Source organism: Dendropsophus ebraccatus, chromosome 15 (assembly GCF_027789765.1).
Source record: "Dendropsophus ebraccatus isolate aDenEbr1 chromosome 15, aDenEbr1.pat, whole genome shotgun sequence".
NCBI classification, from domain to species: Eukaryota; Metazoa; Chordata; class Amphibia; order Anura; family Hylidae; genus Dendropsophus; species Dendropsophus ebraccatus.
The window spans coordinates 57,242,136-57,305,211 of record NC_091468.1 but is presented as its reverse complement, the minus strand read 5'-3'; the positions used below and the strand labels follow the sequence as shown (position 1 = coordinate 57,305,211).

Sequence of the window (63,076 nt, the reverse complement as noted above, 5' to 3'; positions counted from 1 at the left end):
CTGGGGTTGAGGGAAAAGAATCTCTCCACTCTCCTGTTGTCCCTGGTAGCAAAAAGATCTATTAGAGGGACCCCCCACATGGTCGTGATCTGCTGAAATACTGCTGGACTGAGAACCCACTCCCCCTGGTTGAGTGATACTCTGCTCAGGAAGTCGGCCGTGATGTTGTCCGTCCCTTTGAGATGGAGGGCTGAGATGGAGGCTACGTGATTCTCTATCAACCGGAAGATGAAATGGGATACTCTCATTAACTGAGCTGACCTGGTTCCCCCCTGATGGTTCAGGTATGCCACTACTGTAGAATTGTCTGTTAGAATCCGGACATGTCTGTTCGTGATAGTGTGTAGGCAACGAGATAGGGTGTAAAGGACTGCCCTTAATTCCCTGAGATTCTGAGGGTTCTGACACTCTGAGCTCAAAAAGGCAAAGCCCCCTGATTTCTTGTTATCTTGGATACTGGAGGATCAATCATAGGGGCTCTATCCCATCTTTCAGTCTCTGTTTCGTCAAAGGGATATTTGCGTTTCATAGCCCTAGGTACAAAAAACTTTTTATCCGTTTTTTTCCACTCCCTATCTATTAGATCCTTCATAGTATGATGGATTGGAAAAACTTTCTTCTTCCTAGGGGCCAGACTTTCAAACATTTTGTCTTGAATAGTTAAAGTCTCTTTAGATTCCTCCATATTCATTGTGGCTCTAACCGCCTTAACTAGGGACTCTACTTTGTCCACCGGAAATAATGGCCTGCCTGATAACTCATCTGATGAATTGTCAGAAGATGCTTGACATTCCCCCTCTTCCTCTGGATCAGACTCCAGCGTAATAACAGGTCTGGAAGAGTGGGATATAGCCACCTCGGGTCTAGATGTAGAGGCTGAAGAAGCTGAGGTAGAGGCTAAAGTAGAAGCAGCTGAACCAGACCTCTCCTTAGGTATAGCCTTCGTAACTTCATCTCTAATTAAACCCCTGTAAGTACAAGTAAGATAACTTTTTAGGGAACCGTTGGACCAGCATTAAATACATAATTTACATAACAGATAAATCTCACTTAATGCTCTTCATAAAGGAAGGAGATTCTTCTTCCATAACCTTACTAAGGCATAAATTGCACAGGGATTTAGAATAGGAGGAATGCAGTTTCTTATGACACATCAAGCACTCCTTTCTACTCTTTCCTTTTTTTGAAGAATCCTATAATAGAAAGAAAATATAATATAATAGAATATAATAGTAGAAAAAAAGTAATCAGGAAAGGAAACACAGGAAATTTATTTGGAGTACAACCCCTCTCACCACCATGCGAACCTCTGCCTGGGATTCCTGTGTCTCAGTGTGTTCAGCTTCCTCCTCCATGATTGAAGTTGAAGAAGCTGTAGTAGTAGTAGTGGGAAGCCCCTCCACCTGCTGCAGTATGCTGGTCCAGAAGCTGGCTGGGTTCCAGTTCCGTTGGCACACACTTCAAAAACCACCACCTACCGCTTAAATTCATAGAGAGGGACTGCCCCCCTCTCCCTCTCACCAATAGGTGGCGAGCTGCCGGACACCGCCGCGACCGCCCCTCCCCCCCCCCCGCAGACGCGGAACCCAGCGGAGCACCCACCCCGGCCCAGAGGGAGAGGGGAATTCAGCAAGGAAGGGGAACCAGGAAAACCTCAGACTTCCAAGGCGGCTCTTCTCTGGTAAGAGACTTACGCCGGCTGGGTGACCGGGTTAGCAACCATATAGGTACCGGGCGCCCACAGCTCCGATCGATCCTGGCGACTTCTGGGAAGGTGCAGAGGAGCTGCACCCTCCCTCCATCCTTCTTCTCAGAAGACAGGAAACAGAACTGGTGTAAGGGCTTGATGCGGCTCCTTTTAAAGCTTGATTGATTGATTGATTGCCTGCAGCTGAGATGTGATCTGACTGGAGACGCTTCCATCTGCAGCTATATGACAGGGTGATCCCCGGGTAATCCCACATCCTGCTGGTATCTCACTTTCCACAACAGGCAATGGACAAAGACGGGTCTGACAGGTGGGGCTGCTGGCACCCAACACTTGGCTATAAAGTACAGTGTATGACATTGGACACGTCCTGCACAAGGGACAATAGCGAGGGGGCCACAGGGACATTATATAGATATCACAGCACATCCTCCACACTCACTGTCTGAAATCAATGACCCTATTGTGGTCCTACACTCACAGCTGAGGTTTGTTACAATGCAAGGGTGGGTTCACAGTATGGAATTCTCGCGGATAAACTCCGCAGAATTCCGTCGGCTGTCCGCGCGCCTTTCCGCTGGCTCCATAGACACCATTCTATGGGCCGGCATGTCACTTCTTTCGGCGGATAGCGGAATACGCCAGCCCATAGAATGGTGTCTATGGAGCCGGCGGAAAGGCGCGCGGCCGTGCGCGTGAACAAACTGAGGAATTCCGCAGAGTTTATCCGCAAGAATTCCTCAGTATGAACCCACCCTAACAGTGTAGACAATTCTCTGTAAGCTAAACACAGCAACACAACCTTTCTATAGGATGACAGCTCTTACCTACACTAAGATATAATAAAAACCCTCAACTGAATGAGGGGGAACAGCTTAAGGGAGCCTTCACCCGTAACATATCGCAGACAATTTCATGCTGTAGGTTGTGCAGTGAAATCCACTACAATACTGTGACCTGTCATTTTCTATGGTTTTACAAAAAACAGATGAAAAAAACGGATGCATTTGTGTGCCTCCGTTTTGATCCGTTTTTCCATTGTAAAAAAAACTGATCCGTTTTTTTACGGACACAAAAACGTAGCTGACACTACTTTTGTGTCGGTTAAAAAAAAACGGATCCATTTTGATGATTTTTTTTTACAATGGAAATCAATGGAAAATTGGATCAAAATGGATGCACACAAATGCATCTGTTTTTTTCATCCGTTGTTCGCAAAAAACTGATGAATAAAAAGGATTGCAAAAACGCAGTGTGAACCTAGCCTTATATGTTACCTGCTCGGACTCCTGCTTGTTTCCAAGGTTCCTAGCTCCCTGGCATCCCACTCAATCAGTGGCTGTGGCAAAACAGCAAACTCATTGGCTGAGCGGGATGCCAGGGGTCCGACCTCCGTATCCCCCCTGCCGATCTCTCTATCGGGCCCCGGCTTCTGTATTTTGAATAGAGCCGTGTAAGAGCTGTACTCAGCTCCTTCCATTGGCTCCATAGGAATATGGAATAATACGGAGACGGCCAGGGGGTACGGAGGTCAGACCCCCGGCTATTTCTTACTTTTCTCCTATCCTATGGGATAGGGGAAAAGTTTTTTTTCCTGGAATATCCCTTTAATTCATTGACATCAAGCATATTGCTTTCCGGTAGTTCTTGTTTGCAATAATTGTTAAAAATCGCTAATCGTTAAAATAGGACCCTAACTCAGGATCAGTACAGGATAATAATGTAATGTATGTACATCCAGCAGAATAGTGAGCGCAGCTCTGGAGCATTATACAGGAGGTAACTCAGGATCAGTAGAGGGTCAGTAATGTAATATAATTTTATAGTGTGACCACTGTTACAGTAGACTTCACAGGGTTACTGCTCTTACCGTATAGGCTCTCTATGTGACTACTCTTACAGTAGAGACTTTATAGTGTGACTGCTTTTACAATAGAGATCTCCGCTGTATGCCTCCTGTAGACCTATCTTTAGTCTCTGGGGATGCTTTCATTGTGAGTTCTCCTGGAGTCTACAAGTAATGTATAGTATAACTATTTAGTCCATAGAGGGTTTCATGTTGTTTCTCTCTTCACCACCAGAGGGCGCTCTTTACATGTTTGGGGTTTTTTTTCTATTACTTTCAGGGGCAGAACTTTGTCAGGTAAACCTGGACCCCAATATCAAAATAGGAAAGGAACATGATAAATAAATAAATCCACAGAAACTCGAAGGCAAGTAGAGAAGTTGTGGTGATAATGATTGGGATAAGGAAGGTGTAGCTGATGTTGTGACGTCCACCCATAAATCTTCATCGGTTTCCACCCCATTGTTGGATGAAGATGTGACGCCCCCAAAAGCAGTCAGCAGTGATGATGAGGACATCATGTGGTAGCTGTAATTGTGCCCATATTATCATGCAGATTTCTCAGTTTACATTACTGAATGTTGCGTTTACGAGTCGAGCAACATAGGCGCCATAAGACGTGATTAATATAGCAGCATCCTGGTACATTGGGTCCATGCTCTAACTGCAGCTGTCACTCATGCCCTCCATCCATAACATGTATAAAGTTTTGGGCCCCCTATTAGGCAATTGCATTGACATTCTTAGCTATATGACCTATGCCCCCACTATAGTGACCTAAGTTTAAAGGGGTCACGTTCACTGCCAATGTTGGTTAGGATCAGTGGTAGGGTGGGTAAGATTTAGTGTAATGATCTGTTTTAGTGTCAGGGCAGGGCCAGGGGGTATGCTGTTAGGGTCCATGGTGGGGCTGGGTTGGGCTATGTTCAGAGGTGGGCCTTGTCCAGGTTTAGGGATACTGCTGGGTCAGGTTAAGTAGTACAGCTGGGTCAGCTTTTGCACAAAAGCTAAGGGAATATGGTACAGATGACAAAGTTCTGATGTCTGTCCTACAAGGCAGCAGAAAGTTTTAAATTGTATTCAAATTTACTAAATCACGTGGACCAAATTGTAATTTTAGTACTATTTTTTCTTCTTTTTTTTTAAACTGCCAAAATATTACATTTTATACAATTAAAAAATTGCAAAACTATTTAGTTAAATTATATTTTAAAACTTCTGTAAAATAAAGATGAGCAGGACTCAAGCATGCTAGAGTCGGATGGCTCAGCATTTGAATACCAGAGGCTGATGAACTTGGATGCAGTCCTAGAGAGTCTGGGAAACATGGATACAGCCTATGGCTCATATCTAATAATAATTATTATTATTTTATTTTTTTTACACAGACACAGACAAGTATATTTTTTCACTGCCCCTTGTTGCGTTAAGTGGTTGTCTGGAAAAAATAAAATTTTCCTCAATCCACAGGGAAAAGTAAGAGATCGTGGGGTATCTGACCTTCGTACCCCCCGTCACAGTATTGGGCCCTCGGCTTCTTTGTTATGAATGGAGCCCCGGGTACAGCACGTGACCCACCGCTCTATTCATTCCTATGGAATGAGTAAGCACTCTTCCGGCAGCTCTATTCATGCCTAAGGAACCGCCAGAAAGAGCTGAGTAAGCACTCTTCTGGCTTACTCTGCTCCCCAGTGGCTGTATAGGAATGAACAGAGTCGTGAGTCATGTGCTGTACCCACGGCTGTAGAAGCCGGGGCAGATATAGAGATTGGCGGGGGGTATGAAGGTCACACCCCTTTGATCTCTTACTTTTCCCCTATCCACAGGAAAGTTAATTTTTCCCGGACAACCAATTTAATATAATCATTTAGTTCAAAGTATTGGAGAAAGGTGGCATTCCAGCTGGATTAAACATCACAGACCAAGAAGGAAAAGGGCAGAATATTCTGTCACTGCAAATCCAAGAGGGCACCTGTCGGTGCTCAGCACGTTCTGCCAATAATGAGACTTTTTGCACCACATTTATGATATGCACAATGCAGGGAGGTCATATTGCCCAAATGCTGAGCAGTCACAATATGCTTGCAACTGTCACTGTAGTTGATGGGGAGACATCAATTGGGAATTTTTTACTTGATGCAGAACAGTAACTAATCCACTGTATGGCTTCTGTCGTCCAGTCTTATCATATGAAAGGCAGCATAAACATATCGGAGGAGGAAGGGTAGGTGTTCATGGAAGAGAACATAGAAGTGGCAGGCAAGTCCTTGTTGTTGGAACCAGACATAACCTACTGTGGCGGTGTCACTGCTCTTGGCTATCTTGTTGTGGTAGTTTCCTGATGAGCCACTGGTGGCGTACTGCAATGTCACTGTATAAATGCTTGACACAACACTGACTGCATAGACCTTTCACTTGGACACACGCTGATGTTAAACAGTATACAGGTTTGCTTGACACAGCTATTATTGTAAAATACTGTTTGCTGCAGTCACGGCAAGAGAATACCTCCCTGTGCCGTCAACTTTCTGAACAAACACTAATTTACACTACTCCCCCCCCCCCCTCTCTCTGTATTTCTATCTGCTCTCTCTCTCTCACTAGTGTTGTCTGTGATCTCCTCTACATGCAGTCCCAATGGTTGACATTTTTCATGGCTTCTGCATCCATTTTTCAGACGCAGTGGCATTTAACAATGAGTATTCACCAGTCAAATATTCACTGTGATTATTTTAGCATTAGTCTTTTTATAGAATTGGCCAAAATATTCACTCTAATCGGGCCAGTGCACCTTATTTATCATCTGCACAAAAATGAAAAAATTTGCATCTGCTGGAACAAGGCTACATTTCCTCCGGACCAGGTCAATACATTTTATTTATTCAATAATTCAATTATTCAATATTTGAAAAATTTACCAAAGCACAAAAAGGGAAATGCAAATAGCTAAAACTAGTTAGAAAAATTTCCTCCAAAAAGTTCAGATTTTACAAAATTTGAATACTTTGTAAAATTCAAGATGAAGTCCAAATTCATCTCTCTTTAGGACTATGGGTTAGAATATGGTCTAGGAGTAAGTCCACGATTCTGGTTAGAGTTTAGGGCTGTGACATAGGGAAAGGTTGATGCTTGGACAAGGTCAGTGTTACAATTAAATTTGGAGTTTGGAATAAAGTTAGTATTAGGATTACAAGTAGCGTTAGGGCTAATGTTATGATGAAAGATTAGGATTAAGGTGTCACTGTCATTTCACAAAACTTTTGACATGTCATAGAGACTGCGGTCTGGGATTTTAACAGTAATATATCTTACCAGAGAAAGTACCTCTTTTTCCACTTGTACTCCTCTTCTCCTAAACTTCCCATTCATGCTAAAAAAAATGTTTAATTCTGTCTCAGGAAAGATCAGCCCACAAAGAGATCAGTTACAGCTGTGCACAGAAGTCTATGGGGAAGGTAGGGGGAGGGATCTGCATGGTGAGAAAAAGAGTCCCGAAATCTAAATGTCTGTATTGGGATTAAGTCATTCCCTCAGATCAGTCCTGGACTCTGATCGTCTGATCGTCATCATGTATCCCAGCTCTTATATACCCACTGTTTGCCCGTGAATACTACTAAAAACAGTAATAAAAGCATAAAGTATACATAACATATTTTCCTGCATATAAGATAACCCCCAGCTTTTCCAGTTAAAATATAGAGTTTGGTATATACTCTCCATATAAGACTACCCCTCTTCCAACACAAAAATTAACAAAAAACATCAGACAGCAGCGAGACCTGAGAGGCAAAGAAGGAGGTACAGTAATACTGGTAGGATACAAGGGCGGGCCAGATGGGTGAAAGGGGTGTTTTTCGGGGCACAGCGCTACTCTACCGTGTCTCTTTTTTCCATACCCTAGACCAGCGGTTCCCAACCGGGGTGCCGCCACACCCTGGGGTGTCGGGAGAACCCGCCAGGGGTGCCGCGGGATCCCGGTGGGAAATGCAACACTGTCCCTTTAATAATATACCGATATACCGATCGGTTTGATGTTCCGCCCGCTCACACAGTGAGCAGGCGGAACATTCAACTGAGCAGAATGTAGGAGCAGGACATGTCAATTCACTCCCATAGGTCGCTGGCACTTCATGCCAGCAGCCTATGGGACTCCGGGACGTGACCTCTGCGGCAGGCGTGCTGATGTGACGTCACCACGCCTGCCAGAGGTCCCGTCCCCGCGGCTCACAAGATGGAGCCCGAAGAGAAGAAGAGCAGCCACACAGCCCGGATTAGGTGAGTAGGACGTTTGTTTTTTTATGTATAGGTGGGGGCACAGCATGCACGGGCCATTTATACAGAGGGGGCAGCATGGGGGAGAGGCAGAGCAGGGAGAGGGCACAGCATGGGCATTATTATTATGGGGGGGTACAGCATGGGCATTATTACTATATGGGGGTGCACAGCATGGGCATTATTACTATATGGGGGTGCACAGAATGGGCATTATTACTATATTGTGGCACAGCATGGGCATTATTACTATATGGGGAATACAGCAGGAGGCATTATTACTATACTGAGGGGCACAGCATGGACATTATTACTATATGGAGGGCAAAGCATGGGCATTATTACTATATGGGGAATACAGCAGGAGGCATTACTATACTGAGGGACACAGCATGGGCATTATTACTATATTGAGGGCAAAGCATGGGCATTATTACTATATGGGGGGTACAGCAGGAGGTATGATCACTATATTGAGGGCACAGCATGGATAATTTGGGAGCCTATAGGAGGGAGAAAGGGAAGCAAGTTACTAGAAATGTGCAGAACCTAATATGTTTGTCTGACAGGTTCTGAAGAGATGAAACGTAGCTGCAAGAAGTCGTCACGGAGGTCTGGACCAGATGGAGAGGAAACGGAAAGTAACATCTCGGATCAAAGAAGACGTCACCTGTGAATCCCTGAATGGCGGTTTTTATATTGTGAAGAACATTATTTGGTAGGGGTGCCCCGAACTAAATTTTTTTTCTAAGGGGTGCCCCGAGGTGGAAAAGGTTGGGAAGCACTGCCCTAGACACCTGCAGCTTGCTCTGCCCCTCATGCGGTGAGGATGCGGACGTTTTTTTTTAGCTTCCCCCACCTATGCGGCGGCTGCAGATTCTCCAGTTCAGTTCCGTTCCGAAGTTTTTCAGCACCCACCCTATAAGACGACCCATGATTTCCGAGATGATTTTTAGTCTTTTACACAGAAAAAAATACTGTAATTCTCTTTCCTGCACAATATAACAATAGATTCACATCTGAACTATTTATTATTCTTACCAACTGGTATCATGTATCGATGACCGGTCAATGACCTGTTTACTATTTGAATAAACTCCACTATTGCTACATTCGGTGAGTGCCTCAGCAACTTTAAGTCATTGTGAAATGTATTAGCGGAGTCCCCTTGATATCACCTGCAGCACAGATGATCTCAAGCTCATCCTCACATCCTTGGATCATTAATGTCAATGAAAGCTGTGCATAGAACTTTCTACTGAAAGGAGATGATTGTGATGGTGGGGAGTCGTCCTTAGCAAAGGGGGGGGGGCGCTCAGAAGAGAAGGATGGGGCAGGTGACTTAGATTATATAAATTCTGACAGATCTATAGATTGTAAGCTGTGTGCCCCAGGAGAGTTAAGGATGTGAGTCACTAGGAAGATGCTGCTGATGATAGGACTGTTGCAGCAGGTGAGGGGGAGGGGCCAGGTGCTCACCTGTGTTCAGGGATCACGTAGCTCATGAAGCGCACATACAGCTCCTGGTTTTCCTCCCATATAATCATAGGATACGACCTGCCGAGCCTGGCACCACAACCACAGGGCCCAGCCCCAACACTGCCATGAGCCAGCACCAACCATGACCTCTAACCTATATGGTTACACGCGGATAAGCTCAGATTTATGGGGGCGCTCTGTAGTTTGTGACCTGAGACACTGTTCTAGCATTACCCATGGGGGATTTTCTGGCAATAATTATGGGGTACTTGTTGTTACTATGATAGTAGCACTATAGCACTTATTCATGTGGCTCCAGTTTGCAGTTGTTTGCACTATGGGCTACTGGTTGGCACTCGCTGGCATTGCTACTGAGGACACTGTTCTGTCACTATTCATGGAGCACGAGTTAGTAGTAATGTAGAGAAACAGATCGCTGATCTCAGGGAGACCAGCAAAACGATAACACTGCGGTCTGCTAGTGAAAGCGCTCAATGCAGTGAAATCCTAGGTGCATTGCCCCCTGGGAAACATAATTATGCAAAAGAAGAGCATGTGGAGCCTCACTAAAAAATCTGGAAACACAGGACTAGCCAGATATCCCTCCAGGAAGGACCCAGCCAAGGGGCAACCCCTGTAGGGAAACCACCAAAACCACCATATTAAGTGGCCCTATAAGTCAATGTAATGACAAGGGAAAAACCAAGGTCAGGTATCCATCCACAGACAGCTGTTTCGGGGTGTTGCCCCTCATCAGTGTGGAGCAGGATTCTGGCTAGGTGGGAGCAATGCCTAGTAGAGCCATAAAATAAACAGATCGCTGATCTCAGGGAGACCAGCAAAACGATAACATTGCCGGCTGCAAGTGAAAGTGCTCAATGCAGTGAAATCCTAGGTGCATTGCCCCCTGGGAAACATGTATATGCAAAAGAGCCCGTGGAGCTTCATTGAAGAGTCTCGAAACACAGGACTAGCCAGATATCAATATAGAAGTAGTAATATAGAAGCATTCTAGCAATGTGCATGGGGCTCTGGTTGGCAATCTTTAGGGGGCCCTCTCTGGCATTATTCATGGGGTACTAGTTGGTACTATTATAGGAGCACTTTAGCAATATCATGGGGCTTATAACAGAGTAATAGATTGCAGTCACCTGTCCTACAGTCCCCTCTCCCCAGCGTAACTTGGCTGATAACAGAGTAATAGATTGTATATACCTGTTCCACAGTCCCTTCTACCCAGCCTGACGTCAGACGAGAGAGGAAAAGTTTGTATATACCTGTCCTAGTGTCACTTCTCCCCAGTCAGACATGGCTGATACCAGAGAGCAATAGATTGTAGTAACCTGTCCTACATTTACCTTTCCCCAGCCTGACATGGCTGATAACAGGGTAATAGATTGTAGTCCCCTCTTGCTGGCAGCAAGGCTTACACTCATCTCTATAGTGTGCAGCCCTGGAGACATGTGCTGGTCTCACAAGATCACATGGCGAGGAGGTTATTGATTAATCGGGTCTTATTCTTCTTCTTGTCATCAATCATTAATCTGTTACAAATCCAGAGCAGACTAGTCCTGGACCAGGAACATGGAAGATGGTGTTGGCCAAGGGGAAGTGAAATGTGCTGTAAGGACGGTTAAAGTGTTACTGCGCCCAGAGTCACATTCCAAGGAATATTTAGGAGGTCATTGACTTCATATCACACAGGGGCGCTGTCCCTTTAAATGTCACCAAACATCAGGTGACTTTGAGTAGAAAAGTTGCATCTACAAAACGTGCATCGGCCAAAAATATTCACTTAAAAGGGAACTCAGGCACACAGCTCATCCTCCACTCAGTATAAAGTCTGGGCGCCCCTTGTAGTCACTCCATATTGTAGCAACTAAATTTCTATGACAACTGTTTCCCACGCCAGACAGGCTGCCCCCATATCTCGTTAATACAGTCAAATGATGACTAAAGCTCCATCCATTATGGAGGAAATTTGTAAAATTGCAGCCTGGTGGTCCAGGACTTGTATCCAGGATGTATCTCAAAAAAAAAAAAAAAAAAAAAAAAAGGCCCATAGATCTCCGCCACCATGTGACCAATAGTGGAGAGGATAACGGCTGGGTCCATAGGAAAAGGAAGTCGGGCTCTAAACTCACCGAGTGGGGCCCCTCTGCCGTTTCCATGGTAACAGGTGGCACAAGGAGGATTACAACAAGACAAGAAAAGAGAAAGGAGTTAAAGGGATTCTTCCCCTTAGCAGTAGAACAAGATGCAGCCATGAAGTCCTGCTGCCTCCTCTCTCAGCTGTTTAACGAAATAGACTGGTTGCTAGGACTGGGCTCCTAAGTGACTGCAGGGGGCGGAGTAGTCACCATAGTTTTTGGTGGTGGTGGTGGGGGGGGGGCTTCAGGTGAGGGGGGACAAACTTGTGAAATGGCGAAAGAACTATACCCCGATTCCAACACCCATCATCCGCAGAAAATATCCCGAAAACTAATCTCCCAGGCATTGACAACCTGACAAGCAACAAGTAACGAGCCATTCGTGTCACGATACGCGTTACAATTACGGATGGGGCGAGGACCTCTGATCGACCAGTGATTCCTTAATATCTGCGCCTAGTCCTCTCTTAGGGCCCCATTACAAGCAAAGATTATTGTGCTAAAAAATTGTTATATTGTGCGAATTTAAGAGATAATCTTTCTGTGTGTATACAGGCAACGCTCAATTGTTTGGGTGTCGTTGATCACATCTTTCGCGCTGACCATCGTTGTTAATCATTTGCAAATCTTTTGGTATATGTACATAGTCTGTTCATTTGCTGGGATCAGAAGGAGTATAGAGTATATACCATATATATAGTATATATGACAATCATAACTAACAACTATCGTTCCGTTTATTATGGTGAAAGATGATTTATCAATAATCGAAGAAAACAAAAAATCGTTTAGTCCCCACACACCTTAGACTTTGATTAGCTGAACAGGTTGGTTGCAGCGAAATTGCCCGTCAATCTAAGGTGTATGGGCCCATCCTAAATAACCATCGATAGATGACTTGTCTTTGTTCAGACTGACACCCCCCACCCCACAGACAACACAGGAACATTTGGCAGCGCTAAACGTTCCTCAGTATGGGAAAGACAGGCGGTAGGTGGGACATATAACTGAAGTTCAGTCGTCATATAATGATCATTCAGCCATCAGTTATTAAAGGTTGTCACCTTAAAAATATGGCCGCCGTAAGAATGTAGGTAAAAGGTGATAGCAGCTGGTGGCCTCCAGCGACAATGACCTTTAACCCTTTACGGCATCACTTAACATCACACAGTGTTGAAGTCAATGTATATATAGTCAGAGTTTATGCACAAAGCCAACCACGTGGTGATCAAATTATACTGTGTGGAAAATTTTCAGAGCAACTAAAGCCGGCAACCAGCTGCAGGAGCTCGGGGGCAGCAAAGGGTTAACAGAGACGTAATGATGATATCTAATCGTCCCTTTCAAGCGTTCTCTTTCATTTAGCGCAGCAGCAGCTGAACCCCCCGCCCCCCTCGCAGCCTGTGAGTCATCGAAAACGTGCAGACAGACATGTAGCCTCTCAGTGATGGGGAAACGGGGAGGGCCGCCCTGCTGACACGCTCCATTCATAAATAGCTGCCGTCCCTGAGTCTCTGCTGCCTCCTACAGGACAACTCGCTCACTGCACCTGACACATCTAACCTTCATCATCATCTACAGGGGTCCCAATATGCATACCCCAGGGCCCCGACAGTCTACTCAAACACATCACCTGAAAATACTCAACCCCCATTACTGAACAGTAATCTGATGATGTAAGACAACAGAGGTGGAAATCAGACCCTTATGTGAGGTGTGCACGCGATTTCATTCATCAACTCGCAGATATATTCTATTCAACGTGACCACAACCCTCATTTGTACATAGATCTGTCCACATATAGGACCAGAGCCTTGGGAATCCTACACTACGGTGCATTCAAGCTGCAGAAATCGCAACCGCTGCATGACCGAGACTGCGCTCACAATGTAACATCTGTCCCATAAAGAAGAGACAACTAAGCAGAATCAGAAAAATCCCCAAGACTACAGAGGGAAACATCCCAGTAATATTCTTATAACTCCCAACCCTGCATGCAGCAGAGACCAAAGACACAGCAGGTTGTGATAAGGGGAACAAGTCTGCCATCTAGTGTCAAGATGAGAAAACGACAAGATGGCTGGAACAAAGACGACAAAGGAAGCAGCAGAAATATTTAATAAAAAATTTAAATTAAACTAAACTGGGTGAGTCTCTACTACTCTAATCATCCATAAGCCATAGAACTCACAATGTATCCTCCCTTTTTCACACAATGTATTACTCTTATCATCCTTGACCTCAGGAACTCACAATATAGTCGCAATATATACACAATGTATCAAATCAATGTAACCTCCCTAGGTCACACAAATACAAAGGGTAAAGCATTTCCTCCATATATCAGTAATAAAGCACTGGCCCTATTAGATAAGAGGGGTTGGGGAAAATTTGGCAGTTTGTTTCTGAATTGGAAGGATCCATTATGTGTGGGGGAAATCTGTGGTGTTTTGTTCCTGGATGACTGTATAAGACCAGTAGTGTAATATAAAGATATCCTTTGTAATATAGAGGAGGAGAAGAAGAAGCCATAAGTAGTGTAGCAGTAACCTCTGTCCTCAATGCTGTTTTTTCTCACTGGGAGAAGATGGTGTTTTTCTCTTCAGTGTGCTATGGCTGCCAAAGTCTGTGTGTATGTGTGTGTGTGTGTGTGTATGTGTACGCATGATATGCCTGCAGCAGACTGCTAAATGTTAGAGACAGAAATTCAAGGGGTTACCCAGCGCTATAAAAACATGGCCACTTTCCCCCTACTGTTGTCTCCAGTTTGGGTGGGGTTTTGAAACTCAGTTCCATTGAAGTAAATGGAGCTTAGTTGCAAACCCCCACTTGAACTGGAGACAACAGTAGGGGGAAAAGTGGTCATGTTTTTGTAGCGCTGGATAACCCCTTTAAAGAGGTCTGGGCAACAGTGAAAAATCCAGGGAGGGGTTGGTGGGATCATAATAAAGAAGTGCTATTTACCTATCCCCATGCCCCGGCAGTGCAGTGTCACTGTTTATGGTCTTCCACTGGGCTCCTAATCCTGTAATGTTACGATGTGTAAGGCAGGACACTGCTGCAGTCACTGACTGGCTGAGCAAGTAGTTCCTGTGGGGCCTCAATGATTCACGAGCGCGAATGCTAACAGAGAGCTGATAAATCTGGACCTATGTCTGACCCCTATATATCACTATGGCAGCTGACCACAATATCCCAGGTATCTGGTATCGTTAGTTTTTCTTTGAGTATGGTGAATATTTAGTTATGTATCACTGACAGCCAAAACAACACCCTAGGGTGTTTTGGCCATCAGGAATGCATTTGATTTCCTTGTACACCATCGGGTAGTTACCATTTTAGAGACTTGCAGATGCCTGTGTATTTTTGGTCCGTAGTGGCTTTTTGTGAATATTTAGTTAGAAACATAGAAGATTGTCAGCAGAAAAAGACCACCTGCTCCATCTAGTCGTTTTGAGTTTTTCAGGACATGGAGACTGGCTGCACCCACAGGACAATCTACTTTATATCTTTGCCTTATTCACTTAGAAGTCACCCAAGGATCATGTAGGACATTGGGAAGAAGCTGCTGAGCCACATAAATAACTCCCCTGGCGTTTGACTGGCCATTTATGAAGAAGCTGGAGTTGGTCCCTGATAAAATTCAGGAGTTGGAGTCGGAGCTGCAGCTTACCGACTCCTCAGCCCTGCTGATCAAGCCAAGGAGCTCACAATCTAATCTACCTATTAATAATTTTTTATTTCAGAGCACAGAACATTTGATAAGGGGGGTTAAAGGAGAAGTCCAGGGAAAATGTTTATTAAAGTATTTTAATAAAAGGGACACAGGGCACTGGAGGGACACAGCATCCTTTCCAGCAGCCACAGCCCGCACAGCTCTAGGAGTCGGGTCGTGACATAACTATTTTATCCAGGAAGTGAAGCCATGATGCAGTAGTAAGTGCAGGGAAAAAAGCACTTTATAAGCATTTCCCATAAGAAGTGTATATTGGTGATTTGTATAACTTTTAAGGGACAATACAATACTTTAATAAATAATTTTACCATACTTGTCCTTTAACATACACATTTATTACTCTCATCTAATCACAGCATCAGCTCTGTACATGTCTCCCCATTCTCTTGTGCAGAACTCTTCACACCAGGTGGCCTAGGGAATAACCACAGTTGGGTTGGGGTCAGGTTGCTGTACAGTTTAGGACTCTGCTGATTGAGACCTCCAAGTCACACTTCTCTTGAGGGCTGCAGCAAGTTTACCCCAGTATTCCCTATTCCTCTTTCAGTGCTGAGACTTTGCATGAGGTTCTTGCAGAGTGGCCCATCTCATTCTATCGGAATTTTCATAGATCTCTTATTCTCCACCTGTTTTTGCTCAGTTAGGCTGGGTTCACACTATGTTTTCTTCATGTTTTGCCAAAAACAGATAAAAAAAAACTGATGCATTTGGGTGCAGCTTTCATTATAAAAAAAAAAAAAAAAATCTCGTTTTTTTAAACTTGCACAAAAATGTTTTTGTGTATGTGAAAAAAAATGAATGCGTTTTGATCAGTTTTTATTATATTGGAAGTCAATGGGAAAACGGATCAAAACAGATGCATACAAATGCATGTTTTTTGCAAAAATGGATGGAAGAAAAAAAAAGTAATGTGAACCCAGCAAGTACCACGTTCTTTCCTTACTCTGAGGGACGTTCAGAGTCATTACACTGCATTTATCCTGACTTGGACCTGGCAACCAGCTGCATGACTCCCTTATGGTGTATCCAGGATCCCAAAGGTTACCACTATATTACGGATCATGTCATTATGGACCTTTCAGCAGTAGGAGACTGTGATATCCAACATGGCTGATCTAAATCAGAACCATATGAGACCCCAAAGACAAGACCCTGAGCGTGTGATCCAGAATCTGATAATTTGGAAAATCTGATGATCCAGCAGAGAATCGGTACAATACACAATCTCATAGTGCAGGAGGGAGGATGATGATGAAAAACCCACCATCAGGACTAATTTGACAGGCGATGTAGATTAGGATGAGGATTTGCTGCCCCTACATTGGGTCCATAGAAAAAGGTGCTTCACACATGGCATATGAGAAATATGGATAATCTGAAACACCTAATAAATGTGCAATAAGAAATAATCCCTAAGCCTCCTCAATGATGTGTAAGTTATATCTAGAGCTACACTAGACTTTTGGTGGCGTTCACTGCTACTAAAACGGGATCTAAAGGTTACTATATATTATAATGTTCACTTTTGTGGATGTTTACCCAATAAAATGTACAACTCCCTGGTGTTTTTAGTTTAGTTACATTGTTTTACAAGTCACAATGATCGACAAACACAACCTACATTATATTACTCATCAAATCAGAAGTCTCTGTAATGTCATGAATTTCAAATCCCAGACACTTCTCTTCAAAGTTTTGCCCGTTACTCTCCTACAATCCTTGTTGTATCCGGGACTACAGAAATTTTTAAATCCCGAGGTCTGGTCTGCATGCTAGAGTCGATCCGAACCCGAACTTTCGGCATTTGATTAGCGGGGGCTGCTGAAGTTGGATAAAGCCCTAAGGCTATGTGGAAATCATGGATATAGTCATTGGCTTTATCCATTTTTTCCAGAGAACCTTAGAGCTTTATCAAAGTTCAGCAGCCACCACTAATCAAATGCCGAACGTTCGGGTTCGGATCGTCTCGAACCCGAACCCGGTTCGCTCATTACTAGTCCTTATCCTCACTTTTGGTTTCTCTCCTGTTCCATCACTATGGAAATCCCCTAATAGGATCTCTAGTGCATAGAATCAGATTTACAGATTTTGTGGTCTGCTAACCCTCCTGCCTGCTCTGCTTCCCCCATGCTTGGACCGAATATTTACAATAGACATATATGGTCCATGTGGGCGTCTAGGTTTGGCTTCTATTCTAAGGATTCTCCCCTTATCTGATTTCTACTCTCACCCTCCCTTTCAGTAGGCATGTCCCCTCTGACGGTGCAGCATTGACTAAGTCAGAAATTTTTCCAGTTTGCCGACATAGTTGATCTGCTTACGCAGACTCTTGTGCCCTTTGATAAACCCCGAGAAAAACATTCTACCTGGGTCGGCGTACCATTCTACCTCAGTATTAGGCACTTCATGCAGATGATCTTTGGCTCCCTCACGCTCTTGAAACTAACGACTTTTAAGCAGTTGATTAGGGCGGGTGGGTCTACTAAAGGTGTTAATTTCTGCCATTTACCAAATTCTGAACTTGTCTGTGGTAGAGTCACCGGTACGGCACAAATATATAGATAGGTCGGGAGGAGTCTTTGGCTAAGACTATTACACCTGAGCTGTGGCAGGGCAGCATCCTCTTCAATTCGCACAAACTACAAGGAGACCCACTACAAATTCTTGTGTTTTCCTATATCTGAACAGTACTGAAGTTACATGGCAAGTTCTGCTCGTCTTTATGCAATGCCATTTTTTTTTTTTTTTTGTACAGTGTGCAAAGAAAATGTTAATAAAAATTACAGTTAAAAAAAAGTCAGGATCAGAACATTGGATGTAGAGCATGGGAATCTCCAAGGAAGCTTAGGCTGGCCATATGCATTACAAATGCTCATCCTCGTGCAGAATATGATGTTATTTTCCCCAGTTTTCTCCCTCCATTCTTCAGAATCATTCTTATCCCACAAGGCGAGATCTTGCACGGAACCCCAGACTGAGGAAGATCTTGTGTTTCTTCCATTTTCTAATTGCGCCAACAGTTATCTTCTCACCAAGCTGCTTACCTATTTTCCTGTAGCCTCAGTCTTGTGCTGATCTGCAATTTTATCCCTGGTATCCTTAGACAGATCTTTGGCCTTGACTAGGGATCAGCGAACTGTACTAGCAAAACACTTAGCTAGGTTTGGTGGTCAGCTTTTTAGCAGTCTGCCTTTGAACTCTCTGCCGTGCCTCTCCAGGTGCCTGGACAAAATGAACCCAGCCCTGGGAAACTGAAAGTACTGTAAGTTCACTCATCCTTTGTCTTGACCATTGTGGAGAGGTTGGAGTGTGAATGAGTATGTGGACAGGTGCTTTTCATACAGGTAACAGGTTCACAGGTGCAATTAATACAGGTAATAAGTGCAGAGTAGGAGGAGCTTCTTAAAGAAAAACTAACAGGTCTGTAAGAACCAAATTCTTGCTGGTTGGTTGATAAAATACTTAATTCATGCAATAAAAAGGTAAGATCATTATTTAAAAATCAAACTTTGATTTTCTGGAATTTTCTTTATAGATTGTGTCTCTCACAGGTGAAGTGTACCTATGCTCAAAATTACAGACCTCTCCATTCTTTGTAGGTGTTAAAACTTGCAAAATTGGCAGTATCAAATTAATGGAACAGGTAAAAGACAGATTATAGCTAAAAAAAAAAAAAAAAAAAAAAAGAAATCTTTACCATATATAAACTGTGTAATATGTTGAGAAAAAAAATTATGTATGAATTAAACCCACCAACCCTCTGACTGCTTCATTGTAAAACAGAAACCCAAAGTGGATCCAATTTACATAGGGTTGAATTTCTTCTACAGGGTAGATTCCATTACCTCTCTTTTTTTTTCATCCATCTCAGTTACTGGCCCAGAGATCGAGGAAGAGGTCTCCAGGCTCCTCTCACCCCACCACCTGCTCTAGTGACCCTATTCCTTTACACCTCTTCCAGGCTCCCCTCCTGTGGTAGTGACAGTATTCCCTCAAACCTGCTCCAGACTCCTCTCTTTTTACCCCCAACACCTCCAGCTATATACCTCCTCCTGTGACATCTCACCTACATGCTACTCTCTCTACTATTTATAACATTATGTTCTATTTGAATCTAAAAATAAATCTTACTAAAATTGAACATCTTTTTAAGTCAAAGCCAGGAATGGATTAGGGAAGAGGAGAAATCTCAGTCTTTCCTTTATGACCTGTTCTCTGCTTATAGTCTATTCCTGGCTTTGGCTTTAAAGGGGTACTCCGACAGGGGGAGACAACATTTTTTTCCCTGACACCGGGGAGTAGAAGGCTGAGGGAAACTACGTCCACTCACCTCCCCGGCTCCAGCAGCGGGTCCCGCATTGCGGCGCTTCGGTCCCCGGCTGCTGCCTGGTGGGGACCGGAGCGCCGCGATGCGTGATCCGCCGCTGGAACCGGGGAGGTGAGTAGACGTCGTTTCCCTCAGCCACCTACCCCCCAGTGTCAGGAAAAAAAAATGCCCCCCCGTCGGAGTACCCCTTCAATAATCTGTCAGATAAATCTCTGAGTAAACGCACCCTTATACAGCATGTCCGGTGTCCTCAGATTACCTCCACGTAACCTGCATCTTAAAGACATCACTAGAATTAATCTCTTCACAGCTAAAACTACCATTGTCATTTTGATTCATTTCCATCTTGACTATTGCAATTCCTTACAGGTCAGCCTTCTCTGCTCTAGAATATCTCCTCTCCCCAATTTATCCAAAATGCAGTGGCCAGAAATATCTCCTTGTGCGAGTCACTGAACTAATGCCTTTCCCCCTATGCTGTCCTGTTCACACAAAGATGTGCTGTTGATAACAGATTTTACTGATGGTTAAAAGATCCAAACAGCTGCCGAGCAAATGTTTTCCCGGTAATCAGACAATTGCTTTCCCTTTAATGCTGAGTTTACACGAAACGATTATCGTGCGAATTTGCACGATAATGATCGAATTCGAACGATAATCGTACATGTAAACGCAGCGAACAATCAAGCGACGAGTGAGAAATCGTTCATTTTGATCTTTGAACATGTTCTCAAATAGTCGTTGGTCGTTCGCAAAAAATTCGCAGATCGTTCCATGTAAACAGTCGTTCACCGATTTTACCTATGTGCGAGATAGGCAAAACAATTTTTCCGTACGATATATCGTTCTGTCTAAACGCTGATAGTTATTAAAAAAAACCTTAACTTCGAAATCGTTAATTGTACAATCAGGCGAATTATCGCTCAGTGTAATCGCAGCATTACTCAGGACGATTAGTGTTTCTAGGAACCCTTGTTGCCAATATAATCAGCCCATGTAAAAGATCCTTCAGACTCCCTCTTAATACACAAAGCATTACACCTGCTTAGAAAACACATCTTAGGCAGCTTATCAGGTTTAGTTTCCCCAAGGATGCCAGCTTCCTACACTCCAAGCACTTACACTTGTGCATACAGACATTGGTCAGTGATTGATCCACCCACCTTCACTTTTATTTAACAAAATATCAAAATTCCCAGTGATCAGAGAGAGTCCGTAGGATACAGAGTCATTCACCAGAATGGAATTGATCCTATTATTGTAGTATCTTTTTAGAGCCAGAAGTGGGAAGCTAACACCATCTGAGGCCAAGCACCTCTCATTACATCAAGAGATGTGCGGCTGGTGGCAGATTATCTTTCGACTTCAGCAATTAGCTGATCAGGAAAATTTGTTCATGCCTCTGCTGTTCACTGGTTCTATTACACTGAGATATCTGCCTGATTTGATAGATAATCTCTCCATATAATAGGACCCTAAATGGACTGTACCACCAGGTCCAGGCTGAAGCACTGGTGGCGGGGCGACCCACCCCTAGTGGGAAGAAACCCCAGCCCCTCCATGACGTGACTCCATTAGAATCAATGGAACCCTATCATAGAGGGGCTAGGGTTTCCTTCCACTAAGGGAGAGTCTTCCCTGAGACATTTTCCTGTTGAGATCTGCATTTACCATTATAGATCTTGACAACGGAGGATCCATCGTAAAGACGTCCTAGTAAAGAAAGTAAACCAGACATTTGGCTGTCTATGCATGATGAGAATAGTAGTTTTACAATAGTTGGAGGGCAGCAGGTTTGACATCTGTGATTTAAGCTGAAAGATGCTCCTATTAGAAGGCAATGCCTCCACCCTGCCTGTCTTCCATGCTGTACATTGCAGCCAATCTTCTTCACTGTGCAATCACAATTCTACCTGAGGTCTCCAGTATTTTATCAATATTTATTTAGTCCTGAATTCACAGGCAAGAAAAAAAAAAATAAATAAAGTTCTCCATCTGGAGTTTCTGATCCTGGATCCAATGTGGACGAGCTTCTCACAATAGGGTCTGAGCTATGGCCAACACTTTGGAATACTTGCCCTCCTCTCGCCTCAGCATGGCCGGTATAGGGGTCTTTATTCGGGTCCCCACAGGGTTCCCATTGTCCTCTATTAGAACCACATTGTTGGAGTCAAAGCGCGGGGTCATACAGGAACCGGGCATCTTCTGGCCCACGATGAGGGCTTTCTTCTTCTGACCCTTAATGGCCAACAGGATGGTGTCCCCGACCTTTCCCACCCCAGACTTGTTATACACATGAATGCAGCGTGGTGGCTTGTGGTACGGGGTGTTCCCCAGGGTGCTGTTATCCACCACCCGCACCCGGGTCAACTTCTGGATGGCAGCGCAGGATGCAGAGAGGCTGAAAACAGAACAGGAGGTAGTCACTGACCGACGGGAGGCCAGGAAGAGGAGACGATCGAGGCTGATGTCTATGTATTAGGTGGAGGAGACGATCGAGGCTGATGTCTATGTATTAGGTGGAGGAGACGATCGAGGCTGATGTCTATGTATTAGGTGGAGGAGACGATCGAGGCTGATGTCTATGTATTAGGTGGAGGAGACGATCGAGGCTGATGTCTATGTATTAGGTGGAGGAGACGATCGAGGCTGATGTCTATGTATTAGGTGGAGGAGACGATCGAGGCTGATGTCTATGTATTAGGTGGAGGAGACGATCGAGGCTGATGTCTATGTATTAGGTGGAGGAGACGATCGAGGCTGATGTCTATGTATTAGGTGGAGGAGACGATCGAGGCTGATGTCTATGTATTAGGTGGAGGAGACGATCGAGGCTGATGTCTATGTATTAGGTGGAGGAGACGATCGAGGCTGATGTCTATGTATTAGGAGGAGGAGACGATCGAGGCTGATGTCTATGTATTAGGTGGAGGAGACGATCGAGGCTGATGTCTATGTATTAGGAAGAGGAGACGATCGAGGCTGATGTCTATGTATTAGGAGAGGTCTGAGGGCTCGTCTCCATGTATTAGGGGTCTGGTGGACTATTGTCTATCAGGGGCACAAGGGCTATGTATTGGGGAGTGTGTGTCAGCCTGGGAACTGTTGTATGCTAATTAGGGGTGATGATGGGAGGGCCTATGGAGGACTGGTGTCTGTGTATTAGGAGTGAAGACAGGAGCTGCTGTGTATTGGGGAGGTCTGGGGGCTAATGTCTGTGTATTAGGAGAAGAGTTACAGGTGGACGGTCCGTATCTGCTCAGGAGCTGTTGTGCTTATTAGGGGGAGGGGGGGGGTGTAAGCTCTGGAAGACTGGTGTTGGTGTATTGGAGGTGATGACTGTGTATTGGGGAGGTCTGGGGGCTAATGCTGGTGTCTCGGCAAGACAACTGTATTTAGGGGCGCTAGTATCAGTGTATAAGGGGTGGCAGAGGCCAATGCCTGGGGTGGGGGGTATATATTGGAGGGGCCCAGGAGCTGGTGTCCCATTCCTGTATCGGGGAACGCACACTCACCTGAGGTGTTGTCGGGCAGCTGTCCCCCAGCTCTGGATCAGCACTCGCTGTAGTAACGCCATACTGCAACCTGCACAAGAAGACAAGACATGAAGGGATGATATACGGAGCTGTGTGGTCCGGGCATCGCTGGGGGTAGTAGTACATCCCCACTGCTGTATATAAGGGGCAGCCACTCTCACTACACTGCGGTTTCTATGACAACGCGGCCAGACAAGCTGACACAGTTATTGTGAGGAAACCAAGACCCTGAGCGGACAAGCAATGAATATACCAGAGAAACCCGACACACGGGGGGGCCCTCACAGCACCGAGCTGCGCACTAACCTGCACCGGACACCGGGAGATGACAGAACACCGTGCGCCCTCAGAGGGAACTGCTAGAAACCCGTCCCGTGAATTATACGTCACTGCGTGCCCCACCCCCTTAATGTGATACGTCCTCCTGCGTGTCCTCGTGACCTCTGATTAGACTGGGACTGTGAGGACGTCTGCGCCCCCTGCAGGCGCCTAATGGTGATGCGGCACACGGTGACTGTGGTGCAGTAATGTGCGGGACCCCCCTATACAGTGCCTGCCATAAAGGGAACCCCCTCGTCATATACACTGCCTGCAACAGAGAGACCCCCCTTATATACACTGCCTGCCACAGAGAGACCCCCCCTTATATACACTGCCTGCCACAGAGAGACCCCCATATACACTGCCTGCCACAGAGAGACCCCCCCTTATATACACTGCCTGCCACAGAGGGACCCCACTTATATACACTGCCTGCCACAGAGGGACCCCCATATACACTGCCTGCCACAGAGAGACCCCCATATACACTGCCTGCTATAGAGGGACCCCCATATACACTGCCTGCCACAGAGGACCCCCATATACACTGCCTGCCACAGAGAGACCCCACTTATATACACTGCCTGCCACAGAGAGACCCCCATATACACTGCCTGCCACAGAGGACCCCCATATACACTGCCTGCCACAGAGGACCCCCATATACACTGCCTGCCACAGAGAGACCCCACTTATATACACTGCCTGCCACAGAGAGACCCCCCCCCTTATATACACTGCCTGCAACAGAGAGACCCCCTTATATATACTGCCTGCAACAGAGAGACCCCCCCTTATATACACTGCCTGCCACAGAGAGACCCCCATATACACTGCCTGCCACAGAGACCCCCCTTATATACACTGCCTGCCACAGAGGGACCCCCATATACACTGCCTGCTATAGAGGGACCCCCATATACACTGCCTGCCACAGAGGACCCCCATATACACTGCCTGCCACAGAGGGACCCCCATATACACTGCCTGCCACAGAGAGACCCCACTTATATACACTGCCTGCCACAGAGGGACCCCCATATACACTGCCTGCCACAGAGAGACTCCCCATATACACTGCCTGCCACAGAGAGACCCCCCCATATACACTGCCTGCTACAGAGGGACCCCCATATACACTGCCTGCCACAGAGAGACCCCCCATATACACTGCCTGCCACAGAGGGACCCCCATATACACTGCCTGCTACAGAGAGACCCCCCCCATATACACTGCCTGCTACAGAGAGACTCCCCATATACACTGCCTGCTACAGAGAGACCCCCCCATATACACTGCCTGCTACAGAGAGACTCTCCATATACACTGCCTGCTACAGAGAGACCCCCCCATATACACTGCCTGCTACAGAGGACCCCCATATACACTGCCTGCCTGCCACAGAGGGACGCCCATATACACTGCCTGCCACAGAGAGACCCCCCATATACACTGCCTGCCACAGAGGGACCCCCATATACACTGCCTGCCACAGAGAGACCCCCCATATACACTGCCTGCTACAGAGGGACCCCCATATACACTGCCTGCCACAGAGGGACCCCCATATACACTGCCTGCTACAGAGAGACCCCCCCATATACACTGCCTGCTACAGAGGACCCCCATATACACTGCCTGCCTGCCACAGAGGGACCCCCCATATACACTGCCTGCTACAGAGGGACCCCCATATACACTGCCTGCCACAGAGGGACCCCCATATACACTGCCTGCCACAGAGAGACCCCCCATATACACTGCCTGCCACAGAGGGACCCCCATATACACTGCCTGCCACAGAGGGACCCCCATATACACTGCCTGCCACAGAGGGACCCCCATATACACTGGCTGCCACAGAGGGACCCCCATATACACTGGCTGCCACAGAGAGATACCCCCATATACACTGCCTGCTACAAGAGGACCCCCATATACACTGGCTGCCAGAGAGATACCCCCATATACACTGCCTGCTACAAGAGGACCCCCATATACACTGCCTGCCACAGAGGGACCCCCATATACACTGCCTGCTACAAGGGGACCCCCATATACACTGCCTGCTACAAGGGGACCCCCATATACACTGCCTGCCACAGAGGGACCCCCATATACACTGCCTGCCACAGAGAGACCCCAATATACACTGCCTGCCACAGAGGGACCCCCATATACACTGCCTGCTACAAGGGGACCCCCATATACACTGCCTGCCACAGAGAGACCCCAATATACACTGCCTGCTACAAGGGGACCCCCATATACACTGCCTGCCACAGAGGGACCCCCATATACACTGCTTGCCACAGAGGGACCCCCATATACACTGCCTGCTACAGAGAGACCCCCCCATATACACTGCCTGCTACAAGAGGACCCCCATATACACTGGCTGCCAGAGAGATACCCCCATATACACTGCCTGCTACAAGAGGACCCCCATATACACTGCCTGCCACAGAGGGACCCCCATATACACTGCCTGCTACAAGGGGACCCCCATATACACTGCCTGCCACAGAGGGACCCCCATATACACTGCCTGCCACAGAGAGACCCCAATATACACTGCCTGCCACAGAGGGACCCCCATATACACAGCCTGCTACAAGGGGACCCCCATATACACTGCCTGCTACATAGAGGACCCCCATATACACTGCCTGCTACATAGAGGACCCCCATATACACTGCCTGCTACATAGAGGACCCCCATATACACTGCCTGCTACATAGAGGACCCCCATATACACTGCCTGCCTTTCACCCCAATAATAACAGGATTTTCTTTCCGTTTTCTCTAAAAACAAAAATGTTTTCTTGTCCATATAATTGTAGGGTGAAACGAAGGGCACCATTACACAACTATAAAGGAGGTGGAAAAGAATAGTAAGGGGTGAAAGTGAGGTGTACAGCAAGCTCTCAGGTCACATGATGTTTACAGCCTGTTCACACCGGGCGGTTCAGCGCAGGACGCTGCTGTTGCTAGGTTACTAGTCACCTTCCATGGAGTGACACACTGTATCTCAGGGAGGAGGCGGGACATGGAATCGGGAGAGCCGTACCTGAACGACTACAATTCCCAGCATCCCCCTCTAGTAGTCAGCTAAACTACACTGTAATCATAGACAGACAAGTAAAGTTATTCGTTGTTGAAAGGGAAAAATAAACACAAGACGCAAGCGCGCACACAGCTACGTCATGACGCAGGATGCTCCGCCCTGCGTGCCAGGCCGCAGTGTAGAGGTGGTGGGAGGGATCTGCCAGTGACGTCACGGACTCTGCCTCCCACCTGCATTGTGTTCATCCCCGGGCAGGGGAGCTGCGGAACCGGGAGTCCGGGGGCTGCGAGCCGGCAAGCGAGGCCCAGAGCGGCAGGTGAGTGCGGAGGCCCCGGAGGAGCAGCCCCGTACAGCCCTCCCTTGTTCTAGAGGTCTGTGTGTCCTACTGCAGGGTGGGGTGACAAGAGTGTCAGCTCTAGAGCCTAGAGAGAGTGAGGGGCAACATAGTGTGTGCCGGGGGGTGGGGGAATACAGCTGTATAGTGTCAGCTCGTGGGACCAGACTGCGGGGTGTATAGTGTCAGCTCCTGGGACCAGACTGCGGGGTGTAGAGTGTCAGCTCCTGGGACCAGACTGCGGGGTGTATAGTGTCAGCTCGTGGGACCAGACTGCGGGGTGTATAGTGTCAGCTCCTGGGACCAGACTGCGGGGTGTAGAGTGTCAGCTCATGGGACCAGACTGCGGGGTGTAGAGTGTCAGCTCCTGGGACCAGACTGCGGGGTGTAGACTGTCAGCTCCTGGGACCAGACTGCGGGGTGTAGACTGTCAGCTCCTGGGACCAGACTGCGGGGTGTAGACTGTCAGCTCCTGGGACCAGACTGCGGGGTGTAGACTGTCAGCTCGTGGGACCAGACTGCGGGGTGTAGACTGTCAGCTCGTGGGACCAGACTGCGGGGTGTAGACTGTCAGCTCGTGGGACCAGACTGCGGGGTGTAGACTGTCAGCTCCTGGGACCAGACTGCGGGGTGTAGACTGTCAGCTCCTGGGACCAGACTGCGGGGTGTAGACTGTCAGCTCATGGGACCAGACTGCGGGGTGTAGACTGTCAGCTCCTGGGACCAGACTGCGGGGTGTATAGTGTCAGCTCGTGGGACCAGACTGCGGGGTGTAGAGTGTCAGCTCGTGGGACCAGACTGCGGGGTGTAGAGTGTCAGCTCGTGGGACCAGACTGCGGGGTGTAGAGTGTCAGCTCGTGGGACCAGACTGCGGGGTGTAGAGTGTCAGCTCGTGTGACCAGACTGCGGGGTGTAGAGTGTCAGCTCGTGGGACCAGACTGCGGGGTGTAGAGTGTCAGCTCGTGGGACCAGACTGCGGGGTGTAGACTGTCAGCTCGTGGGACCAGACTGCGGGGTGTAGAGTGTCAGCTCGTGGGACCAGACTGCGGGGTGTAGAGTGTCAGCTCGTGGGACCAGACTGCGGGGTGTAGAGTGTCAGCTCGTGGGACCAGACTGCGGGGTGTAGAGTGTCAGCTCGTGGGACCAGACTGCGGGGTGTAGAGTGTCAGCTCGTGGGACCAGACTGCGGGGTGTAGAGTGTCAGCTCGTGGGACCAGACTGCGGGGTGTAGAGTGTCAGCTCGTGGGACCAGACTGCGGGGTGTAGAGTGTCAGCTCGTGGGACCAGACTGCGGGGTGTAGAGTGTCAGCTCGTGGGACCAGACTGCGGGGTGTAGAGTGTCAGCTCGTGGGACCAGACTGCGGGGTGTAGAGTGTCAGCTCGTGGGACCAGACTGCGGGGTGTAGAGTGTCAGCTCGTGGGACCAGACTGCGGGGTGTAGAGTGTCAGCTCGTGGGACCAGACTGCGGGGTGTAGAGTGTCAGCTCGTGGGACCAGACTGCGGGGTGTAGAGTGTCAGCTCGTGGGACCAGACTGCGGGTTGTAGAGTGTCAGCTCGTGGGACCAGACTGCGGGTTGTAGAGTGTCAGCTCGTGGGACCAGACTGCGGGGTGTAGACTGTCAGCTCGTGGGACCAGACTGCGGGGTGTAGACTGTCAGCTCGTGGGACCAGACTGCGGGGTGTAGACTGTCAGCTCGTGGGACCAGACTGCGGGGTGTAGACTGTCAGCTCGTGGGACCAGACTGCGGGGTGTAGACTGTCAGCTCATGGGACCAGACTGCGGGGTGTAGACTGTCAGCTCCTGGGACCAGACTGCGGGGTGTATAGTGTCAGCTCGTGGGACCAGACTGCGGGGTGTAGAGTGTCAGCTCGTGGGACCAGACTGCGGGGTGTAGACTGTCAGCTCGTGGGACCAGACTGCGGGGTGTAGACTGTCAGCTCCTGGGACCAGACTGCGGGGTGTATAGTGTCAGCTCGTGGGACCAGACTGCGGGGTGTATAGTGTCAGCTCGTGGGACCAGACTGCGGGGTGTAGAGTGTCAGCTCGTGGGACCAGACTGCGGGGTGTAGACTGTCAGCTCGTGGGACCAGACTGCGGGGTGTAGACTGTCAGCTCATGGGACCAGACTGCGGGGTGTAGACTGTCAGCGGTGGGGTTCAGGTGTAGAGGGTCAGCAGTGGGGTCCCGGTGGAGGGTGTAGGGGGTCAGCTCGTGGGATCCAGATGCAGGGTGTAGGGGGTAAGCTGTGGGATCCAGATGCAGGGTGTAGGGGTTCAGCTGTGGGGTCCAGATGCAGGGTGTAGGGGTTCAGCTGTGGGATCCAGATGCAGGGTGAAGGGGGTAAGCTGTGGGATCCAGATGCAGGGTGTAGGGGGTAAGCTGTGGGATCCAGATGCAGGGTGTAGGGGGTAAGCTGTGGGATCCAGATGCAGGGTGTAGGGGGTCAGCTGTGGGATCCAGATGCAGGGTGTAGGGGGTCAGCTGTGGGATCCAGATGCAGGGTGTAGGGGGTCAGCTGTGGGATCCAGATGCAGGGTGTAGGGGGTCAGCTGTGGGATCCAGATGCAGGGTGTAGGGGGTCAGCTGTGGGATCCAGATGCAGGGTGTAGGGGGTCAGCTGTGGGGTCCAGATGCTGGGTGTAGGGGGTAAGCTGTGGGGTCCAGATGCTGGGTGTAGGGGGTAAGCTGTGGGATACAGATGCTGGGTGTAGAGGGTAACCTGTGGGGTCCCGGTGGAGGGTGTAGAGGGTCACCTGTGGGCTCCAGATGCAGGGTGTAGGGGGTCACCTCGTGGCAGCGGACCATGGCGGGGTGTACAGTTCCAGCTCTCTGGGGCTGCAGCTGATTGGTCAGGGCTCTGACATGTTTTCCTCTCTACAAATAGCCGTGTATAAATAATATAAGAGCTGCCGCAGGTCCTGTGGGGGAGCGAATCTTTGCTGACTGATCTCTGTGGCCCTGGGGGTCCTGGTAGTGGCCGCTCTTCTTATTGGTTCATGAGGCACAGTCTGTTGACCCTAGCAACCAGTCACACTGATTGGTTGCTAGGGGAAACAGACAGTTCTTCCATTAGACGGTTTTGAGAACTGAGGCTGGATGTGTCATGTGACCGCGCTGATTCCGTACACCACCGCCCACTACGTGACTCCTGAGAGCTCGGAGGAGGAAGTGGCTGGAGCTCCCAGGATTTCTCCCTGTGGGGTCAGGTGGGTGGTCGGGCTCATTCTGTGGGGTCCCACAATCCCTCTGCAGTCATCCTGAGCTTCCTGGTTAATGAATGTAATTCCAGAAGAGCAGTGTATAGTGACACCAGGCACAGATGCAGGGGGTCTAAGTACATGACAGTATACAGGGCCGAGCTAGGTGAAGCCCACCCCAATGTACACACTACTGACACCCTCCCACCCTGTTATAGCTGTTAACCCCTTATGTTCCTGTGGTGAGTTGCTGGTGTGGACCCTGCTGGGTTTGCCTGGAGGTTACACTGAGTCATGATGCTGAAATGAGCAAAAATGTGGTAGATCCAGCTTTGAGCGTGGCTCCTGACGACTACCGGAGCACCATGCAGAGTGCCGCCCCATTCTGGGCACTATGGTGTCTGTCCGGGCCTGTAGACACTGTATGTTCCCTACTTCATCACCGGGAGGCTGCCAGGTGCCATAAGCATTAATGTTCCAGGCTTGTGCCGCTGCCAGGGGCTCTCAGAAAATACACTTGACCCTCCACTAAGTGGCACTTAGATGTTCCCGGAATGCAGGAAGAGAACAGCCATGACGAGGGTGGACCCGGGGCCCCGGCAGGCCGGCCGCATTACTGAGCACTATACACAAGGGGCAGGAGCCCAACCATGGGCAGTGAGCTTGTCCTGTGTATAGAGGATATTAGTGAGCGGTGAGCTTGCATCCTGTATATAGAGGGTATCAACGAGCAGTGAGCTTGTCCTGTGTATAGAGGATTTTCTGCAAGCTTGTGTCCTGTATAAGGAGCATACTGGTGAGCTTGTGTCCTGTATATAGAGGATATCGGTGAGCAGTACACTTTTTTTTGTCCTGTGTATAGAGGATATCAGCGAGCGGTGGTCTTGCATCCTGTATATAGAGGGTATTAGCGAGCAGTGAGCTTGTCCTGTGTATAGAGGATTTTCTGCAAGCTTGTGTCCTGTATATGGAGGATATCGGTGAGCAGTACACTTGTGTCCTGTATATAATAGCTTTGTATCTAGAGAATATGTGTGAGCAATGAGCTTGTGTCCCGTTTATAAAGCGGTGAGCTTCTGTCCCGTATATAGAGGTTATCAGTGAGTGGTGAGCTTGTGTCCTGTGTAGAAGATATTAGTGAGCGCTTGTCCTGTATATAGAGGATATCAGTGAGCAGTTAGCTTGTGTCCTGTATAGAGGATATCGGTGAGTGGTGAGCGTTTGTCCTGTATATAGCGGATATCAGTGAGCACATGTCCTTTATATAGGGGATATTAGTGAGTGGTGAGCTTGTGTCCTGTGTATAAAGGATATCACTGAGCGGTGAGCTTGTGTCCTGTATATAGAAGATATTAGTGAGCGCTTGCCCTGTGTATAGAGGATATCACTGAGCGGTAAGCTTGTGTCCTGTATATAGAGGATATTAGTGAGTGCTTGCCCTGTGTATAGAGGATATCACTGAGCGATGAGCTTGTGTCCTGTATATAGAGGATATTAGTGAGCGCTTGCCCTGTGTATAGAGGATATCTGTAAGCGTTGATCTTGTGTCCTGTATATAGAGGATATTAGTGAGTGCTTGCCCTGTGTATAGAGGATATCACTGAGCGGTAAGCTTGTGTCCTGTATATAGAGCAGTGCTTCTCTATTCCAGTCCTCAGGACTCACCAACAGGTCATGTTTTGAAGATATCCCATACAAAGAAAACCTGTGATACTATCTGAGTATGATTATATCACCTGTGAAATACTAAGGAAATCCTCAAAACATGACCTGTGAGGCCTGAGGACTGGAACTGAGAAGCACCGATATATAGCATATTAGTGAGCTTGTGTCCTGTATATAGAGGATATTAGTGAGCTTGTGTCCTGTATATAGAGGATATTAGTGAGCTTGTGTCCTGTATATAGAGGATATTAGTGAGCTTGTGTCCTGTATATAGAGGATATTAGTGAGCTTGTGTCCTGTATATAGAGGATATTAGTGAGCTTGTGTCCTGTATATAGAGGATATTAGTGAGTGCCTGCCCTGTATATAGAGGATATCAGTGAGCGGAGATTGTGTCCTGTGTGTAATAGCTCTGTATATAGAGGATATTAGTGAGCGGTGAGCTTGTGTCCTGTCTGTAGAGGATATTAGTGAGTGGTGAGCTTGTGTCCTGTATATAGAGGACATCAGTGAGCGGCGAGCTTGTGTCCTGTGTGTAATAGCTCTGTATATAGAGAATATTAGTGAGTGGTGAGCTTGTGTATACAGAGGATTATCAGTGTGCGGTTATCTCAGGGCAGGCGCGTTCTCCTGTAGATTTGCTGAGTCAGGGTTTTAGTCGCTCTCTCACCCAGTGTCTTTTGCTGATCTTCCTCTGTTGACCACAGCGTCCTCCTCAGTCAGCAGACGACAATGTTATACTGTCCTGGGGTGACTGAGCAGTGGTGAGAGGATGTGTACAGGTCCCCCTGCTCCTCACCCTCTCACTGCTGAGGCTTTGTTACAGTGTTACCATTTCAGACCTATCAGCCCTCAGCAGTGTTCATTTACACTGATACAGTGTTACAACAGCATGATCCCCTCCCGTGTCAGCTCGAGAGACTCTTATGAACGGAGTGATTTTTAGTGACTAACGATAAACGATCGCAAACGAGATTGTTTATTGTTAACCTGAAATCGTTCACCATATTACACAGAGCGATGGTTGGTAGATACAATCGTTACTACAATCGTTATTGCGATCGTTACTATGATCGTTTATTCCTTCTGATCCCAGCAAAACAATGAACAATGTGCAATTACACTGAACAATTAGTGAACAAATGTGGAATTACAGCGAACGATTAAGGATAATTTTAGGTTCAGATCTAAGGGTGACATTAGACGGGCTGATGGGGCCCGATAATACCTGTAAACGAGCGCCAATCTGCTAGATCGGCGCTCGTTTACTGGGGCTATTACACGTTACCGATGTTCTTGCAGCCCTTGTATAAACTGTATACACCTGTCCAGGTGGCAGGGCTCCTCTTCCTCTGTGCTTCTCCCCAGGTCCGCACGCTCCAGCTTCAGAGCGGCCTGTCTCAGCTGAGGCCGCTCAGCCAATCACTGGCCGTGGTGGTCCCGGCCTGTGATTGGCTGAGCGGCCTGCCAGCTGAGACGGGCTGCTCTGAAGCTGCAGCGCGCGGGACCCGGGGAGAAGCACAGAGGAAGAGGAGCCCTGCCACCTGGATAGGTATGTATTCCTAATTGCATATCGTCCGCCGCGCAGCGGTGCACGGTTGGCGCCCGACGATTATAGGTCAGAACCTATATCAAGGATCAGCTGATGACAACAACGATCATCGGCTGATCGTTGGTTGTCCTTATTACACGGAACGATAATCTGCTGGATAGGGCCGATTCGGCCGATTATCGCTCCGTGTGATTGTCTGCAATTACACAGAATGATTATTGTTTAAATTTGAACGATATAACGATTTTTCACACGATAATCATCCCGTGTAATAGGGCCCTTAGACTGGTGAGAATGAGTCTTTGGGGAAGAGGCAGCACGTTTCCCTGTATACTAATGGCGCTGTGTGATTGGATGCTGCCTGGGATGTCACATTATTAGGTTCAGCACCTTTTCCTATTAAAAACAATGTGATGCAACAATGTATAATCTGTGTGACCCCGAGTAACAAAACCTTCCAAAGATGCTGCAGCTGCACGCTTCCTGTGCTGAGTCAGGGCTGTCTGCATCTGTATATGGGTCACCCCCCTATGTGTGTATACTGTGTACATGGGGTCACCCCCCTATGTGTGTATACTGTGTACATTGGGTCACCCCCCTATGTGTGTATACGGGGTCACTCTGTGTGTATACTGTGTACATGGGGTCACTCCGCTATGTGTGTATACTGTATACATTGGGTCACCCCGCTGTGTGTGTGTACTGTATACATGGGGTCACCCTGCTGTGTGTGTATACTGTATACATGGGGTCACCCCGCTATGTGTGTATACTGTATACATGGGGTCACCCCGCTATGTGTGTATACTGTATACATGGGGTCACCCCGCTGTGTGTACTGTATACATGGGGTCACCCCGCTATGTGTGTATACTGTATACATGGGGTCACCCCGCTGTGTGTGTATACTGTATACATGGGGTCACCCGGCTGTGTGTGTATACTGTATACATGGGGTCACTCCGCTATGTGTGTATACTGTATACATGGGGTCACCGCGCTGTGTGTATACTGTATACATGGGGTCACTCCGCTATGTGTGTATACTGTATACATGGGGTCACCCGGCTGTGTGTGTATACTGTATACATGGGGTCACTCCGCTATGTGTGTATACTGTATACATGGGGTCACCCGGCTGTGTGTGTATACTGTATACATGGGGTCACCCCGCTATGTGTGTGTACTGTATACATGGGGTCACCCCGCTATGTGTGTGTACTGTATACATGGGGTCACCCAGCTGTGTGTACTGTATACATGGGGGTCACCCCGCTATGTGTGTATACTGTATACATGGGGGTCACCCCGCTATGTGTGTATACTGTATACATGGGGTCACCCCGTTATGTGTGTATACTGTATACATGGGGTCACCCTGCTATGTGTGTATACTGTATACATGGGGTCACCCCGCTATGTGTGTACTGTATACATTGGGTTACCACGCTATGTGTGTATACTGTATACATGGGGTCACCACGCTATGTGTGTATACTGTATACATGGGGTCACCACGCTATGTGTGTATACTGTATACATGGGGTCACCACGCTATGTGTGTATACTGTATACATGGGGTCACCCCGCTGTGTGTGTATACTGTATACATGGGGTCACCCCGCTATGTGTGTGTACTGTATACATGGGGTCACCCCGCTGTGTGTGTATACTGTGTACATGGGGTCACTCCGCTGTGTGTGTATACTGTATACATTGGGTTACCACGCTGTGTGTGTATACTGTATACATTGGGTTACCACGCTGTGTGTGTATACTGTCTACATGGGGTCACCCCGATATGTGTGTATACTGTATACATGGGGTCACTCCGCTGTGTGTGTATACTGTATACATTGGGTCACTCCGCTTTATGGGGGGGGGGGGGTTGTGTGTATGTATGTGTGTGCGTAATGTATATATATATACACACACATATATACATACGCATACTCACAGGGTCACCCCACTGTGTGTGTGTTTGTATACACCTAGGGTGACCCTGGTTTATGTTTCTGTATAGATATAAGGGGTCACCCCTCTGTGTGTATGTTTACAAATGCGTATATATATTTTGTGTGTGTATATGTATGTATGTGTGTATATGTGTGTGTATATATATACATACATATATATATAATATATAATTTTACACACGGGGGGGGGGGGGGGACGCTTGGTTGGGATTGTGCGTGTGTAGTATACACGGGGTGTGATATTCATACACACACAGGGTCACCCCCCCCCCATATGTGTATATCCATAGGGTCTGTAACAAGTATTGCCCCCCTGTGATGCATGGTGGGTCCTCTGGGGTGGTGATTATCTCCTATGAAAGTGGCCAGGGTCCTCTGGGGGGAGATTATCTATTGGAGGGGGGGGGGGGGGGTAGGGAGATTTATTTCACGCTATCTCAGCGCTTCTTCTCTCTCATCCTTTAAGGCTCCTCGACAGCTGAGACAATCCCTACAATATGATAGGAGTTTGGATCTTACAGTGGGCAACCCTCAGAGCCCACCAGCCGTGTCTTTTAGGTGTGAGAGGCTCTTGGCTGCAGAGCTGGCAGGGCAGGACATTGTAGGACGTTGTAGGAGGCTGTAGCGGACCAATGACTCGGACGTCTGTGGTGTTGAGATCAATCTGCAGGCAGCCTGACTGTATGGCATGTTTGCACTTCATAGCAAAATCCTGTGACTGTCCACTGCACCCCTGGGGTCTGGAGTTTGCTGTCCTGATAGGGAAACACATTCAAACTTATTCAAACATATTATTCATTCTTCCCTCTGCTCCACCACACCTGTCATATCATGGGTTCACTGTTATTAAGTCCGGGGTCACTGAACCTCCCCACACCCAAAATAGATGACTGATTGATGCAGCGTCTCATGGATCCCTTAAGAGCTGACACTCTTGAGTCAGTAATACAGATGTGCGGAGGGGTGGGGTGTCAGTAATACAGATGTGCGGAGGGGTGGGGTGTCAGTAATACAGATGTGCGGAGGGGTGGGGTGTCAGTAATACAGGTGTGCGGAGGGGTGGGGTGTCAGTAATACAGATGTGCGGAGGGGTGGGGTGTCAGTAATACAGATGTGCGGAGGGGTGGGGTGTCAGTAATACAGGTGTGCGGAGGGGTGGGGTGTCAGTAATACAGGTGTGCGGAGGGGTGGGGTGTCAGTAATACAGGTGTGCGGAGGGGTGGGGGTGTCAGTAATACAGGTGTGCGGAGGGGTGGGGTGTCAGTAATACAGGTGTGCGGAGGGGTGGGGTGTCAGTAATACAGGTGTGCGGAGGGGTGGGGTGTCAGTAATACAGGTGTGCGGAGGGGTGGGGTGTCAGTAATACAGGTGTGCGGAGGGGTGGGGTGTCAGTAATACAGGTGTGCGGAGGGGTGGGGTGTCAGTAATACAGGTGTGCGGAGGGGTGGGGTGTCAGTAATACAGGTGTGCGGAGGGGTGGGGTGTCAGTAATACAGGTGTGCGGAGGGGTGGGGTGTCAGTAATACAGGTGTGCGGAGGGGTGGGGTGTCAGTAATACAGGTGTGCGGAGGGTGGGGGGTGTCAGTAATACAGGTGTGCGGAGGGTGGGGGGTGTCAGTAATACAGGTGTGCGGAGGGTGGGGGGTGTCAGTAATACAGGTGTGCGGAGGGTGGGGGGTGTCAGTAATACAGGTGTGCGGAGGGTGGGGGGTGTCAGTAATACAGGTGTGCGGAGGGTGGGGGGTGTCAGTAATACAGGTGTGCGGAGGGTGGGGGGTGTCAGTAATACAGGTGTGCGGAGGGTGGGGGGTGTCAGTAATACAGGTGTGCGGAGGGTGGGGGGTGTCAGTAATACAGGTGTGCGGAGGGTGGGGGGTGTCAGTAATACAGGTGTGCTGAGGGTGGGGGGTGTCAGTAATACAGGTGTGCGGAGGGTGGGGGGTGTCAGTAGGGGGCAGTACGGTGTGCGGAGGGTGGGGGGTGTCAGTAGGGGGCAGTACGGTGTGCCGAGGGTGGGGGGTGTCAGTAGGGGGCAGTACGGTGTGCCGTCAGTAGGGGGCAGTACGGTGTGTGCCATTAGTGCAGGGGGACGGGGTGTCAGTAATACAGGTGTGCAGTCAGTGATTAATGGTACACGATCAATACTCACCTCTCTTGTGTTTCCTCCCTCCAGGCTGGAGAATGATAGAGCAGCCATGACCCCCTTCTTCCTGGGCACGCTGGCCTCTATGGGCACCTCCGCTACCACCTCCTGCAGTGGAGCCGCCTGCAACAATGTCACCACCAAGGACTACTGCTACAGCGCCCGCATCCGCAGCACCGTACTACAGGGCCTACCCTTCGGAGGGGTGCCCACCGTGCTGGCACTGGACTTTATGTGTTTTCTGGTGAGCACAGTGGTTGTGGGGGTGTTATACAATGGTAATATATACTTAGCACAATATACCAGAACTCTTCTCCTCCTGTGCTAAAATCCTGATGACTGTCCACACAGGCTGGGCAGCAGGATGTTGATCATGGTGGGGAATCTTTTTCTTGTGGAGCGCTATTCGGGCATTTATAAAATCATTTGAGGGCCATACACTACACAGCCGCGGCACTCAATATTATACTGTGTGTGACAGTGACGTAGTGTGGGTTGGCAGCTCCCGGGGGAAGGCAAAGTGTTGTGCCCTCTGATACCTCTGCTATTGTAGTTAATCCAGCTGATTTTAACCCCGAGCGATGTCCCTGGTAGCCGTAGTTAACGCCCAGAAAGGTCCCTGTTTTCTACAGGTCACTCCCCCGGATCCGGATAGTTTTTTGTTTTTTTTAGTCTCAAAAATAATGGTTCTTGTTCCCTGTTGCAAGTAGAGATCTTAAAAATGGTAAACGATGAACTGCAGCTCCTTCCATTATACAATGAGCTCTCCCCAGTGACCCAAAACCTTGTGTCTCCTTCAGGCACTGCTCTTTGTCTTCTCTATCCTGAGGAAGGTTGCGTGGGACTACGGGCGGCTAGCGTTGGTCACCGATGCTGACAGGTGAGTCCATTCACTGAAATTGGAGGGGGGTGCGGGATGTCCTGGGCATGATGGTAAGCGCTGCTGTAAAGCCTCAGAATTCTATAATAATGTCTGTCTGTCAATAATAATCGCACTGTGTGATGCCTCATAATACACACCTCAGCCGCTGCGGAACCCAATGATACACACCTCGCATACTGCAGAACCTCATAATATGCACCTCAGATGCTCAGAACCTTATAATACCCAGCTTGGATGCTGCAGAACTTTCATAATACATACCTCAGCCGCTGCAGAACCTCATAATACATACCTCAGCAGCTGCAGAACCTCATAATACATACCTCAGCTGCTGCAGAACCTCATAATACACACCTCGGATGCTGCAGAACACTTATAATACCTTAACCACTGCAGCGCCCCCTATAATCGGTGTTTGGTGTTTTTTTCCCCTCAGGCAGCGACGCCTTCGCCGGTTCCAGGAGGAGCGGGAATAGTATGTCTTGTGTGGTCTCTCTCTTTCTTTCTCTCTCATAACAGGGTGAATCACAGTGGGCGCCCTCAGCCCTCTCTAACACTGACTGCATGCAGAATCTGTCTTTTCTTCACTCCGGAGGAGTCTCTGGAAGCCCCCGTCCATTGTCCACCTGTGGAGACCAGCTTACAGCCTGTGGCTTTCTACTATGTGGATACTGGGGGTTGTAGCCCTGCAGCCACTTAGTGCAGAGTCTCAGGGTAGAGTGGTCTTGGGTCTGGTGGTCAGGGGCTTCCTCCTCCTGCATGAAACGAGTGATGATTAACTCTTTCTACAGCTGGCATCTCCTTTTCCCCTTGGTGGTCAGTCTCTTCCTCAGTGTAATGCGTCTTCTCTCTCCACAGTGTGGCCTCTGCCATGCACTCTGACAGCCATGACCGCTACGAGCGCCTGACCTCTGTCTCCAGCTCCGTGGACTTCGACCAAAGAGATAATGTGAGTACAAGGGAGTGTTGTTGACCACTGACTGCTTAATCCAGGGTGTGGATACTTGTTTACAGGCAGGTATATAGAGTGTGTGTGTATATACATATACACTCACCGGCCACTTTATTAGGCACACCCTGCTAGTAACGGGTTGGACCCCCTTTTGCCTTCAGAACTGCCTCATTTCTTCGTGGCATAGATACAAGGTGCTGGAAGCATTCCTCAGAGATTTTGGTTCATATTGACATGATGGCATCACACAGTTGCCGCAGATTTGTCGTCTGCACATCCATGATGCCAATCTCCCGTCCCACCACATCCCAAAGATGCTCTATTGGATTGAAATTTGGTGACTGTGGAGACCATTTGAGTACAGTGAACTCATTGTCATGTTCAAGATACCAATCTGAGATGATTCTAGCTTTATGACATGGCGCATTATCCTGCTGAAAGTATCCATCAGATGTTGGGTACATTGTGGTCATAAAGGGATGAACATGGTCAGCAACAATACTCAGGTAGGCTGTGGCGTTGCAACGATGCTCAATTGGTACCAAGGGGCCCAAAGAGTGCCAAGAAAATATTCCCCACACCATGACACCACCACCACCAGCCTGAACCGTTGATACAAGGCAGGATGGATCCATGCTTTCATGTTGTTGACGCCAAATTCTGACACTACCATCCGAATGTCGCAGCAGAAATCGAGACTCCTCAGACCAGGCAACGTTTTTCCAATCTTCTACTGTCCAATTTCGATGAGCTTGTGCAAATTGTAGCCTCAGTTTCCTGTTCTTAGCTGAAAGGAGTGGCACCCGGTGTGGTCTTCTGCTGCTGTAGCCCGTCTGCCTCAAAGTTCGAGGTACTGTGCGTTCAGAGATGCTCTTCTGCCTACCTTGGTTGTAACGGTTGGCTATTTGAGTCACTGTTGCCTTACTATCAGCTCGAACCAGTCTGCCCATTCTCCTCTGACCTCTGGCATCAACAAGGCATTTCCGCCCACAGAACTGCCGCTCACTGGATGTTTTTTCTTTTTTCGGACCATTCTCTGTAAACCCTAGAGATGGTTGTGCGTGAAAATCTCAGTAGATCAGCAGTTTCTGAAATACTCAGACCAGCCCTTCTGGCACCAACAACCATGCCACGTTCAAAAGCACTCAAATCACCTTTCTTCCCCATACTGATGCTCGGTTTGAACTGCAGGAGATTGTCTTGACCATGTCTACATGCCTAAATGCACTGAGTTGCCGCCATGTGATTGGCTGATTAGAAATTAAGTGGTAATGTGCAGTTGGACAGGTGTATCTAATAAAGTGGCCGGTGAGTGTGTGTGTATATATATTATATTGCAGGCAGGTATATACTGTGTATATGGGTGTGTGTATATACTGTATGTGTGTATATATATATTTATATTTATAATTTATTTATTACAGGCAGTTATATACAGTACGTACATATAACTGCGATTTATACAGTTGTGCTCAAAAGTTTACATAACCCTGCAAAAGTTTATCTTTCTTGTCCTTTTTTCCGAGAATATGAATAACACACACAACTTTTTTTCCCACTCATGATCAGTGGTCGGTGAAGCCATTTACTGTCAAACTACTGTTTTTTCTCTTTTTAAATCATAATGGCAACCAATCAAAAGTTCAAAAAGATCAAAAGTTTACACATACTGTGTATGGCCTAGTTTTGGCTGGAGTCTGAAAAAATGGGGGGAGATCTGTGCTGTTCTCTTCCTGGATGCTGGATGACTGTATATGAGCAGCAGTGTAATATGGAGATATCCTGTGTAATATAGAGGAGGAGGAGGAGGAGGAGAAGACTCAATGTGGTGTTTTTCTTCAGTGTTCTATGGCTGCAGCTGTGTGTGTGTGTGTATGCATGCTATGGCTGCAGCTGTGTGTGTGTGTGTGTGTGTATGCATGCTATGGCTGCAGCTGTGTGTGTGTGTGTGTGTGTATGCATGCTATGGCTGCAGCAGGCTGTGTGTGCTATGGTGTGCCCCCACACCCACAGTGACCCCTCTGTCACTATGTGTGACCCCTCTATGTCACTGTTTGTGACATCCTATAGTACAGGTATCAGGCATTGTTAGCAGTGTTTCTGTGTGTATGGTGAATATTTAGTTAGAAACATAGAAGATTGTCAGCAGGAAAAGGCCACCTGCTCCATCTAGTCTAGTTGTGAGTAGTTCAGGACATGGAGGCTGGAGACTGGCTGCATCCACTGCACACACAGGAGAATCTGCTTTATATGTTTCCTTATTCCCTCAGAAGTCGCCCCAGGATCATGTAGAACTTTAGGAAGAAGCTGCTGAGCCAGTGTGATAAATAATTCCCCTGGTATATGACCGGCCATTTATGAAGGAGCAGGAGTCGGTCCTGATAAAATTCAGGAGTCAGAGCTGTGGCTTACCGACTCCACAGCCCTGGTCTCTTGTAATAGTTGTGGATGAGGCTCTTTATTTTCTCAGATTTGTAAAGCTGCCCATTCTTCTTGGCAAAAAGCCTCCAGTTCCTGTAAATTCCTGGGCTGTCTTGGATGAACTGCGTGCTTGAGATCTCCCCAGAGTGGCCCAATGATATTGAAGTCAGGAGACTGAGATGGCCACTCCAGAACCTTCACTTTGTTCTGCTGTAGCCAATGACAGGTCTATCATGACAGCCAAAAACATCCAACTGACCCTGATCAAAAGTTCACATAGCCTGGTGATTTTGGCCTGATAACATGCACAGAAGTGGACACAAATTGACAAAAATTTCTAGTGGTGAAAACTAACGGTGTGGCTGTTTTTAAGATGAACAATAAGGAGGCACTTGAAGAAAAATGGGCTGCATGGTCAAGTTGTCAAAAGAAAGCCATTAATGTGCAAATACCACAAAGTATCTCACCTACAATATGCTAAACAGCACAGAGACAAGCCTCAAAACTTCTGGAACAAGGTCATTTGGAGCGATAAGACCAAAATCGAACTTTGACCACAACCATAAACGTTACATTTGGAGGGGTGTCAACAAGGCCTGTGATGAAAGGAACACCATTCCTACTGTAAAGCCCAGAGGTGGGTCGATGATGTTTTGGGGATGTGTGAGCTACAATGGCACAAGAAACTTGGTCAAAGCTGAAGGAAAGAAGAATGCAGCAGGTGATCAGCAAATACTGGTGGCAAATCTGCACTCATCAGCCATCAGTTCATCCCAAAATTATATAACATTCTAGTGCTGAGCTACAGCACAGCCTTGGCATTCACAAACCTCCGAGTGCAGTCCTGTCAAGACTACTCAAACCAAAGACAGGGCTGAGGCCTGAGGAGAGGCCTGCTTGCCGTGTCTTCCTACAATGCAAAGAAACAAACAAGGGCTCTTCCTAGTGCAATGCTATCAGCAGAAGTGAGCACACACTAAATTATACTGAAATGAACTCACCTAGTCGAGTTGTGCAGAAATAGGCACAGCTCTATAGAAGCGTGTTAGGGTATACATAAGTCACCGCAGCTCAAAGGAAGCTGAATCACCACCGTATCCACTGGTGTCAGGAATATGTAAAATGGAGAGGTTCGATCCAGACCTATCCTTGATCCTCTATGAAATCGCAAGCACAGGTAAGAAGAAGAGCGGTTACCACAGTCAGTGATAAACACAGAGGCCTGCTGCGGTACTGCAGTAGAGACAGACCATCAATTCAGGGGATTTATTAATAAGCGCAACGCGTTTCAGCACCCACAGATAACAGAGCCTTTCTCAAGCACATCATAACAAAGTACAACCTCAGCATTGAGGTTGAGGCTGAGGTTGAACTTTATGACATGCTTGAGAAAGGCTCCGTTATATTTGGGTGCCGAAACGCGTTGCGCTCATTAAGCGTTTCTGCTTCTTAATTGATGGTCTGTCTCTACTGCGGTACCACAGCAGTCCACTGTGTTTATCACAGACTGTGGTAACCGCTCTCCTCCTCACCTGCGCTTGCAATTTCATAGAGGATTAAGTGGCACGATAGCTCTGGATGAAACCATTTACATATTGCTACAATGCAAGTGACCAGATGAGTTAATCAGTTATTTGTAAAGCCATCCTCTGGTAGTTGGTATTAGTCTGGGCTGTCACTGTGCCATTCACAAAGTGTAGGGCAGTTCTGTATTGACTAGACGCACCTGCCCTGTATGCTGTACAACCAAAGGCAACAGTGTCTGATGGATTGCGCTTTCCTTCTATGCTGGATGAGGGACCATTGGGCCTCAGTACCGTTCATTGATGACAGTCAATTCATGCTGTGCAGAAATTTACAGTGATGAGCCCATACTGCTTGAATAACATCAGTAATCCAGTCATTGTGCCTCTACATGAACAACACAAGCCTAGAGTAATCTTTGGGGGAACTTAAATGGAGTAACCTGCACTTTCTCCAGACCTGAATCCCATTGAAAAACCTATGTGATCAGCTGAATCACTGTGTAGAGGCTCATAACTCTGTACTCCAGAACTTCAGTGACCTGAGGGCTGTCCTTAAAGAAGACTGGGACGCCGTGCCTCCGCAGACAATACGGCGACTCGTAAATAGCAGGAGACATGGTTGTCAAGCTGTAATTGATGCTCAATGGCACATGACAAGTTATTGAGACAGTGACATTCTTGTTGGGGGTATTCCCACCACTGGCGTTGTTTCTTTGTTTCCATAAAACGTGGGAAGACACCATTGCTGCTTCTAGTTTAGTGTCTTACTTTCATTATAAAATATAACTGTAGCAGGAACTTTTTACATTTTTCATAAATTTAATGTCAAATCAAATATCCCTAACTACTCAGTGTATATTACAAGCAAGTGTACAGATATATATTTCAGACAGGTATATACAGTATATTTTTGGGCAGGTCAGTAACCCGCTGTCTTGTTCTCCTGTGCAGGGCTTCTGCTCCTGGCTGACAGCGATCTTCAGGATCAAGTAAGTTCTCTCCACTGTAATCCCCTAATCCAGTAATCCTCAGATTACACAGCTGCTTGTGGGGGAGGGCGCCACATGGAGGCTGGGTCAGGATCTGCTCAGGCTCTAGGACAGATGGGTGACAGGCGGAGGATCCCTGTAGGGTACCACACCCAGCTCCGCTGCTGTCACTGTTGTCCAGTTTAGCAGGTTGGATAGTAGTGTTGATGCTGGGGGTGATGGGACACCATTATACTGAAGATTTTTGCTTTACCCTCCAGGGACGATGAGATCCGGGAGAAGTGCGGAGCAGATGCCGTCCACTACCTGTCTTTCCAGCGCCACATCATCGGTCTATTGGTGGCAGTTGTCGTCTTGTCTGTCGGCATTGTTCTTCCTGTTAACTTCTCAGGAGACCTTCTGGGTGAGGACATCTGGGAATGCACCTTAATATCTCCTCATACCCACAGGAGCGGACCAGACACAATCATCTCTTCTACATTGGGGGGCGAAATTGGGATGTGACACATTTAGCTCTGCTACATCTAGGGGGGGATTAGGGATGACGCATCCAGCTCTGCTACATCTGAGGATGCCTGAAAGTGGAATACATACTTGGTGGGGTGGTGGATGGGATGCCTACACACAGTGGAACACATACTGGGGTAAAAAAAAACAGGCACAGATGGAAAAACGGGTGCAATCACGGATGGTTTCCATGGATCTAGCTAGCGGAACTAAATAACAGTCCTTAAAGTGACACTGTCACCTCCTTTTTGCATTCTGACATCTCTACACTGGTCTAAAGGGTAAATTTAGCGGTTTTCATACCTTATTTTATATCATACGTCATGGTGCTTGTTCAAGTAAAGTCATCTTTTATCAACTGCAGATTGTGTTAAGTGGGCGGGGCCTCGCGACATTAGCGCCACTTAGCCCCGCCCACAACTCCACAGTTGCCCCACCCCCTCGCCGGCCATTGGAACAGGCTGGCCGAAAGGTCTAGACCCCACCCCCCTTTACGTTGGCCAACCAATGGGCGTCAAGGGGGCGGGGCCAACAGTGCTGTTGTGGGTGGGGCTAAGTGGCGCTAATGCCACACCCTCTTAATACAATCTGCAGTTGATAAAAGGACACTTTTTACTTGATCAAGCACCATGACGTATAATATGAAATAAGGTATGAAAAACGCTAAATTTACCCTTTAAACCTGTGTAGAGATGTCAGAATGCACAAAGGGGGTGACAGTGTCACTTTAAGGCAAATCTGTCAGTAGGTTTATGCTGCCTTAAATGAGGGCTGCATAAACTGCAGTAGTGAGAGAATTGCTGAACAGATCGGTGTATTACTGAAGACATTCTGTTCAGCCATTCTCCTAATGTGCAGGAAGTTAGGATTCTTGCCAAACCCCTCCCCCCGCCCTCCAGCTGCTGATTTGACAGTTGACTGCCTATACATAGCATGGCTAGATAACTGCCAATCAGCAGCTGGTGGGCGGAGTTTTCTGCTTCTCATGAATATATAGGACTACTGGGCTCATGCACATAATAGAGAGAATAACTTAGTGACAATTGTTATTTAGGAGGATATCTCTGAATCAGCTGTACAGAACAATATAAGTGATACATCATTCTGTTCAACTTCTCTGTCACTAGTTTATGCTACCCTGAGATAGGATAGGATAAACCTACTGACAGTTTCTTTAAAAATCACTGGACGTGTGAATGAGGCCTAAGGAGGTATACAGGAACATACCAGAGGAATAATGAAGATATGGGACCATACCATCTCAACCAGGGGGATAGTGAGCAAAATGGACCATACCATCTATTTCAGAGGGATATTGAACATGGGACTATACCATCTATACTAGGGGGACAGTGAGGATTCAGGAACATACATGTATAATAGAGGATTAGTGAGGATACAGGACCATAGCATGTATAATAGAGGGATAATGAGGATAGAGGGCCATACCAGCTCCGCTAGAAGGGAAGACTATGAGTCATGTGACTGTGGTAGTTCTTATGTTGGGTGATACTACCTCTTTCATGCCTTAAAGAAGAAGTCCGGTGAAAATTTCTATTAAAGTATTGTATTGCCACCCAAAAGTTGTACAAATCACCGATATAAACTTATTATGGGAAATGCTTATAAAGTGCTTTTTTCCCTGCACTTACTACTGCATCAAGGCTTCACTTCCTGGATAAAATGGTTATAAAAAGGAGGAGAAGATCCACAGCGTCCAAAAAGAGTTTGTTGTCTTTATTATGAGACATATAAAAAGTTACAAAAGATAAAAACGTAGGCCTACATGTTTCGGGGAAGCACCCCCCCTTGATCACGGCAGTACAGACTTTCACAGAATCACAGAAGATTCTGTGAAAGTCTGTACTGCCGAGTCTGTACTGCTGAGTTTTTTTTCTTTGTTCATAAAATGGTGATGTCACGCCCCGACTCCCAGAGCTGTGCGGGCTGTGGCTGCTGGAGAGGATTGAGGGACACAGGGCACTGGAGGGACACTGAACATCCCTCTGCCATCATCCTCTCCAGCAGCCACAGCCCACACAGCTCTGGGAGTCGGGGTGTGACATCACCATGTTATCTAGGAAATGAAGCCTTGATGCAGTAGTAAGTACAGGGAAAAAAGCATTTTTATAAACATTTCCTGTAAGAAGTGTATATTGGTGACTTGTATAACTGTTGGGGGGCAATATAACACTCTAAAAGGAGAAGTCCGGCGAAACTTTTTATTAAAGGGGTGAATTGGGTTTACCCTTATCAGATCTTTTCTTTTTCCTGACCCCTCTTGTCTTTGGTTATTCCTACTAAAGAAAACAATGCCTACAGCTTCGGGAGGACGACCATCGCCAACCTGAACTCCAGGTGAGAGCCGTGTCATTGGTCTCATGTTGGATTGTCACTGCCATCCATACTGTTTTGGGTGGTGTTGGGTCCCATGCATCCTGCTGTCCAAACAGCCTCCCCTAAATGTATGAATGTGGTTTACAGTGCATTCCCCTGTAAGTATGTGAGTGGTCTACACTGTGCCCCCCTGTATGTATGTGAGTGGTTTATACTGCCCCCCCTGTATGTATGTGAGTGGTTTATACTGCCCCCCCCTGTATGTATGTGAGTGGTTTATACTGCCCCCCCCCCCCCCTGTATGTATGTGAGTGGTTTATACTGCCCCCCCTGTATGTATGTGAGTGGTTTATACTGCCCCCCTGTATGTATGTGAGTGGTTTATACTGCCCCCCCTGTATGTATGTGAGTGGTTTATGCTGTGTAGGTCCTGTGGTTTGGCGCAGTTGCTCTGATCGGTGACCCTTGTCTCTCTCTCTCTCAGAAATAACCTGCTCTGGCTGCACACCACCTTTGCTTTCCTGTACCTGCTCCTCACCGTTTACAGCATGAGGCGGCACACTTCCAAGATGCGCTACAAGGAAGATGACTTGGTAATCCTGTCCCTGGGGTCCCGCCTGCTCCCCCTCTTCTTGCACCTTCAGTATACATGGTGCTGTCCCTTGGGGGCAGGGGGTGCTCTTTCGCTATTGCTGGGTTTGTGGGTGTCACACTGATAACTGATTTACTAGGGTCAAGTGGCTGACACACTTGGCAGACATCATTTTGGTCAGTGTTACATGGCTGGATTGGCCTATGTACATTCCTGTTCTGTCCACCTCTGTGGGGCGCTCTTTAGTCCTGGATTCTCTGTCCCCCTCATAAACCCCCCTGTGTCTCCTGTACAGGTGAAGCGTACGCTCTTCATCAATGGGATATCCAAGTATGCTGAACCAGGGAAGATCAAGAAACATTTTGAGTAAGATATGATATCCTGTATAATGGGTCTTGGGCGGGGGAGCCGCTTTCTGGATTCTCTCTTGTGTGATGGGGTTTCTGGGTGGGGGGGTACTCTCTCATGCGATGCAGTCTCTTGGCTGGGAGTGCCCTCTCTTCTGTGATGGGGTCTCTGGGTTGGGAGGCGCTCTCTTGTGTGATGGGATCTATAGATGGGGAGTGGGATATGCTCTCTTCTGTGATGCAGTCTTTGGGTCAGTGGGGGGGGGGGGGGTTCTCTCTGGTTTTTGTACTCAGTTACATGTTTCACTTGTAGAGAGGCGTACCCCAACTGCACCGTCCTCGAGGCTCGGCCGTGTTATGATGTCGCCAGACTGATGTTCCTGGATGCAGAGAGGTAAGGACAAGGATCTGCTGCAGATCCAGACCCAGTCACCGGCCAATCAGGAGGCGCAGTCACCAGATTATTCAGCAGACATCCTGACATGTGACAGATCCCGTTATCTTATTAATAACATTTTTCAATTCTCCACTGTCCACACACAGCGCCCTCTACTGGAAGAAACCATTGTGTGACTGTCTCTGGGTGATCTCATCCTTATTGCTCCTTGATGTACCCAGCACTGTTTCCTCTGTTGTCGCCCACCTGCGCTCTGTATAACTCCCCCTCTGTCATCTCAAATTCTTTGCAGGAAAAAGGCGGAGCGCGGTCGCTTGTATTTTACTCACCTACACACCCGGGAAAACATCTCGACCTTCATCAACCCCAAACCCTGCGGTCACCTGTGCTGCTGCGTCATCAAGGGCTGCGAGCAGGTGAAGGGGGTAGGGGGGAGCACCTAGGTGCTGGGAGACATTGTGCTTTAGGTTGTGGACTGTTTGTTCGCTCATAGTGGTGGGATGCCTTTTTTCTCTGAGAGGTGGGGGGAGGGGGCAGTTGTATGCAGACATAACACTGGGCTTTTTATTTAGTTTGTGGATGGTGGGCACCCTTCCCTTTTGGAGTATGCTGTAGAGGGGAGGGGGTTACCGTTGTACATGTACTGAGCAATGCTCCATGTCTGCAGGTGGAGGCCATTGAATACTACACAAAACTGGAGCAACGTCTAAAGGAAGACTACAAAAAGGAGAAGGAAAAGGTCAATGAAAAGCCGCTGGGGATGGCGTTCGTCACCTTTCACAATGAGGCTGTAACTGCCCTGTAAGTCTGGTGTATTGTGAGTCCTATTTCCGAGACCCCCTCCCCGGCTCTGTGTCAGAGATTCTCTCCCCCCTACTTGTGGCCTGCCATTCAGTATCTGTGGTCCTCTCCATGGTGCCTGGGTCCCCCCTTGCGGCCTTGCCAGAGGCCTTTCATTATGAGCTTTTCTTTCTCCCTGCAGTATCCTGAAGGATTTCAATGCCTGTAAGTGTCATGGCTGCAGCTGTCGGGGGGAACCCAAATACTCCTCCTGCAGTGAAGCTCTGCATATCCAGAACTGGACGGTGACCTATGCCCCAGACCCACAGAACATCTACTGGTGAGTATGGCAGGGGTCCCAGGGGAAGCAGACTAGGGCCTGGTGCCAATGCTTGACTGGAATTGCTTAGAAATGGTCATTGAGGGTGATGGGGCTGATCTGATCTGTGGAAGCGGAGCTGTGAGGCCTTGTGGGGGTGACAGGTCATGTGATGTGTTCTTGTTGTTCACAGGGAGCACCTTTCCATCCGGGGCTTCGTATGGTGGATCCGCTGCCTGATCATTAATGTCATCCTCTTCCTCCTCCTCTTTTTCCTCACCACTCCGGCCATCATTATCACCACTATGGACAAGTTTAATGTCACCAAACCTGTGGAATATTTGAATGTGAGTTTGGGGGGGGGGGGGGGGGGGAATTACAGGTCATGTGACTAACCCCTGCCATTCTGTAGTAGACCCCTCCACCCCTGTCCTGTATCGAACATTAGGGTAACTGTTCTGTACAGCACTATGTAGCTGATTCATAGGCTGGGTGCAGACGATGCTCGTCTTCTGGTGCTGATCACATTATATTTTGTTTCCTCCTTGCAGAATCCCATCATTACTCAGTTCTTCCCTACCCTGCTGCTGTGGGCATTCTCTGCTCTCCTCCCGACCATCGTCTATTACTCGGCTTTCTTCGAAGCGCACTGGACAAGGTGTGAAGCTCACACATGGAGCAGCCTATTAGCCAGGGGTCACAAAGGTGGAGCAGCTTATTAGCCAGGGGCGACACACGTGGAGCAGCCTGTGGGCCAAGGGTCGCGCATACACATGCAGAGCAACATATGAGCCGGGTTTGGTGGGGGGGGGGGTGGATGCATTCATGCAGAGTAAGGACTGCCTGCCTACAGTGACATTATATCAGCAGAGGAAGCAGACTCCACGACCACTGTTCATATTTTTTATCCTATTACAGGTCGGGTGAGAATCGGACCACGATGCACAAGTGTTACACCTTCCTCATCTTTATGGTGCTTCTCCTGCCCTCACTTGGACTTAGCAGGTAATTTGTACTTCTAGTGCTAACACCATCCTAAAGGGGTACTCCGGGCTGGGGTCATTTTTATATAGACGCCGCCAGTCACTTACTTCCCGGATCGCGCCGCCCTGTTCTCCCATCCCGCTGCCTGGTCTGAGCTGTGGCTTGAGACGTGACGTCTCAAGGCAGCGCAACCATTCGCACGTAGCGGGGTCCTGCCTCGACCGCTGAATAGCTGAGCTGCCTTGAGACGTCACGTCTCAAGCCGCAGCTCAGACCAGGAAACGGCAGTGGGACGGGAGAACGGGGCGGCGCTGGAACCGGGGAGGTACGTGACCAGCGCCTCTATTTCCGCTTCTTCCCTGACCATACAATAAAAATAACCCTGGCCCAGAGTACCTCTTTAACTCTCCCGCAGATCGCTGTAACCATTCTCCTCTCTCTCCCGTTCAGCTTGGACTTGTTTTTCCGCTGGCTCTTTGATCAGAAATTTCTGGCAGAAGCAACCATAAGATTTGAGTAAGTAGCGGCTACGATTAGTGAGGGTGAAACATCCTTCCCCCAGAGTCTGGCAGCCATGATGTACCCCCAATGGCAGACTGGGCATCATCAGGATGGCTGGTTGTTCTGGTTCCACAGCTGACATTTTCCGCTACTGTGTGAACTTAATACTCTTACATAATGCCTTATCCTCCATTCATCTCCAGAGCCGCATTCAGTATTCTGCTGTCACGTTATTTTCTATCCTCCATTCATCTCCAGAGCTGCACTCACTATTCTGCTGTCACGTTCTTTTCTATCCTCCAATCACCTGCAGAGCTGCAGTTCTGAGGCTCTCCTGTCACATCACTGGGTACAGAATTTTAAACATGTAACTGCTGCCTCCTACTTCCTCTTGTGTTCTCTGATGATTGTTCTTGGGCTACTGGTATTGCAAGTTGCAGTTTGCAGCTGTGGCAGTGACTGGAGTATGAGGCATAGTGCAGATGATATTTGGGGGCTCATTTCTGTATACAGGGTGTATTCCCCCCCCCCCCCCCCCCCCCCCAAATCCGGCGTTATTGTGTGTAGTGTGCACTAATATATCTTCCATTCCCTTGTATATTTCTCTTGTACAGATGTGTCTTCCTCCCAGATAATGGCGCCTTCTTTGTGAATTACGTCATCGCCTCTGCCTTCATTGGTAACGCCATGGACCTACTCCGGATCCCGGGTCTGCTGATGTACATGATTCGCTTGTGTCTGGCCAGATCTGCCGCAGAGCGCAAAAATGTGAAGCGGGTAGGAGTTGCTGTTTGGGAAAGATTTAGATATGTAGGAGGGGCTGAGATGTGAGGACTGCTTCCCAACCGCTCTCGGGTTACACACATATCAGATGTTACTGTATTATTCGTATCACTGGTCCTCAGGACCAATATGCTGCGATCTGGAGTGTACTGATGGGTTGTACTGATTATATAATATAACTTATGGTTCTCTCCCCTACCCCAGCATCAGGCCTATGAGTTTCAGTTTGGAGCAGCTTACGCGTGGATGATGTGTATTTTCACTGTGGTGATGACATACAGTATTGTGTGTCCCATCATTGTGCCATTTGGTGAGTGAATCTTCTCACAGTGGTCACCCCCCTCCCCCTCTTCCTGGACCTAATAAACTGTCCCATCCTATCCACTCTTGACTCTTCTCCAATCACCTAACGTGTGTGCCCCCCCACCCCTGTCACTGTGTATAGTTGGTGTCTCTGATGTGGTGCCTTCCGCAGGTCTCATGTACATGCTTCTGAAGCACCTGGTGGACCGCTATAATCTGTATTATGCCTACCTGCCCGCCAAGCTGGACAAGAAGATCCACTCGGGGGCAGTGAGTCAGGTGGTGGCAGCGCCTATCCTCTGCCTATTCTGGCTCCTCTTCTTCTCCACTGTCAGGACGGGTGAGTGGTGATACGCAGAGTAATGATAAATAGTATGAAGGTGGTACCAGCCACTGGGAGTAAATCCTGCTCTTATGTTCCACAGGGTTCCTGGCACCCACCTCTATGTTCACCTTCGTCGTCCTGGTGATCACCATCGTCATCTGCTTGTCACATGTCTGCTTTGGACACTTTAAGTACCTCAGCGCCCACAACTACAGGGTGAGATTTTTTAACTCCAGGCTCTGCCGCCTCCTGCGTCACATGCTTAGCAGTAGCGCCAATCTTACTCTTTCCATTGTCTGTTACCAGATTGATCACACGGAGGTGAACGCTGTAGATGGGACACAGAATGGCCGTCCTCCATCCAACGCCTCTTCTCAGAAGTCAGCGGTGAGTGTAATAAATGGCAGCCATCACTATGGGTGTCCACGTGATTAGTCACATCCCTTACCCCCTGACGCTGTTCTTGCCTCTTGCAGAAGTATATTGCTCAGGTTCTGCAGGACACGTCGGTGGACAGTGAGCCAGCTGGTGACAGTGAGGACATGGAGGAGCAGGGATCACAGGATGAGGAAATGATCAATGCTGAAAATACGCAGGATGCTGAGTTCCAGTCGTGTGAGGACAGTCTCATCGAAAACGAGATCCACCAGTGACGGTGTGCCCCGCCGGAGGGAGGATGTTACCAGTACTCACTCTCGTCTTTTTCAGTGACTTGTGTCCCAGAGGGGGGGAGGGGTCCTGCCTTCTGAATGATGAGGCAATAAGGCACCAGGAGCCGGCAGCAGGGGGTGCCCCTAGACTGACATTTGCTCACCGCCCGCCACTGCCCTCCATGTTTGCACAGACGCTGCCTGCTGTCTATATGTTCCGTGTTAGCTACATCCGTGCACTCGCTGTCTGCTCTGTGTTCTGTGGTCCAACTGATGTGGAAAACTACTGCTGCTCTTAAGGATGGAGCTGGCCTGTGGGGGAGGGCGGCATCAAGGTTTTTAGGGGGTGGGGTCTGGTGTTTAGGGCAGGAGAATGTGTAACTGGGTACCCATGGGCAGGGAAGGGATATGGATACCTTTTACAGAGAAGTTGCTGATTGGTTGTATGGTGGTAATATGTGTCACAGGAGTCATGTGATGCTGCCGTGCTGTTGGCACAGCGTTTCGGTGTGTTGTGTACTCTATTACTATTATTGTATGAGTGGCTGGCTGTAGCATAGCGTCCCTGATATGTCAGTAACTTGTCTCTCTGCCGCTCTCCCCCCACTATGTTGTGACACTAGCCCTGACAGAGCTGGACTCCTCCTTCTACCTTGTATAAAACATGCTCTGCCCCCATGAGCGCACCACCCTGCGGAGGGGATAATTTTCAGATGCTCTGCCCATTGTGCGTTAACTCTACTCCTGTTGAGCTGCTGCCACTTCTCCACGGCACTTCTGTCTTATCTAAGCTACAGTGGTGTATAGCGTTATCCCTGCACGGATTCACTGGGCGGAGCCATGTCTAGAGACAGGACTTGTATTTAATATAAATGTGGATTGGACAGGATCTGGCTTCATCTCCAGTCTCCCGACACTAAACCGCCCCCCCTGTGTATAACGGATGAGCTGCCCTACCTTTAACTCTGCCTTTTTTGGCTAGTAGGACACTAACCACACCCTGAGGTTCATTCTCATGTTTATAACACAAGGCTTTCATACTGGAATTATGTTGTAACTGCTCCTCCTTATCATCTGGATGGATGTAGGCGGAGCTAGACTGTGCCGCTGTTGTCCTCCAGCCTGTGGGGGGTGCTGTAGATGGTCGCACACTGTGGAGGGAGGAATTACCCAGCGCGCTGGACTTCCTCTCCATTTTTATTACTGTATGGATTGATGTTTTTAATATAAAGCTGAATTGTGACACCCTTGCCCTCACCAAATTGGCCCTATAGGAGCCAATCATTGAATACTAGTGGTCAATGCTCCACATACCGGACCATTCTTTGATGAGGGAGCGGTGCTTCACTCACCGAACCATCTTTACCCAATCATAGATCAGAGAACTGGACTGTCCCTTAAATTATTGAGAGTCTGTGATTTCCTCAGCATCGCACTTTATTATGTAATTATGTGACATCGGCCGCCAACAGCCACCATGTGATTTATACTCCAGTCACAGCCAGAGCTGCACAGTGGAATAACTTCCCTCAGCTACACTAACTGGGGAGGGATGAGACAGCAGAACTATGAGTGCAGCTCTGGAGATGACAGGAGATTTATACAGCATTACATGTATTATATCACCACTACATCCTCATTGTCAATTTGCAGTTGTACACTAGAACTTTCTACTAACTCCTTCCCTTCCTTCCACTGTTGTCCTTTGTCCCTGACACTGACCCAGCTCGTCCCTGACACTGACCCAGCTCTTCCCCGACATCCTCTCTCTGTCTAAAGTCTATCCTCTCCCACTGCTCCCCAGCTGTTCTCTCAGCCTGTTGCAGTTATCTCTCCTCCACCTGACCCTCCCCTGCTGTCCTCTGTCACACCTCTGCAGTTATCTCCGCCCCTTGCCCGTCCTCTGCGGTTCTCTCCCTGGCACTTTCCCCTTCTGTTTTGTGCACTGTTCCCAGGAGACATAAGGACTGTATGATAGGACTGTGTAGGAGCAGCCACACTGGATGTGTAGCTTAGAGCAGGAGCCGTCGTACTCCATGATATGTTCTGTGTGATTCTCAGCACAAACCGAGGCCGTGTACATTTGTATAAAGTAATAAAGAGCTGTTGTTACACTGCGAGCCGCCCTCAACGTGTCCCGTAATCTCTGTCAGCTGAGCCGATCTAATGTCAGTAGAAGTGCAGTCCCATGTAACACCACAGATAACACAGTGATAACTCTGAGTACAGATAATGTAATAAATGTGACCTGCAGTCCTATATATCACCACAGACAACACAGTAATAGCTGCATACAATTACCCAACGTGAAGAGCGGTGGCAGCAGGCATGAGGACCACCGATCAGGATCATCCCTCTAAATATTAATCTTCGGACTCTGCTGAAGACATAATATTAGGAGCCAAATACATGGGGTTATTATCTGTTGAATCGTGCAGTTATATCGTCTCTTGTAATAAAAATGCCGATCATCGGCTGATCGTTGTCTTTCAACAGGTAAAAAAAATCATCATCTGCCGGCCCCATAATAACTGATGTGTGGCCAACGGCTGATGAAAGGGTATTGAAGAAAATAAAGATGTAGTTATACTTACCTATCCAAGCTCCTCAGTGACCTGCCTGTTTCCTGCCTTTGACACTTCTGAGCCCGTCTCTACAGTGACAGACCACTCAACCAATCTCTGATGGAGACATAAAAGTGTTGTGGCCGGTGATTGGCTGAGAGGTGCCTCTCACTGCAGAGGCAAGTTCAGAGGTGGCTACAGGAAGGAGGACTCTGGGGGAGTGTGGACAGGTAAGTATTTCTACATCTTTTTTACCACTTTAAAGCAAGGGCTGCTGTCTGCTCCATTATCTTAGCTCTGATATCACTGTGACTCTTTTCTATGTGTGCAGCCATTCACGATGCATTTAAACGCCCATACAAACTATACAGCGATCGTATGATTAATCAGGCCTTGTAAGTTAACATTTAGTATGCTGATTTGTTTTCCCCTTGTCCCATTAGCAGCACAACACTGGGACCTTCTGTCCTGTAAGCCCTAGGACAAGGAATATTTTAATTGATTAAACAATAAATTTACATAACTCCTCCCCAGGAGGGTTTTGCAAAGTCCATACGACTAGATAACAGGTTCTACCGTCATAGAGGGTTATAGGAGTAGACCAGGTGGCAGGCGGCCATAGCTCTTATAGTATAGTGTGCCGTTGTGAAATCTGGAGGCTGGTTCCCTGAAGAAGTATAACAACAGTTAGCGCATTTGCAGATCCACCTGGATATAGATAGTTTAGACACCTTCTTCCCTATATTTCTTCCTGAAAATAAAACAGGAATTGAGTCCTGTTATGGTAGATCCTCAGGGATATCACAGTCAAATATAGCTTGTCAGCTCACCCATGTAGGCTGTCCCAGGCCGGATGGTGATTCCCTGTACGGAGCACGTGGTACTGAACATCGGGCCGTTCACCGGTGATGAACGAAAAAATAGATGAATGGAATCCACAGCTCCAGCGAAGTAAAACAATCCAAACTTTATTGCAGAATTAAAAAATCTTCAAAATTACATTAAAATCACGCCAATGTGTTTCGGGGAGACCCCCATAATCATGGCAAAGTAACATATAATAAATCCTTTTATAGAGCTCCATTATAGGTCCGACTGATCATGTGACACAGAGCGGGGAAAGGGCACGCTGTAGTGCGTCTTCTCCCGGCTCTATCTCCTGATCGGTATAGGTCTGAGCACTCAATCAAAACTTTTGATACGTCTCTATGACTTGTCAAATGTTTTGTGAAGAGACAGTGACACTAAGATTACTTAATCGATTGTAAAGGTAGTGAAATGTTCTTCTGCAGCAAGGGCCTGAAGCTCTCAAACTCTATTGGCAAAGGTTATTGCTAAAAGGGAAACTAAGAAATTTCAAGGTTACCTCCTCCAGGGGTTCAAACGGGTGGAGAAATAGTTTCTTTAGAACAAGCAATAGGTTCCAGGCAGAAACAGGTCTTAAAGGGGTTATCCAGCGCTAGAAAAACATGGCCATTTTTCCCCCTACGGTTGTCTTCAGTTCAGGTGCAGTTTGCAATTAAGCTCCATTTACTTCAATGGAACTGAGTTTCAAAACTCCACCCAAACTGGAGACAACAGTAGGGAGGAAAGTGGCCATGTTTTTGTAGCGCTGGATAACCCCTTTAAGATTCTAGGCCTGAGTCTAAAAATCACTCTGATGAAGACCTTTATATCCTAAGACTGTGGGAGCCATGTCTTAAAGGGAATCTGTCAGCTCTAATTCATGTTCCAAACAGCTGACACTGTAAGATATCTGTTAGGTCAAGGAGACCCGTTACCTTTCATATATCCAGCTGTGCCTCCAGGAGGTAGAGAAATGCTTTTATGCTCTGGCAAACAGGCTTTTCGAAGCTCCTGATCTGCTGCAAGGCACCATTTCCCTGGAATTGTCAGCCCTCTGCCAGAATGTTACAGACACTCTTGACATGAATCGTAGATAACCCTGTTATCCTCTTTTCTGCCCAATGTAAGATGTCCCTGACTTCCTTCAGGAGATTCTGGGACCACCTTGCCTATTGATTTAGGCTACGCATGCCATGTTGTCCATTTGGATTTTTACAGCTTAGTTAAGGAAAATCTATCACAGAGGAAAGAAGACCCAAGTACTTGATAAGGGTTCAGAATATGACGACCAGAAGGCATCAGAAAATGACATCCTCCATCCTAATCATCATCGCTCTGATGAAGTCCTTTATATCCTGAGACTGCGGGAGCCTTGTCTTAAAGGGAATCTCTTAGCTATAATTCCTATTCCAAACAAGCTGAGGCTATGTTCACACTACGTAAGTTCCACAGAAATCATGGTCGTTGTTACAATGGCCGTGATTCCTGCGGTACTTACGTAGTGCTGCAGGCTGAGGGAATCCTGTCTGGAATGTATACACATAGTATACACTCCGGCCGGGATCTCTAGCAGCGCCGTAGAAAACATGTCAGTTTTCTGCGTCCGCTATTCGGTGAATAACGTCCGCAGAAAACCCTGTCAGTGCACACAGTGGAGCCGCTCGCTCCATTGTCTGCTGTGGGAAGTTCTGATGCGGCCGCGCACAGATGCGCCTGCATCAGAACTAAGCTGCGCTAAAGAATTGCAACAACGGCCGTGCTTTTTACGAAAATATACGTTGTGTGAACATAGCCTGAAGGTGCAAAGTACGAAATTCAATTATGAAATTTCAGTAAAAATTGGAAATTGTGATTGTAAACTTTTAAAATTATAATAATTAAAAGAAAAAAACATATTACGTATGAATAAATGTAAACAAAAGGGTCGTATTCGGCAGCATTTTTTTTTTTTCATTTAGGCCCGACCCCAATGTGAAATGGCAACTATTGCGGTAAGTAACAGCGAGAATTTTAACCCATTAAGGACGGAGCCTAAAATGACCCTAATGACCACAACAATTTTCAATTTTTAGTGTTTTTCGTTTTTTCCTCCTCACCTTCTTAGATACATAACTCTTTTATTTCTCCATCTACAGGCCCATGTGAGGGTTTGTTTTTTTCAGGAACAGGTGTACTTTGTAATGCCGCCTTTCAATCTACCATAAAATGAATGACAAAATCCCTAAAACATTATTTATAAGGGTAAAATTAGGAAAAAAATTAATTCAGCACATTTTGGGGGCTTCCGTGTTTACGTAATGCGCTATACGTTAAAACTGACATTTTATCTTTTTATCATTTTTGATTTTATCTTATATTCTATAGGTCAGTCTGAATACAGCGGTATGCAGGTTTGCGTAGACCCCCACATTACACTCTGGCGGTCTCGATCGCACATGAGCACAGCTGTCATTCCTTGTGCCTCGCTGCTGCGCTCGCTTCTACAAATGACTGGTTCTGGCAGTATATGCGCCGGCAGCGAGCAGGTGAGTGCAGGGGGGACTACAGGGAACTGCGGGGGGGGGGGGGGGGGGGCTGGCAGCCTGCAGCAAGGATTTTTCAGAATTTAGATACGCTATACCACAGAAAGTTTGGCAACAAAAGTGCAGAAGTGCGGGTAATAAATGTTGTCAAAAGTCTTTTCGTTGGGGAAAAAAAAAATTGATATATTGCATATAAATGAATGTGAACAACACCGCCCTTTCTGGCCGGCCGCGTGTGTTTGTTTAGAAATTTTGGGTGTCAACCGGAAATGGCGACTGTTACGCCAGGCAACAGCGAGGATTTTTTCTAATGTAGATATGCTATAGCACAGAAAGTGCCAACAAAAGTGCAGAATTAAAGTTAATACATGTTGTCAAATGTCTTTTCGTCGGAAAAATAAAAATCGATATATTGCGTACGAATGAATGTAAACAAGACAGCCCTTTCCGCCTGGTTTATTTCGAAATTTTGGGCGCCACGCCAGCCAGCTGTGAGGATTCACTATAGCAGTGAAACTTTGGCAACAGAAATGTACAATTGTACGTAGTCAAAAATCTAAATAAAAAATATAAATAAATAAAATATATAAATGAATAAAAAAAAATCTATTGCGTGCGACCCGGCGCTGGAAACGGGGAGGTAAGTGACCTCCGGCATCCATAACCACCCCCTCCCCGGCCATATCTAAAAAATACGGCCGGGCCGGAGTACCCCTTTAACCAATAGAATTTGACCTAGAAAGTTCTTGAACACTCGGTTGTTCAACGAACAACCGAACAAACATTTTGCAAACGATCAATGATTAAAATAGGTCCAAATTCTATCAAACGATCAACAATTTCTCGTTGGTCGTTTAATCGTTGCCTGCAATTACACAAAACCATTATCGTTCTTTTCCAAATGATCTAACGATTTTTCGAATTATAATCGTCCCATGTAATAAGAGCCTTAGATTTCAACAAACCGGATCCCAAAACTTTTGACACGTCTTTGTGGCATAAAAAAAAATATATAGCCAACACTTGTTCACACTGGGCAGTTTGTACAGAAAAATAGAAAAATTCTGCATCAAACTGCGTCAGGACCGTACATACTCCCTATCGTATATAAACCTGTTCTAAAGAATTTTTTTATGACTTTTTTTTAAATGAGGTTCTTCGGAAACCATTTGATGAAATAGAATGTACCATCTCACCAGGGGTAGGGGAGAAACCCCAGAGAGATGGTCCTCCTTATACTGACATCATCCATCTGTGGAGAATCAGGAGACCCCCGTACACCATATACTGACATCATCTGTCTATGGAGAGTCAGGAGACCCCCATACACCATATACTGACATCATCTGTCTGTGGAGAGTCAGGAGATCCCCATACACCATATACTGACATCATCTGTCTATGGAGAGTCAGGAGACCCCCATACACCATATACTGACATCTTCAGTCTGTGGAGAGTCAGGAGACCCCCGTACACCATATACTGACATCATCTGTCTATGGAGAGTCAGGAGACCCCCATACACCATATACTGACATCTTCAGTCTGTGGAGAGTCAGGAGACCCCCGTACACCATATACTGACATCATCTGTCTATGGAGAGTCAGGAGACCTCCGTACACCATATACTGACATCATCTGTCCATGGAGAGTCAGGAGATCCCCATACACCATATACTGACATCATCTGTCTGTGGAGAGTCAGAAGACCCCCCATACACCATATACTGACATCATCTGTCTGTGGAGAGTCAGGAGACCCCCATACACCATATACTGACATCTGTCTGTGGAGAGTCAGGAGATCCCCGTACACCATATACTGACATCATCTGTCTGTGGAGAGTCGGCAGGCCCCTATACATCTTATACTGACATCATCTGTCTGTGGAGTGTCATGAGACCCCCATTCACCTAATACTGACATCATCTGTCTGTGGAGAGTCAGGAGACCCCCGTACACCATATACTGACATCATCTGTCTATGGAGAGTCAGGAGATCCCCATACAACATATACTGACATCATCTGTCTGTGGAGAGTCAGTAGATCCCCATACACCATATACTGACATCATCTGTCTGTGGAGAGTCATGAGACCCCCATACACCATATACTGACATCATCTGTCTGTGGAGAGTCATGAGACCCCCATACACCATATACTGACATCATCTGTCTGTGGAGAGTCGGCAGGCCCCTATACATCTTATACTGACATCATCTGTCTGTGGAGTGTCATGAGACCCCCATTCACCTAATACTGACATCATCTGTCTGTGGAGAGTCGTGAGACCCCCATTCACCTAATACTGACATCATCTATCTATGGAGAGTCAGAAGACCCCCCATACACCATATACTGACATCTGTCTGTGGAGAGTCAGGAGACCCCCATACACCATATACTGACATCATCTGTCTGTGGAGTGTCATGAGACCCCCATTCACCTAATACTGACATCATCTGTCTGTGGAGAGTCGTGAGACCCCCATTCACCTAATACTGACATCATCTATCTATGGAGAGTCAGAAGACCCCCCATACACCATATACTGACATCTGTCTGTGGAGAGTCAGGAGACCCCCGTACACCATATACTGACATCATCTGTCTGTGGAGAGTCAGGAGATCCCTATACAACATATACTGACATCATCTGTCTATGGAGAGTCAGAAGACCCCCCCATACACCATATACTGACATCTTCAGTCTGTGGAGAGTCAGGAGATCCCCATACACCATATACTGACATCATCTGTCTATGGAGAGTCAGGAGATCCCTATACAACATATACTGACATCATCTGTCTATGGAGAGTCAGGAGATCCCCATACACCATATACTGACATCATCTGTCTGTGGAGAGTCAGGAGACCCCCATACACCATATACTGACATCATCTGTCTGTGGAGAGTCAGGAGATCCCCATACACCATATACTGACATCATCTGTCTGTGAGGAGTTCAGAGACCCCCATACACCATATACTGACATCATCTGTCTGTGGAGAGTCATGAGACCCCCATACACCTAATACTGACATCATCTGTCTGTGAGGAGTTCAGAGACCCCCATACACGTTATACTGACATCATCTGTCTGTGGAGAGTCGGGAGACCCCAATACACCATATACTGACATCATCTGTCTGTGGAGAGTCGGCAGGCCCCTATACATCTTATACTGACATCATCTGTCTGTGGAGAGTCGGGAGACCCCCATACACCTAATACTGACATCATCTGTTTGTGGAGAGATAAATTTAACCTACTGATATGTTTCTATTGTACGGGAGATGCCAAGGAGGAAGGTATATCTCTCACATTCTTCCTCAAGCACCGTTCCAATGCAGTTAGTAGTTTTCTCCATGGTCCGATGAGACCATTAGGAGCAGTGCCCGCCCGCATAGCGCCGATCCACCCCCGGCCAGCCCGCCCCTCTCGTATTATAACCAAACCTGCCAATAGTCCACCTTTAATTATTTTTTTCCACTTTTTAGCCACCACATCTTGTTACATGAGAAAATAGGATGAGGATGGCCTGTGGCTGCTGGCACTCAGCACTACATTGGACAAGAGGGATTATAATATTGCAGGAGGCCTCCACCAGGAATTTTGCCTGGGGTCACAAACTTGAATCCGCCCCTGATAAGGACCTTTAGATCCTGAAGAACAGAGGGGTCTGGGAGGGGTCGGGGGATCTCACCAGGTCTGAAGAGGTTAATAGCAATTTGAACTGCGCTGTCATCTACTGCTGGATGGACCAAAACCGGTTCCCGGCTCAAACACGTCCTGGGGCCGACATTCCTCCCCTGTGTGTCCTCCCCGCCACACACCCAACCCCGCAGCTGATCCCCACACTACTGTTTAGCTCACAGACCATTGTCCAGAGTTCTGTGATTTCAGGTTACACTTTCTGCTTTATCCCAATGGTGTGAAGAGATATCAGAAGGTTCTAGAGGCCAAATACAATCCAGGAGACAGAGAAACCTGGTGTAGTGAGGTAATCTCCCGCCAAATATTATATATCATGTGACTGTAGGATATAATAATACAATAATGTACAAGAAGTGGTACTGTGCAGTGTCCATATATACAGAATAAGAGCAGATACAGAGGATTACACCCAGCATACAGGACAGGAGAAGTGGTACTGTGCAGTGTCCATATATACAGAATAAGAGCAGATACTGAGGATTACACCCAGCATACAGGACAGGAGAA

General features: G+C 47.6%; 2 protein-coding genes across 7 annotated transcripts; one reads left to right on the top strand and one right to left on the bottom strand.

Moving 5' to 3' along the window:
- Window positions 1–21,440: 21,440 nt before the first annotated feature.
- MRPL14 (mitochondrial ribosomal protein L14) lies at window positions 21,441–26,542 on the bottom strand. 4 transcript variants are annotated; one of them, XM_069955242.1, is made up of 3 exons: window positions 26,449–26,542; window positions 23,035–23,104; window positions 21,441–21,920 (listed from the first exon to the last, which is right to left on the bottom strand). In XM_069955242.1, exons 2-3 carry the CDS (start codon window positions 23,094–23,096, stop codon window positions 21,554–21,556), a joined length of 429 nt encoding a protein of 142 aa, XP_069811343.1. In that variant the 5' UTR covers window positions 23,097–23,104; window positions 26,449–26,542; the 3' UTR covers window positions 21,441–21,553. The 4 variants fall into 4 exon arrangements, with proteins under 4 accessions (XP_069811343.1, XP_069811341.1, XP_069811344.1 ...); XM_069955240.1 differs by lacking the exon at window positions 26,449–26,542 and adding an exon at window positions 26,385–26,409; XM_069955243.1 differs by lacking the exon at window positions 26,449–26,542 and adding an exon at window positions 26,297–26,338.
- An 80-nt stretch (window positions 26,543–26,622) lies between these two features.
- TMEM63B (transmembrane protein 63B) lies at window positions 26,623–55,030 on the top strand. 3 transcript variants are annotated; one of them, XM_069955237.1, is made up of 24 exons: window positions 26,623–26,761; window positions 37,345–37,558; window positions 38,115–38,194; window positions 38,634–38,672; window positions 39,056–39,146; window positions 44,048–44,085; window positions 44,346–44,488; window positions 46,899–46,950; window positions 47,414–47,522; window positions 47,817–47,887; window positions 48,182–48,262; window positions 48,558–48,681; window positions 48,933–49,066; window positions 49,248–49,385; window positions 49,558–49,711; window positions 49,916–50,022; window positions 50,283–50,369; window positions 50,799–50,864; window positions 51,464–51,626; window positions 51,837–51,942; window positions 52,108–52,275; window positions 52,361–52,476; window positions 52,567–52,647; window positions 52,737–55,030. In XM_069955237.1, the coding sequence occupies exons 2-24, from the start codon at window positions 37,367–37,369 to the stop codon at window positions 52,911–52,913; spliced, it is 2,517 nt and encodes an 838-aa protein (XP_069811338.1). In that variant the 5' UTR covers window positions 26,623–26,761; window positions 37,345–37,366; the 3' UTR covers window positions 52,914–55,030. The 3 variants fall into 3 exon arrangements, with proteins under 3 accessions (XP_069811338.1, XP_069811339.1, XP_069811340.1); XM_069955238.1 differs by having other exon boundaries at window positions 26,623–26,816; XM_069955239.1 differs by lacking the exon at window positions 38,634–38,672.
- The last annotated feature ends 8,046 nt before the right edge of the window (window positions 55,031–63,076 follow it).

Bases quoted from the DNA above. Each gene is read 5' to 3' on its own strand.
- MRPL14 (XM_069955240.1), bottom strand. The intron at 21,921-23,034 runs GTGAGTGTGCGT...TTCTGTTTTCAG, and splicing joins GCTGCCCGACAACACCTCAG to CCTCTCTGCATCCTGCGCTG.
- TMEM63B (XM_069955237.1), top strand. From the start codon at position 37,367: ATGACCCCCTTCTTCCTGGGCACGCTGGCCTCTATGGGCACCTCCGCT. The intron at 47,523-47,816 runs GTAATCCTGTCC...TCTCCTGTACAG, and splicing joins GCTACAAGGAAGATGACTTG to GTGAAGCGTACGCTCTTCAT. The intron at 50,023-50,282 runs GTGTGAAGCTCA...ATCCTATTACAG, and splicing joins TTCGAAGCGCACTGGACAAG to GTCGGGTGAGAATCGGACCA.